The sequence below is a fragment of the Crinia signifera genome, chromosome 4 (assembly GCF_055691185.1).
Source record: "Crinia signifera chromosome 4, ASM5569118v1, whole genome shotgun sequence".
Classification (NCBI taxonomy): domain Eukaryota; kingdom Metazoa; phylum Chordata; class Amphibia; order Anura; family Myobatrachidae; genus Crinia; species Crinia signifera.
The window spans coordinates 250529563-250601651 of NC_139220.1; the positions used below are offsets into that span (position 1 = coordinate 250529563).

At 42.0% G+C, this 72089-nt stretch overlaps 1 protein-coding gene across 1 annotated transcript; it reads right to left on the minus strand.

Moving 5' to 3' along the window:
- Positions 1–6196: 6196 nt before the first annotated feature.
- On the minus strand, positions 6197–49307 carry RGMA (repulsive guidance molecule BMP co-receptor a). Its single transcript, XM_083184239.1, has 4 exons — positions 49135–49307; positions 33400–33518; positions 16722–17236; positions 6197–10868 (listed from the first exon to the last, which is right to left on the minus strand). The coding sequence occupies exons 1-4, from the start codon at positions 49146–49148 to the stop codon at positions 10185–10187; spliced, it is 1332 nt and encodes a 443-aa protein (XP_083040365.1). The 5' UTR covers positions 49149–49307; the 3' UTR covers positions 6197–10184.
- Positions 49308–72089: the final 22782 nt, after the last annotated feature.

Sequence of the window (72089 nt, forward strand, 5' to 3'; positions counted from 1 at the left end):
AAAACGGAGAAACTCCGATCCAGGAGTCCACACCCTACAAACCTCACATCAGGGTAGAGCTACCACCAAGTAAAGCTCCCCACTGCTACAACCATCTGTAGGTGAGAAACTTTATTGCTACTAATCCAACTAAATATTGTTTTCTTTGATGAACTGCCTCACACCTAGTGCATGTTCTGTATGCATGCTAATTGGCATAATAAATATAATTTGCGGGTTGGAGATTTGTGATTTCTAAAACAAAATATATCTGAAATATGCAGAAAAGATTCTGAACAAACTACCACCCATATTTGATTGTCTGCATTATTGGAGAGCTTAATTAACCCTTGGAGACCCACTTGTCTGACATTGAGTCACGTGTTTTTATAATATTTAGGTGCTTTATATATTGTACTGTTTAATTATATGTTTTCTCTTTTTTCATATTCTTATAAAATACAAATATTAATTATACAGAGCGTGTCCAGTGTTATTTTTGGTCAGAAATCGATACTCAGAGTTACATATCATTTAGCAGTGCAACTGTGTTAAAAATCCCCCAATCATTTTAGTAATAGCCAAAAAGCAAATCCTCATACACTGGATTAAAAAAAAAATGCGCCTTTATTATCTGCAGTTAAAAATATGTTACTTAAGATTTTGTATTTTGAACGAAGATGTGGAGCAGGGGGTACAGAAATTTGCTAAGAATTGGGAGAGATTCATTGATAGTTTGGATGCAGATACACAGACATTCATTTACAAACTTTTTTGTATAGACAATTATCAAGAGCCCCCTAGGGAGATTATTTTACTTTTTATTACAATTGCTATAAATATTTATATATAATAATAAGTTCAGACCCTAAAGACCTAAAATCTTTCATATTTTGTCTTGTCATTCCCCTACCCTCATACTCCCTTCCCCCCTTATGTGTTTTTTGTTATTTAGGAATGATACTTAAATATTTTGCCCTAACGAGAAACATTAATTATTATTTATATTATTATTCTGATTGTATCTCGATATAATTTGTAATTTGCTTAAAAAATTTGCTTTAAAGAGGAATTTTTTGTTATCTCAATGTCAACTTTTAATGTACTTCCTAATTTGTATTTTCTATGAAAAACAATAAATATTCCCCCCCCCCCCCCCCAAAAAAAAAAAAATGAATAGTATAAGGGAGGTACAAGTGTAGGCTTCCAGTGCCCTATACCTGCTGTTAAGTTTGGCCAAATTTGATTATAAAAATAGGCTTTGCCACCAAGAGGAGATACAAATTACCTAGGCCCGAATGCTGATGTAGGGGCCCAAGTCTGCCCAACCAACCCCCTTCACCTGTCAGCAGCAGTAGCAGCTTTGTTCTCCTGTAACACATACTGGGGGTGGGAGGGGGCTAGGATTCACACATTTGTGTAAAGAGGTGTGGATATACCTCCCATAATTAGGCCACGCCACTGAACGCCTTTTTTTTCTGCGAAGATTACGGGCAGCTGGCCTATCTAGGCCTATGCTTATGAACTTTTACTGCTGCGTAATCGAGAGTCTGTTGACTTATGCCATTGCGGTATGGTATGGGAATTCAGTGCTCTGATCGTAGATCCCTAGATAGGATAGTTAGGGCTGCTGAAAAAGTCATTGGCCAACCTTTGCCTAGGAGGGGGAAAGCGAAGGCTAAAAAAATAATTTTAGACCCTAGTCATCCCTGCTATTCTCTTTTCTCCCTGTTGCCCTCTGGGAAACGTTACAGGTACTTGAGTTGCCGCACTAGCATGTTGCGAAGCAGTTTTTTCCCATCTGTTATTTTGTGTTTGAATTGTGATATACGAATGTTGAATATGAGTATTTCCTTCTTCTCTTCTTTTCTTCCTTGTGAATTTCACTGTACATTTTTAATGTTGTAGTGACAATAAATTATTATTCTATTCTATTCTAGTACAAGTCCTATTTAAAAGGAATCAAAATTAGAAATTAAGAATTGGTGCTCAGCTGTTCCCAAAGCACATATCAAGAAATACCCCTACTCAGTGAGGTGTGGTGAGGTCATTGGCGAGGGAGGCACTGACTAGTTATCAGTCCCAGACTATACACACACATATATGATTTGGTGGTGGATTTTGACTTTGAAAATGATTTGAATATTGTAATCAGGTTCTGTAGTGTACTGGAGTAGGACAGGTGTGGCTCTGCTTCCTCTGCCTACCCCAACCACACATCACAGATCTCACCAAAGAATCATAGGTGCACTGAGGATCAGCACTGTGTATGACATCTGCACCCACAGGACAGGGCAATCAGCGCCTCTCTAGTGTGGTATCAACATTACCATTGTTGACCTTATTACTGCACCCCTACAGGGCATATTAGTATTGCTGGAGGAACTGGCTATTAGTTAGAACAGTAACTACAGGTATATCCAACTGAGAACATCAGTTTTACATATTGCAGTATTCAGAGCAGAAAGCCTCAGATTTATTGCACTGCAATAGAAATAATGTACATAAGAGTTCTTTGATTTCATAGATAATTTTGCTGCTAACACAACCCTAGCAAGGTTTTTCTACAAATATAACAAAAATGTAAATCATTTTAGACATTCACCAGTTTAAATTTAATGCTAGCCCCCCAGAGTGTGTTGTGATCCGGAGTGAAGATTGTTTTCCTATACACAGCAGGCTTCCTGCTAGTAATCTTAATGAAATATGCAGCAAGCAGCCTCCCAAGAGTCTGAAATGGATCTGACCAATCCATAACACATTCACCTACTGTACATAACAAATTGAAATAAAAGTGTGTTTGACTGGGGTCTGAGTAGTATATTATATTCAGCTCTCATCTCCTGCTGCAGTGTGCGCTACTTTGTAGTGGGTGGGGACAGGTCAAACTTTAACCAATCAGAGTGGTCACAGCAGGATATAAATGCGGTGACCTTATGGGAGAAAGTGACATGCCCACTCCTGTGATTGGTAAAGGGGAGATTTATAAACACTTACAAAACTGTACTAATGAAGAAGTTTTGTTATATCCTATTGCATTTATGTATAAATGCTTGACTAAAGTGGATTGGTTAGAATGGGAAACTTCACTCTACGGACCTTATCCTGGTTGATTCGTACTCGTGCGAACAGTAGTCGCACGCAGAAATGCGAATTTACACCCATAACACATGCGAACAGGAGCATTCGCAATGGTACCTGAAGAGGAGTGGACTCAGTATCCACACACTTGGGTGTTCCTACACAAATTGGTGTCTCCACAAGATCATGCACTGGTTATTCTGGTTCACTCGCAAAGGCAAATTCTCTCAGATGGACAAAACCATGTGCACTGCAGGTGGGGAGGATGTAACATGTGCAAAGAGAGTTAGATTTGGGTGGGGTTTGTACTTTAAACTGATATTTCACGTATGTAGTAAAACGGGCAACGTGATAGTACACAAGTACCTTTTTTTGGGGGAAGGGGTATAGCCACACCTGCCTGAATTTCCCCATGCCCCTAGTCTCTCCAAGGCCTGCAGTTTGTCTTGGTCAGTCCAACCATGGTCATGGAAAAGGGGGGGAACGGCTAAAGATTACCTAAACCTCTGTAGGTGTGATGGAGAGCAGGAGAGATATAACCATGCCCCCTGCAATGCCTCAATCATGCCCCTCTGACCAGGGATGTCAAGAAGGGGTGAGAAGGTACTCATTACCTGAGACCGGCATTGTCTGAGGGTCCTGGAATGCTGGGGAAGAGGAGAAATGTCCCATCGCCACAGCATGAAGTGGTAGCACACAATATTTTTTGGGGTACTATCTGGTGTATTATCACGGCGCCCACTACGGCATTTGCGTAGTGGGCTATTCAGGGTGGTGAATTTGCATCGCATCGTATCGTATACCATTATTGTATGGCATGCGATGCGATTTTCCTATGTAAATGTATTCACTGCTCTCTGTCAGTGAATACATTACAAAAATTGGGTCCGATAAAAAATTGCATCGGATCGCATCGCATGCCATTATTGTATAGCATGTGATGCGATCAGATATCAGTTCCGATTGGATATACAATGTGCTATACAATTAAATTACATATAATGTCATTTATGTAGGCCCCCCCCCCCCTCAGTATCCACATCATCCCGAAGCGTGGCAAGGTAAAATTGTATCTCATCGCATCGCATGCCATTCAATAATGGCATGCAATGCGATGCGATTTCACGTATAGTGTAAAAATAAAGCAGCCAGTATTTACTGGCGCAGAAACAAAAAAACTCACCCAAATCTAACTCTCTCTGCACATGTTACATCATCCCCACCTGCAGTGCACATGATTTTGTCCATCGGAGAGTGAATTTGCCCTTGCAAGTGAACCAGAATAACCCCCATGTGTGTGTGTGCGAACAGCCTTTGTGGGTGATTTCATTCGCAACAATATTCATGCAGTCAACCCATTTGTTAATGACATGATCTGACTCATTTCATTGTGTTTATTGGAACTAATTGACTAATTTTAACATAAAGAGCCATTAAAAAGACTGATGCAAGTGTGGTTTAAGCAAAATGAAACCGATGTGCGTTGCGACTCAGAGTATATAGGTTTAAGATGTTTTGCACAATGTTTGTCAGTCATTATAGTGATTTAGTAGTCATGTTTCCATATGAAAGTGTCCGTATGCATACAGCAAAGCTAATGACATGAAGGCGTTACACATACGCACACATATATATTAGATGTAAAGCATGAAAGGTAAAAATGTTTGAAGTGCAATACTGTGATTTCTGTGGGCCTGCATTGAGTAGATGTGGTTAGTTAATTGTTTAATTATATAAACTGGTATGGTGCATGGGTGAGTATTGTGTGCAGTTGCATGTATTTTAGCTATTGTGCGGATCGGTGTTGCGAATGTTGGTCCGCTAAACTGCAGCCCTGCAAGTCACTTTTTTCTTGCAAATGTTTTTCAACCCGAACACTGCAAGTGTACACGCAAGGTTGCGGAGCCACCACCCAGCACTTGTGGTCAACTCCCCTTGTATACACCCAGGTTTCCACCCATTTTTTGCCCTCTTGTGAAGTCGCGCCAAGAGAAACACCCACATCATGCATTCATTTTTGTAAGCATGTTTCTGTGCACAAGGGTGCGACTATGAAATCTGCGCACTGCGGCAGTTGAGCAATAACCTCCCAAATCATTTCCCAATTAGTGAAGGGGGAGTTACTATCCTGTTAGTTGGTAGGCGAGTATCAGGAGTATCACTGGAGTGGGGGTCCCCTGGTGTAGTAATTCATGGTGTCATCCCCCCTCTATTGGGGTCAGGCACTGGAGGAGATTGCAGAGTACAGCTCTTAAGGTGCGCACACACGTACATATTTTTCTGTCTGATCTATCTGGTGGGAACGAAAACCTGGAAATGTAGGAGAGCAAATGACAATCAAAAAATTGTTCCCAAACGCTTGAAGACAGTGATCAGTCAGACAAATTGTTTAAATCATTCAGATTCAAATTTATCAAAGCATATATTTTTTTCTCTTTTCCTGCATTTTGGTGGAAATTTTTGATGGTCATATGCTCCCATACATTTCCAGGTTTTTGATCCCACCAGATAGACCAGACGGAAAAATCTGTATGTGTGTACGCACCTTCACAGGGCTATCTACCCTTTGCGTTATTAATCGCATGTTAGTACATATGCAAAATGATATATAATGTGAAAATCTAGTTTCATTGTAAAGTGTAAGAATATCATATTTTGTAAATATAAATCTTGTCGTCCCCCCCCCCCCCCCCCCCCACACACACACACACACACAATCCATGGCATTTTGTTGAAGCTTGCAAATAATGCCCCCTGTAGTGCCATATACATAATGCCACCCTTAGTGCCATATACATAATGCACCCATAGCGTCATAAAGGCCCTAGGAGTGCCATTTACTCAGTGCCCCCATAGTGCAATATAGAATGCCCACCCATAGTGCCATATCCATACCGCCCCCCATAATACCATTTATGTAATGCACCTAGTAGTGTCATATATGTACAGTAGTGCCATTTAACCAACTATATGGTTGATGGCCAGCATTAATAAGGTATTTTGCTTCAATGTGACAAATCCAGACAATTTGTAATGAATACTAACTTGATGTTATCTTGTGACAGATCCATAAACAGTGGAAAATTACTATGAAATAGGTAAATTTTGATGTTCAAGAAAGAGAGAACCAGTCAGACAATGTTAAAAACCTTTACTTGCATTTTTTTCAATAAATAATTTACATTATCTACATGAGTCAATGTTTATGAGCATATTTAAGAACACAGAGTTATGGTTTTCCCTTTTGCGGTACTTCTTCATCACTTGGGTCTATCTTGGTATCATTTAACAAGGGAACTCGTTAAAAACACAACCAAAATAAAGTGCTTCACTTTTTTTATATTTCTAAATATTGATTTAAACTTGCACCAATCTTCTCTCCATAAATGACACTGCTAAACAGGCTGCGCTTTAACTTCACTCCATACAGTATGCAATATTTAACAAACTACACACAGACACACATACAGCAACATGCTTGCTGTCGGCTAGAGGATTACAGCTGCACAAACTACTAGCACTTGGCATGAAATGTGACTGCACTTGTGGCAACACCTACTTACATTCACCAATTCAATGAGCAGGATGCATGAAGCCAAATTTTGGTGTCAATTACATGGCAAAGCGTCATGGTAAATGTAGTTTAGGAGCAACTGAATTGTCCTGTGCTCATTCAGGGCCTCATTAAAAAGGTGTCCTAGGCGAATACAAATGTAGCTCCCCTTGTAATGCTGCTAAACACATGTGTATGGGTGCTCAGGGACTCACCAGTCATACAGCCCATATAACGAAGGTTATACAACTGGCATTTATGATCTAATGCTTGTAGTGTGTGTGTTTGCTTTAGGCTGCCCATCTGGTGCTGAAGCAAAATGTACCATATATACTGGAGTATAAGTCTACCTGAATATAAGCCGAGGCACCTAATTTAACAACAAAAAACTGGGAAAACGTATTGACTCAAGTGGGACCCTCACTCGAGTATAAGCCGAGGGAGGCTTTTTTAGCATAAAAAAATGTTCTGAAAAAGTAGGCTTATACTTGAGTATATATGGTACATATAATAATGGTTCCAGCAGTAAGTTACATTTGCACAGCCATCTGGCAGTCACCTTAAGAACTTTGCCCCCCCACAGTAAATGGGGATAGGTGATAGCTAAGCCAACATGCATGGAATAAATTAGGCCTTTATTTTATTCCTCGGCTGTTACCTGCAAGGAGCACCCCTCCCAAGGGGATGCAGTTTAAATCCCGGCGTTCAAAATCCCGACGCCGGAATCCCAACACTTTCTCTCTCCGTGGGTGTCCACGACACCCCTGGAGGGAGAATAAATTAGCGTGCAGAGCGTAGCGAGGCACCGGGCCCGCTGCGTGGCGAGCCCGCAAGGGGGGGGGGCGCGATCCACGTCCCCCCCTTGTCGGGATTTCGGCGTCGGGATTTTGAATGCCGGGATCCCGACCGCCGGCTTTTCATGCCGAATCCCTCCCAAGTCCTGGTGCCCTATCCTGCAGCCTAATCAGCCTATTGGTTAATCGGGCACTGTGCTCATTAATGCTTAAAACACCAGCAAACTATGGGGTAAATAACATTGGAGCCCCTTTACTCTACTAGAGCGCTCTGAACCAATGCCTATTTGCAGTAAGATTTTTTTAATGCAGAGATTGACAGGAAGGGAGCCTTTGGGGGAAGTAACTGGGACAAGCAGGTCATGGCAATTTTCAGGGCGTGTTTCAGCCTTCAGCTGTAATCATGTACATAGAAAAAAATGGTGCCCGGTTCACTACTGCCGTGGCCAGTATGTGGGACCATACACTCACAGGAGAATGCTCCTTGTTACGTATGTATGGATTTGCTGAGGACAGTACGGATGATTTAATGGTTAAGCTGTGTACACACGGAGCAATATGATCGCTGGCGATATATTGCTCAGTTTTCAGTTTTCATCCACGACCAGAGATGGTCGCTGATGAAAATGGCACACTGCAGGAGAAGAGCCAGGGGAAGTCAATGGTCGGAGAAGCTTGCCATTAGGGGACTGAAAACAGGAGCGCGCCCCCGGCGATTTATCGCCTGTGCACACTCCAATCGCTGGCAATATGGTCACTCAGTAACCATATTGCCAGCGATTTTATGCAAGTGTGTACGCACCTTAAGCATTACTCTCTCAAAGCAGGCCCAGTTAGGGCCATTTGCCACCATGCCCTAACTGGGAATATAGAATCTGGAGTTTGTAAGTTCTCCCCGTGCTTGTGCAGGTTTCCCTAACACACTCCAAAAACAATGTTCAGTTAACTGGTTCTCCTCAATAATTTAACCCTAGTGTGTGTAAATGTGTAGGGCACAGTAGATGGGCATCCAATTCTGTTCTGCAATGGCACCAGTGGGCGTCTATTTTGTTATCTGGGAGGCAGCTTTATTTGCTATGATTAGCAAGTCTGTAGCCTTACAAGTTACAGCTACGTAGCCACATGCCTACAAACATGAGTTAGGCCTTCATTGGTATCAGTAGGTTTCTTTAGAATGGAGATCCTCTGGCCCTTTTCCAGGTTCTGTAACCATGCCAGTTAAAAATAAATTTGCATCCATTGAACCTAAAATCAGTTACCCAGGGGTGCTTTAAACTTGTGCAGCACATTAGTGAAAGTTGGGATTAAGCTTCGTAGGGTGAAAAGTAGTTACCACATCTATTTTTTTTTTTATACACTGGAACACATAACATCATCTCTTCCTATGTACAGTGATACATTTTATAAAAAGAACCACAAAAGTTCCATATATTATAGACAACATAAATTACATCCAACACAAATTGCATTTTTTTTGCTTTACATCAGACTCCTATAAGTATATATTTACACTATACACCTCCTCCAGTCATCGGTGTCATACCAGTAAATGGCCTTTACTATGAAGACCAGTCTAAAGACCAGGCTATTCTACACACCAATCTGGAATTTATTACTATAACATAATGAGTTCTAGTATGATGCTTAAATTGTCACTAGACAGAGGCTGCCTTACAGATACAGCATCGTTGTAATATAAGCGCTCTTCATTCCAGGTCTGTTGCTTAGTTCCTGCTATTCCTTATCTAGATACACCTGTAGCCACGGGATAACAGTGTGTATCTTGACCATCAGGTCCATAAAAGTGCTCCCATTAGGGTGATATATATAGTCAAATGCAAGGTTGACCCAGGCCTGCTGTTTAAGGAACACAATTATTTCCCTTTTTGATTTTTTTAGATTGTGTAACATATACACATTTTTGGGTGACTTAACAAAAAAAGAAGTTTTGTTACTCTGAGGCCAGTATTAAACATATCAGGACTCTACAACACCTATAGGGAGAAACGATTATTTTCACTTCTTGCAATGAGAATTGTTTGCTCCATAAATGCATGTGATGTGTACAGTGTATATGGACAGCTAAATGCTACAGTCCACATCAACACAGCATTGAGTTCTCATTGTTGATAAAAGGTATCAGATTGGGAGTGAGCACCACTAAAAATTGTTCATGCAGTTACAACTCGCCATGAAATCACAAAAGCCACATTCACAAGATGATAAAATTTCACAGCTGACATGATACTTGCAGTACCACAGGGGATGCTCTTCTTCTATGTATCGCCAAAGTATCGACTATAGATGAGGTATGGTGCACATAAGCTCTTCCAGCAGACAACACCTGTGTATCATCCACAATTATGTTGCGCAATAGACATGCACAAGTACTGCTAAAAGGTCTCAGTTCAGCTCAGCTTGAGGTCATAACCTGAATGATTATACACATTTCCTTACTCCAATGCAAGAACCTTTAGCTTGATTAAAGATACTATTCTAAAAAAAGATCTAACATTGTATTTACACTTTGGATGGGGCAAATAGGGTATCACTAGAACAAACCCTCAGAAGGGAAGCCAGCGTTGCCCTCTTCCAGGTGTTCGAAAGATATCCAAGTGTACATTTAGAATGCTGTTAAATACACCAAGTACATGTGAATGTGATTATACAGATGTTAGGCTTTGTGCTTTCACAGAAACAAATGGATGTTGGATAACTGAGCCCGAAACTCTGGGATTGCTTACTAATCTCAAACAATTTACACAGTAAACATAACATTACAGCAACACTGACACACACAAGACAATAGCCACAAGGAGCTTGGCCATCTCCTGGCTTAATTGAGGAGCTGCATTTCCAGGCCTCGTGGTCCTTTCATACAGATGAATTTTGTCCTTGTTGGAGTGTAACAACTTCACATCCTCAAAAGCATAATAAGCAGCTAGAGTGAAATTCACATCTCCTGTAGTAAGCAGGTCGAACACACAGGAATGAAAATAAAGGTCCTCAACTGGCAGCTTCTCCTTACATTTGGCTCCTGCCATTTGAGGGGTGAATGATGCACCACTGGAAACAGCCCCATGCCGCCGAAGACCAGTTTCTGGGGTTTGGGAGTGGAAGGTTCGAAAGTCAATTTGCTGATTCTGAGGACAACCCTGGAGGCACAAGTAAAGTCCTTGGTTTTCTTTGTCCTCTACTGCATTCACCACCTCCTCAGGCATCCGCACTGCAAAGGTCAGATAGCGACCCACTTGCCGGACCACTATGGTGGTACCAATGTATTTGGCTTGAATCTCTATGTGTTGTCCAGCCACTTTCTCAATGATTTTCAAGCTGTTGGCACCACTCTTGTCCCCGCCATTCTTTGAACCATCTGTAAAGGCTGCAGGCAGCTCATCCATCTCAGCCTGGTAAACCTTCTGATCAACACACTCCTGGAAGTTCTTGAAGATTATTGTTATCTGGAGAAAGAGTAGAACACAATCAATATGAAGTCATGCATTTTTGCTTTTAGATATGACATAACTCAGAAAGGGGTGTAAATAAAAACCTAGCAGTTCATCTAAACCTAAAAAGGGACAGTAGCTTCTATTCCCTTCTCCGTAACCAAGTGAAGATTAGGCACATACCTTTCATCTAACTAAAAGATATAAATAAACATCTCTTGTGGTGGTTTATTTTAAATATGAACTAGTTCAGTCCAGATAGGTGTCATTTTTTTCCAGAACGAAGGATTAAGAGTGGGTAGAAACAAACGATAAGCTCAATTTGTTGCTTCCGGGCAAATTAAGCATACTAAGTGTGTATGGTTGCTCCCGCGAGTCGCGTACATTATCTTCCGGTGGTGCTGCTAAATGCAGCAAGGCATCCTATATCACACCGTTCATTTCGATTGCTATTTGGTGCAAATACAGAGTACATTGCACACTCTTAGCCTGGGTGATTTTATCAAGTCAGGAACAGGAGGCACCGCTCTGCCATTTCTAAACAGTGGTTATCCAGTTATTACATTTTGTTTTCTTAACAGATATGGCATACGGGTATCTGTAGTTTAGAAGTCATCTAGCGCTGGCTAAAGACAGAACAAAAGAAGAAGAAAAAAAATTGTTCATCTGGTAAATCCAGACATAATCAGAAAGCTAGGGAACTGGATTCATAACCATGAAACATATCTGGTCTCTATGGAGTTAAACTAGCCAGACAAACAGTGAATTCTAAAACGCAACAGAGGAAGGTGATATAAGACTCTCCAGCTGTTGCAGAACTTAAGTTGCCTTAGCCAACTCTCCTACAAAAAAAAAAACTTTTTTCCATATGTGTAGTATAGACTTTTTGTAACTTTTTAAACAATAGAAATGGTTCTTCAATTCATCTCCCGACTCAAACTGCAAGTCATGTTTTGCAGATATCATCCCAGAAGCCCAAAATGATATTTGGGATGGGCTAAAATATTAACACCGTGGCAAAATAATGCAACATTTATGCACCCCGTTAAAGAACAGACCAGGAAAGGACACTGTGCATCTATTGACATCAATTGCAGGAGTGCCGCAAAAATAGCAAACATTAGTTTCCCACATGCCTCTAGGGCGTCGCTCTGCCTTACAGTGCCCTTGCCTACTTTTGAAAAACCATGTCACAAAGATTGTGAAAGACACCAAGAAGCACGGATGTGGACTACTACATCGGAGAGGTGCGTCATAAAACGACTTACATCCAAATGTAGGTGAGAAGTTCGTAAGGTCTACTGTACCTGTTGTAGAAAAGACACGGATATGTGTCAGGGCTTGTTCATGTATTGTGATTTACAAGTGGTTGTATATAAGGGGCCATGGGAAACCTATTTAAAATGCATGTAGCCTCCTGCAGACTGCAGGAGGGTAGGTAACTATGCCTTACAGTAATGCACCTATGCAGAGCTACTAGTTTTTGAAACCTCAAGACAAATGTTTGCTGGTTTACTGAACACCTTTACTTTAATAAAGGTAAAACACAATAACATGGTTTAAAATCATGGCGCCAAGCGTCAAAGCTTCACGCAGGGGGAAGAAAACCCAGTGGCAATAAAAAAAAAATATATATATATATATATGCATCTGCTTGCATTCAATAGGGTGTCATTCAATCAATACGGCTGTTCTTGTTCTCAATTCTCCAGCTGTGCAGGAGAGTTTGAAAGAAAAGTTTGATAAAATCTCCCCCACGGTGCTGTGCAAATGAAAAGGACAAGAGCAAGTCATGGGTTGTAGAGTTTCCCAGAATGGTTTGAAATGCTGAAATGAAAAAGGCTCAGCAAAGCTGGCTAAGCACAGATACATATAGTGTGCTGATTTATTATACTCCGCAGCTTCATACATGCAACCACACGCTTCCACCCATAAGGACAAATATGTACTCTCGGAAAGGTCTAACTAGTTCCACAAGATCCTGAGTAAGTCAGACAAGTTTCTAAGTATCTGCGCCTGAGAGAATTAAAAAAGGAGATTAATAATTAACTTTCTTTTTGTGAACAATTTAATTAGGATTTCTCTTCCGTCATAATAAAAGCATTGTGTTTGGTAGCAATTTGCTCATTACAATTAGAAATCAGCTAATATTCTTTATAGTTCCTTAACACTAATGGCAACATCAGTTCATGATGCTTACCGCTCCTTTGTTTTGAGGTGTTACAGGGGACCCTACTCATATAGGTGCCAAACCTGCGCTAAATGTAGGTTTGCAGTATCTTGCTCATTCTGCACTGCCAATAAAAAAAAAGACAAAAAAAAAAGAAACTTCACTGCACATGAACTTGAGCAGATTGTACAAAGTACAGGCAATGTAGACATTGGGCTCTAATGAAGAATTCTCATGTCCAAAGGCGAACATGTAGATGGAATTGTGGGTAGAGAGCCTTTTTCTCTTTTGCACTGCAAATAATGATTAAGGATATTGAGCCATGGATACGGATAGAGGCGTTCTGGTTGCAGAAACGTGTACAGCTATGCATACAAATTAATGAGAAATTCAGTACAGGCTACAAGGGGACAGGTGAAAAAAGGCCATATGTTTCATCCAAAGCAAGGGACAACATGGATGACAAAATTGGACATTATAGTTGTAGCAAATACATATGTAAAACCTGCCAGAGGTATCTGGTGTTAAAAAAGATCCACTGCCGAATCCAAAGACACAGCATTAGATCACACGAGTGATAGGCTAGCCATAAGGTTATTCAGGATGCACAGATAAACCACGTCATTGGCTTCAGCATGCACAAAAAATAAAGGTCCAGTCTTCTGAATCTTTGCCTACTTCCCCCACCGAAAGCCAGCAGCATAACAATCATGTGAGCAAGATTGCAGGGTCAGATCTGTACATGTGCAGTGTGGCTTCTGTGCATTTCAAAAACATTGGAGATTTGCATAAACATCAGGCTTCCGTAAATCTGAGGGCCAGATGCATCAAGCTTCAAAAAGTGATACAACGGAGTGATAAACAGCCAGCCAATCAGCTCCTAACTGCCATGTCACAGGATGGGTTTGAAAAAAAAAATGACTGGTAGTAGCTGATTGGCTGGTTGTGTATCACTCTCCACTCTATCACTTTTTGAAGCTTGATACATCAGTCCCTGAATATGGATCACATTAAAAACGCCATGTAATACTAGAATTTAATATTGGAGTGCAGATCACATCAAATTGCTCTGGTGCTGATTGCAGTGGTTCCAAAAAATTTTTTATATTTTAAATCACAGAAGTCCTAGACCAAAAGTTTTTATATTTAAATATTAAATTAAGTAATTGTGTTAATATATGTTTATTTTTATGTTAAATTATGTGGTAAGGGACATGATTTGTTCTGTTTGTCCACATAAATTATGATTGCAAGCCACAAACACTGTGTTTGCATATTACTTTGACCATAAAGAATGCGTTGGTCCTGGACTATAAACATGAGGCACCCCAGGGTGCCATGGCAAACAGTTTGGGAACCAATGGATACATGTTATTGGTGGGAATGGGCACTAAAAAACTGTTTTTATACAACTACTACAGAAACTTCTATATTGCAGTTTCCATAAAAGTGAACATCCTATACCAAGAAATCTGTTGGAATGTTTTGTGAGCATTCCACTGGAATGTCAATGGACAGAACAGGACTCATTTTGCTGGATAATATCACACTGGCTAATAGCACATATTCTTAACGCACGTCACATGAAAGAAAAAAAAAAAAATTACATTTTCTTATAGGCCTGCCCACGACTAAATTTATATGTCATTATGAATTAGGGGGTAAAAATAATAATAATAAAGTCTTCATAATTTATTTCTTACAGAAATATGTATAGGAGATTCAATGTGTCTGTATTGAACCCAGAGGTAGATGTGTTAAGCCTTGGAGAGCGATACAGAAAAGAGAGATAAAGGGCCTTATTTTGGTTCATTCTTTCTGACAAAATCCTTCTTAGATGGGCAAAACCATGTGCACTGCAGGTGAGGCAGATGTAACATGTGCAGAGAGAATTAGATTTGGGTGGGGTTTTACTTCAAAGTGAGATCTATATTGCAGTGTAAAAATAAAGCAGTCAGTATTTTCCCTACACAGAAACAAAATTACTCACCCAAATCTAATTCTCTCTGCACATGTTACATCTGCCCCCCCTGCAGTGCACATGGTTTTGTCCATCTAAGAAGGATTTTGTCAGAAAGAATGAACCAAAATAAGGCCCAAAGTCCCTGCCAATCAGCACCTAACTGCCATGTTACAGGTTGTATTTGAAAAAGGACAGTTCGGAGCAGACTGGCTGGTACTTTATCTTCGTCCACTTTTTACCTCTCTCCAGAGCATCTGCCCTAGAGTATGAAGATACTTGAAGGAAAGTTCTAGTACAGTTTATTGGTAAAATACAGGTTTAGCTTTCAGGTGAATGTCTGTCAGAAAACACTAATTGATTCTTCAGCTTGAGGCTGGAAATCAGTGGTCCGAATGTTAAAATGGCAGCTGGAAAATAGCAAAATGTCTAACAAAATGACTGACAGCAGTAACATAATCATACTGTTAACCTGAGGAAATGCTCTCAAGTAATTGTATCCCTTTATTTCCCACCTCACTGCTCTGCCATCCATGTGCCCTTCGTGGTTTTAGAATGTGAAATGTTGGAAGCCCTAGCAATGCATAACTAGGGGGGGGGGAGCTTATCAAATCTTGGATATAAACTGGATAAGTTGCTTGTGCAATTTATTTGGCTTCTGGCATTTTTCTAACACTTTATCTATATATTGTAAGCTTGCGAGCAGGGCCCTCCTACCTCTATATCAGTTTGATACTACCCAATTTGTTTAATCACTGTTTTTATTTGTAAAGCACAATGGAATATGCTGCATTATATAAGAAACTAATAAATAAAATCTCTCCAAAATTTGATAAATCTCCCCATAGGAGTAAAATAAACACATTTTGTCAGCAACCAAAAAAACAGAACTATAAACGCTGTACAGAGAATATTTAAAACCACTTTATCTGTAAGGAACAGGTGGAAAGCACTATGACTGGGATATATCAAACCAAAAATGGAATAAAAACACTGGGTTTTTACAGCATTTTCATATGCATCAAAGCAGGACCACCGCGTTTTTGACACAGAGGTTAACACTAACTTTTTCTGGCGTTACCCTATAGAAGCCTATGGGCTTCTTTTCACATCCCCGCCACCACGCCGCTCCCGGGGCAGCCTCCTACTGTGCTGCCCACACCTACTGACCTCCTCCTTCCTAGTAGCAGTACTTGCCCATCCTGGTGCAGGGAGGAGGAGCTGCCTAGAAGCCGTCTGCAGCAGGATGCACCTGGGTGTAGGAGGTGAGATGGACCCGCAGGCACCCATTCACTAGGCATATTCACAAAGGACAGCTCTCTTCGCAAGAGCTGTCTTTTGCAATACTAATAGCATATGTTCGTACATATGCAATTAGTATCAATGTGATGTGTGGGAGGGATGTACCGTGATTGCTTAGGACATCCCACCTTATGAGAGCAATCTTATTCATCAGATCTAAAAAGATCAAACTATAATATTATCATCATTATCTATTTAGGGGGGTATTTATCAAAGCTTGGAGAAAGATAAAATTGTTAGATAAAGTACCAAACAGCCAGCTTGCAACTGCCATTTTTCAAAGACAGCCTGCAAAATGTAAGGTAGAAGCTGATTAGCTAGTACTTGTTCATCTATATTGCTTTTGCCCAAGAGACAGAACTTTGAGGTAAAGAAATTTCCTGTGTTTCTGGCGTAGCCATTAGATCAAACTTCAAAACAAAAACTTTGGGTTTACCTTGCTTGTAGCAGTTGCAGTGGACCCCAAATGTACCGGAGAGTTGGTGACTTGCACATTCAAGTAATTATTGTCTATGAGAGGCCATGCCCCTTGAATTTTGCAGGTCTGGAAAGTGTCCATAAACGTCCTAAGGTGTGGATCCCCAAATAGACCGCAATGGGTGTAGTTTGGGGTAGCTGTGTTCCGATGGAAATTCTTTTCGTAATGACACATCTCAGGGCTGTCAGACCTTTCCTGGCTGTCCCATGGAGGCGGGGTCCGTACACGAGGCTGGGAGGTGGGCCCATCTTTGGAGCAGTTGTGCTGACTCATAAGGTCATCGATGCCATGGACAGCCGAATGGTAAGCCAAGTCTCCTCGACAAAAGCGGGCAGTGCGGCGTGTGCAATGAGCATAGGTCCGCAGTGCCGTGCAAAACTCCACCGAGTCCTCTAACCCTGTGTGATGATGGGAACTGGATGTGGTCGACCAGAATTCAGAATTACACTTCAAAATTCTACACGATGTGCTGACTGCATGGAGAGAAAAAAGAAAAAGAATCAGCAAGTTGCATATCTACATCACACAACAATGGTAACTAACTATAGAAAAGGCACACTGGGTTGACTCAATAAGCGGTGAGATTCCAAATGGATATGTGGCTGGGATTACAACAACAGGAAGTGTTTGCTTATAAAGGCAAGCAAATTTCCTGCACATAAAACCAGCATCTACTTATGCCGTGTACACACGGTGGCTGAAATCGCTGGAAATATGGTCGCTGGCGACCATATTGCCAGTGATTGGGAGTGAGAGTGATTGGGAGTGTGCCCCGGCGATAAATCGCCGGGTGCGCGCTCCCGTTTTCAGCCCCTTTCCAATCGCTGGTCGCAGGAGCTTGCTCCTGCGACCAGCTAATTACCTCTGCGGCACCGCCAGCAGAGGTTCCTTTTCATCAGCGACCATCTCTGGTCGCTGATGAAAAGGAGACACTGGGCAATATATTGCTAGCAATTTATTGCTGAGCAATATATCTCCCCCCGTGTGTACGGGGCTTTAGAGTGAAAGATTGTAATGGAGCATCGCAGCTAATTGAATCTGGCCATTGTCAACGCGCAATTTCTAAACTTGAACTCCGAAGGATTACGAATTGTCCACCTACACAAAATGGGGGCACCAAACGAATGTTCATGAGAACACAGCCTGCCAGCCCAACAACTCCAAAGATGCATCACTGTATCATTAATTAGCAATTTATATTTGCAACAATACAATCTATAAATCCACTCTTATCACCAACGAAGGTCAGAATGCCTCAGTGATGTTACCGAGGTTATGCGAATGCACATAGTGCAAAATGGCAGAGCTCCCCCTTGCGTGTACGCAATATGCATAGTTTAATACATCCAGTTTAAAAGTTTGCTACATTATTTACAAGCAAAATGCCAAGCGGTATGGTAAAAACTATGACATTTTTATTAGCAATATAATAATATATAATATAGAAGTGTAATAAAATTAAAACTACAGTGACGTGTGGTGGCTGTAATATAGGAAAGAGTTATTAGACTAAAACAAAGTACAAGTGGAGCATGTTAAATGTGCAGCTATCAGCTAGAATCACGTACCAGGCAGTAAAACACAGAACAAGCTGGAAGTGCTTTACTAATCCTGACACCAGCCCCCACACCCACACAGCAACCACAGTTTATTTGATGTTTATAAGATACAGATGTTTATGAGATACATACTTGTGAAAAGGAGGAGGAGGGGTAGGGGGGGGGGAGGGAGATGTGGCTCTCTGAATTACTGTAATATATTACTGATTGCATAGCTAGCCTGGGAGACATTTAAAAGATCACTACAAATTCAAGAAAAACTGTAATGAAACAAAATGATACATATAGTGTTACACAGGAAAGGTTTCATGGAGCACTGTGAATAGATATATTCCCTCACCAATACCCCTTTCACACAGAAAACCAATTACAGGTTAAGCAGTTATACCTGGTAATTTTTCGTTCAACGCGGCTCCTTTTCCTGTGTGAAAGGTTCAACCCGGGTCTGACCTATGAATTTACCATGGTCAATGACCCGGGATTTTCGACACGTGTTGACCCTTTCACACAGAAAAAAAAATACCCGTTTTATTCAGCAAAATTACTGGGTAGGAATTTGACAGATCTGTCCAGTGAACAGTGTTTACGAAACGCGTTAACGTTATTCTATTTCCTGTGGAGTCTCCAGACTAAACCTATTCGGCTTCTACAAGTCACGCCGAATGTGTCTGACAATTATCCATCCAAGGTAGAAAGCAGCACGGACGGTACATTTGCCTGTAGAGTGCGGCTGTGCGGTTCTACCCGGTGTATAGAATTACCGGTTTTCTGTCACAACTTCAAACAGCCGCTGGGTGGCGAAATCTATACAAACAGCGGCTGGGTACCGCCTACATCTAGGTGAGCAATCTAAGAACTGGCACGCTCACTGTGAGTACATGCAAGAGTAAAGCTTACAACCATTTCTTCCCTATTTGGGGAAACACTCTTTGCCAAATCAAAATTTTATGCGTGTTTGCTTACATGCTAAAAGGACTGGCTATCTCTTTCATACCGGCTTATTTAACCCTGCATTGTGCAGACACCATTGCCATAAACTGAACTGCTGCTAATACTAAACAATATATTGCCTTTTCATGACCAATAGAGATCTGGAGACATCCCTTTATTTAAGTGCTGTTTTGTATTAAAATATTTTATATTTGTTTATTGTGTATATGTATTTAGGTGATTAGAATATTAGGTACTTGTTTCCTAGCACGGCGCCCGTCGGGTTGATCGCATGCTTTAAGTTTAAGGTACATAAGGCATGCGATCGACGTGATGGACCCGATTTTCTGTCAATCACCAGTGTATTTGCCAGTAAAAGAGAAAATCGCGCTGATCGGGTCCATCGCAGCCAATGATAATGAGCCGCGATGCGACCGACGCGATTTTCCCATAGAGAATAAGGTTAAATGATTTTTAAAGTTAAAATCGGGTTGATCTCAGCCCATTATAATTACAACCCGATTTTACATAGGGAACAATGGGAAATGGGCCAATATGGCCCATTTCTCATTGTACATGGTTAGAAAGTATGGTTAATGCCCCCCATTGTTAACGCCACCCCACTATTGACGACAACCCGAAGCATGGCGAGCGCAGCGAGCCGTCGGTACGCGTCCTCCGACCTTTTCATACCCCCACTATCCACGTCAGCGTGGAGTTGATTTTATATAGAGGCTGTTGGTTGGCATGCGATGGACGCAATTTTTCCGACCCGATCAATACAATCAAAATCGTGGGCGCCGTGCTAGGAAACAAGTACCGAATATTATAAAACTCACTGTGTCCGGAATCATTCTTAATCATCAGACCTATGTAAGAATTCAGTCTCGGCAGCAGAGAGTATCTGAATTTTTTGTTGTTCTGTGAGTCCAGGTAAACTCACTAGATACCCGCAGCAGTATTAGTGAGTTGTAGTTAGGTGTAGTTTGGTGAGAGTTTGTCACTTTATCCAAATTATAATACCCTCTAAACCAGGCATGTCCAACGTTGGCCCTCCAGATGTTGTGAAACTACACATCCCAGCATGCTTTGCCACAGTTTTACTATTAGAGAATGCTAAAACTATTGCAAAGCATGCTGGGATGTGTAGTTTCACAACATCTGGAGAGCCAACGTTGGACATGCCTGCTCTAAACTAATGCATTAACTGCATGTTCACTGTGCTTTACCTTCTACTGGGGAGTAGGGGTAGTGTGCCACAAAGCAACCAAGGTTTGGGGGGATAGAAAAGTGAATCATAGTGGGCTCTAATTTTTGGAATGCAGAGTACAAATATTGCAGTAACAACTGCTGCGAGACCATTGTTCTATTGACTTGTAAAACTCAGTGGTATATGCTTGTGCTATATAAATAAATCTTAATAATGCAAAAACATCCTATAGCAAACAACTTGAAATCTGGTTCCATTGCCTAATTTGCAGCAGTGTACCCCAAGCGAATTGCTGATTTCTTGCTAATGGTTGAGCTGTAGTCTCTTAAATTATATATCAAGATGAAAAAAAAAAAAAAAAAAAAAAGTGATCAGACTGCAAAGAAAAAAAAAAAAAAGCCAACGTTGCTTAATGTACAGTGTATTAACTTGTGTTAGGGCTGAACTATGAAATACAACCCCGGGGCGATGGAGGACAGCTGTGTTCCCAGGTGAGGCTGTTAGAGTCTCATTTCCTCCCACCTCCCTTCCCAAACATCCACAATATTCAAGAGCACATATTGGCTGCAGGCATCAAAAGCTTACGTCTGAATGCAGTAGTGACATGTGAGTGTCTTGCAGCTTTTGAATGAATTGCAATATCCATGCCAAAAAAACAAAGTTAACAAAAATTTAAATAAATAAGTTACATGATATTCTGTGAGAGAGTTAACTCATTTCTCTGGTGAATGCGACTTGTTGGGGCCCATATCCTACTATGAAATGTTGCTGAACTACAACGCCCACCATGACCTCACAGCCAGCCTCCAGTTACATACAAATCCGACAAACTGCGATACCGGATTATATTTTACTAGTATCTCACAGTACAGGCAATTACAACTTCCTAGCTCAAAATATAGCTAGGAATCAAGACTGAACCCGTTCAGTGCCAACGTTGCTGTGGGAGATTGTCAAAATATCCGCTAAAAATGCCAGCATCGCTCACAGCGACTGTTCATTTTTTGGGGGGTGCAATATTTATCTAGATATCAATTACATTTTCTTGGCTGTATTTGCAAGAACAGTTGCTTTGAGGGTTGCTGGCATTTTTAGCACATATTTTGAGCAACGTTGGCACTCAAAGGGTTAAACCTCCAGCTGGAAAAATAATGTCTGATCTAAAAATCACTGCTTAACCCTTTAATACCCCTTGTAAAATTATTTTAAAAAAAATGTATTGCGTAGACTATATTGCGATGATGGTTGCCACCGAAATCCAAATATCTGTTTAAAATGTTGAAAAAAACAAAAAGGAAAAGATGCTAGAGCAGAGGTTGCCATGTAGATCAGAAAATTCTATCCTTCACTGAGGAACACTAACTAGGACAAACAGACTTTTGCAGGTGTACGCTCAATATTAGAAAAAGCATTTGTCTTCTGTTAAAACCTCAAGAGACCTATCCCAGCAATGTTCAAGACACTTACAAATTTTGTGGAGTTCTCCCAAACTCCCAGGAGAATAATCCGGTTCACTGGATCCCACCCACTTCTCTAATGAAGTTGGCGGCCAGGAGTTTAACAGAAAATTGTGTCCTTATTGTCCCATGAGATTCCAGAGGAGGGAAGTCCCAAAAGTATACAAGTGTGGATTACTACTTATTTGAAGTGCTGCCATGTTAATATTACCCAGAATTCCATTCCCATATGGCCAGGGAAATCTTAACCGATTAGAGAGCGCTTCAATTAAAGGTGCCCACACACTAGAACAATTTTTTGGCCGATTGTCCGATTTTCGATAAATCAGCCGATATATCGTACAATATTTACAGATAATCGGTCGAAAATCGGTCGATATCGGTCCGATGCGCGCTGCCGTGGATCTTTAGCTGAATCTTCTGATCTTACGTGCTGCACAAAAGATCAGAAGATTTAACAAAAGATCCATAGGAACGCACACGGGATCTTAAGAAAAATCTTTGTTAAAGATGTGCGCTTGCCTGAAATCTTTGGTCCAGGGCGGACCAAAGATTTGAAGGCTAATTTATGCGCACATCTTAAGATCGCAAATCTTTCTAGTGTGTGGGCACCTTTACACAAGTTGTCTATGTCTGTGAAGCAGACTGCAGATTGGGTGAAAAAAAAAATGTACTCAGGGAGATCTGGAAAAAAATAAAATAGCAAAAAAGTACACTAGTGTCTTCCAAGATGTATTGACAGTTGAGGCCATAGAACTCCTTATATGTAATATCTAAATCCGTAAATGCACTGGATAATAAAATATTGCAAGATTATCCTCTTCATTCACTAAAGGATTATGTACTCGTACTGTGCGACATAGTTCCTTCTGAGCATAAGTCTTCTACACCTGGCTGTAAAGAGCTCTGGCCTTTATCTGCGTTGAATCAAGAAAATGCACTATATCTTGTTTCTGCATCTCAGACACACACACAAAAAAGGTCAGCTTGGAAATAAACAGTATTCACTAAAATTAGGTCAAGTAATACCTTAGAAAAAAAAAAAGACAAAGGTGTGCTCATAAACCTAGCTGCTAGCCACAATATAGGAGAAGCAAAGGGCAGTATGTGAGACACTCACTCAATGGCACAGTTGTCTGAAACCTGGATAGATCACAAAACCTTTCTGTGTGACTCATGCCTGGCAGGAGACACTGGTATTGTTGGCATCCATACTCTTAGAACTTTATTTACTTGGTTTTGACACAGAAGGGGGAAAAAAAATACAACGACAAAGTGCCAACATATCTTGGCTTTTGGCTGCCACATCTTTCAACAGAGAGACCAATAGATTGAAAAATTAGCTGATTGAAACGAACACTAAAAAGAGACGTATTCAGGTTTCTCCGATTCCCTTCACCCAGTAACAAGGGCAAGAGGGCAGCGACACCTAATGCATCCAGAATTCACATTTCTCGTCAGCTAATTGGCCTCACCGATCAGATGTCGGTTGTGGAACCCTTCTATACACTGTGTTGCGGAAATATCAATATTTAAAGACCATATGTTAGGTAAATACACACATTTGGGAAAAAGAGCTATTTTGACAAAAGTATTGGTTTATATTCTTTCAAGTTATTGATTTTAAAGGGTTCCTATTACATGCATGTAGTCATTTTGTGAGCAGAACAAAAATTCAGCATACAGATTTCCTAGCAACATTGCAGAGGTTTAAGTACTCAGTGCCTCATGCCTCCATAAACGTCACTCGTTTCTAGCGATTTGATAGGATGTTTGCTCATGAAAAGTGGTTCAGGACACAATAGGCTTCCGCCACTCAGCACTTACAGTTGTAGAATCCCGTATCTGCTCAACGGAGACTAGATCGACCACGCTTAATCAAACCCATCTAGGCAGACACCTAAATATAGTCAACTACGTCTAGATCGAAAGTTAGACGCAAGCGTTAGGTCAACGGTAATGTGGTCGACATGACTTTTTCATGTTTTTTTTGGTGCAGGTCGACTTGGTTCACACTTTACTATCCAAGTGGACATAGCGCTATATCATAATAGTGTGCTGAAAGCATGGTTAGCCATACAGTGTCCACGTTGACCCATATCGACATAGCCGGCAAAAGAACGTGAAAAACTCATGTTGACCATGTGAATGTCGATCTATCTGTAGGCGTCTAATTAGACTGTTTCGACTAAGCGTGGTCAACCATAACAGTCAATTTAGATCACATTTATCCACTAAACGGGGCATATCCAATCTGTGGCCCTCCAGCTGTTGTGAAACTACAAGTCCCATCATGCCTCGCCACAGTTTTGCTATTAGGGAATGCTAAAACTATGGCAAGGCATGCTGGGATATGTAGTTTCACAACAGCTGGGGGGCCGCAGATTGTACATGCCTGCGCTAAACCATATCCGTAGAAACCTTATTTTTTTTATTTTCAAACCATTTATATATTTATTGGCTGCAGCGCGGAAGCTCCTGGTTTGATGTTACAGGGGTTGTAATAACCCAAAAGGACCCATTATTTTTATCTGCAGAGTTTGGCAATGAAAGCACAGACCGTGTCAGCATTAAACATAATTAAGAGACTGTGAATCACTGTGGCAACATTTATTATGCTACTGCGCTAGCTTTCAGAACAAAACCGGCTTTTAAAAATGCACATTTCCCAGTTCTGTGCAAGCCATTCCAGCTTAGCTGGGTCATTGAAATATTCTGTGCGCAGAAACAATGTGGGATAGTTTCTCTCAAAGGCAGTTCCCAAATAATAGTTAGTTGATCCACAATCACCATCTTAATTAAAGAAATTTGCATTCAAATATACAAATAATCACTTTTTACACAAGTGTTACTGGGCAACTGGCTGCTGTAAATACCTGCAATGTTTTGTTTTATTTCAACCTATAACCTGAATCATTAAGGGCATAGAAGGTAACTACTTAAAAAGTTCACTTCAATAAGGCATCAATATAAAAAAAAAAAAAACACCTAACAAGTTTGACAAACAAAGAGGTGTGAAAGGTAATAAAAACTAAAAAATAAATAAATAAAAAAAAAGGGGGGGGGGATCCCTGAACCCCTTCCAGTGACCTCTTTTGAACTGCTAATCAAGCAATCTTGCGGAATAATGGTCTGATTATTATGCTCTTGTTTGCATAACAAAGCAGCCTAATAAAAGTATTTGCCTGTACTCAGAGGGGTGTGAAAGATCAGCTGAGAATAGAGACTGTGGAATGTGGCAGCCTCACTAAAGCCTGGGCTGGAGAATAAAGACAATGCAATTTGCCATCAAGAAAAACCCAATAGGCCAATAAATTACCCCATGTGCAAAGAGGATTAGATCAGGTTTCAGTTACACTGAGAAGGGGGTTGGGCGGAGAGAGAAAGACACTGCAGTCTTAAAGATACAGGGTTTCTTTCATTCAATGCCTTCACAACAGGGATCTTTTGAGACATATGGCCCAGCGCTAAACTCATGCACATGGTAAATGAACCACTGAGTTCTAGAATGAAGGATTACTTTGCTGCAGAGTTTTTTTTTCCTTGCAGAACCAAACATCTGGAAGAGGACTTAACTTGAATTATTTGTTACTTGTTTTTTTTTCTTCCCATAATACAAATGCACCACTATGGTAAGTTGCCAAGGATGACGGTATTTTATGCATAAGTAGCAAGCATATTTTATGGTAATACCACGAAGGATGGACAACCTGTTGCTCTCTGGCTACAGAGCATTATATTGTGAATTGTTGTTACAATTTGTATTTTATACTTGTATGATAAGTACAGGTCGGGTCTCCCTTATCCGTGTATTCCGAAAACCGAAATATTCTTTTTTCAGAATATTTCAGGGTTCCCCCACCACTTTTTTTTTTAATACTTACCTCTTACCCTAATGCCCACCGGGATCCTCTTCAGTGGCATCTCCGGTCCAAGGGGTGCATTGCTCGAGTCACCGGCGCGCACTCACGCAATGCACCCCTGGGAATGGAGATGCCACTTAAGAGGATCCTGTAGGCCACCATGGCAGATTTGGGCACCACCAGGAAGTATGGAAAAAATATATATTCCAAAATCCCCCCAAAAATCCCTTATCCAAAATGCTCGTGGATACGCAATCTGTATCGAATAAGGGATACTCAATCTGTATCAGTATGGAGTGCCAGACGGGGTCCCGACAGGCATTTTCTCGACATCGGGATCCTGACTGTCAAAACACCGACAGCCAGGTTCCCGACGGCCACTGGCTATTTTCCCTCGACCCCCATAGAGGGAGAATAGAATAGGTGGCTCGCGTAGCGAGCCACCATGCCCGCAGCGAGCCCGCAATGGGCTTAGTTGCACTTACCATGCTGCTGGGTCCGGCCAGTCGGGATCCCGACGTCGGGCTAATGACTGCCGGGATCCCGATTGTCGGACCCCTGTACCACACCCATCATTAGGTTAGCATTACTGCCTCACAGAACTGAGGTTATAGGTTCGATTCCCATCCTGGCCCTAACTGTATGAAGTTTTAAATTATCCTTGTGTCCTCCCACAATCCAAAAAATACTGATTAGTTAATTGGCTCCCAATTAAAAAATAATAATAATAATTATTATTAAACCTAGTATGTAAGTTTGTTCATGTGTTCAGGGCAGACTAGATGGTCCAAGAGGTTCTTAGCTGCAGTCAAAATGTTTCATTCACCCTGGTTTAAAAAAAAAAAAAAATACACACAATACCTATCTGAATAATGGCATACGGATTCTAAGTAGATCACAAGCTAAATATATTTTATGTCACTGTAGCTGAAAAAATATCTGTCTTGTAAAACACTCGTCTATCTGGGTAACAGGAGACCGAGCTTCTAGCTGGGTAACAGCTCTCTTGTCAGGAATATCACATAACCCTGTATCCTGTCCCAGAATCTCTTGCAAAGGAAAAAGGAAAATCAAAACACCAGCTAAGCATTATTTCTGGCTATTACAAGGGTCATCATCTTGTGGTTTTCACACAAATAGCTCTACAGTAAATAATTGAAGTATTTCAAGCATGGAATACTTGCTCTATCTATACCTTTGTTTTTTTTACGATTTCTGCTAAATCCTATTTCCTTAACATAATTCTGTTCAGTTGTGATCCCAATTGCATTTCAATTCCTAAAAATTATTCACATTCACTTTATAATTGTTATGCAACTTAAGAACATGCAAACGGCTGTAAGCGTACATACGAGCGTTTCACTTGTGTTATTTTGAATGCTACTTGTTCCATTTCCATAAGTCTGATGCATATACTGTGTAATATCTTTAATACATTACTAGAAATGATGCTAGCCTTGGTCTTCTGAACTTTTAAAACTCGCACACAGGTCTGAATTATGATTTGACAAACCTTGCATGACACCCTTATCTACAGATAAGAAAAAAACGTTTCCCAAAGCTGTCATCATATTCTTAACAACAGATAGTTAGACAGAACACTTGGGAACCTATTTATGCGCAGTGTCGGATTCCCAGGAGGAGTCTGTTACAAAGTGAACCTTCTATTGCGCTGGGGAAGTAACTAGCAGGAACAGCGCATAGTGCAATATACACTTAGTACATAGCCTTGTACTGTTGTGTTCCTGTTTTGCTTGTTTACTTTGTTGTTAGGTGCTATGGGACCCTTGTGGCACCATATAAATAAATTATAATTAGAGATGTGCAGGTTCGGATTTATCCGGATCTCAAAACAGGATCTTATTAGCTATCGGCTATCACATGTTTTGGCTCCAAAACATGAGACAGCCAGATAGCCAACAAGATCACGTTTTGAGTTCAGAGTAAATTCTAATCTGCACATCTCTAATATTATTATTAACAATAATGTCATTATGCCCATTCACAGGATTTACCAACATTATAAATACTAGTAATAAGTAGGCACAAGCTCTTGTATAGCCAGCCAATCCCCCACTAGCCACCTGGGACCGCCCTGGGCGGCAGGGTTGCATGCAATACATCACATGTGGTCCTTTCATATGTGGTGGATAGCATGCAACCCCTGTTCCCCGCCGCCAAGCAGGGTACAAGGATGTGCACAGGACCACGTATCAAACCTGAGGGGACATCACACGCACCACAAATTGCAGTAATGCATGGGGACCTTTAGGAAGACCAATGTTTTCTTTAAAGGTACATTTTTTAATTAGCCTTACGTGCCTGATAAGTTTCTCCAATGCTAGTCAATGCTTGCGATCGGTGTCAGTTCCATAGGTGGGACTGAAGCAGAGTCCAAAATTCCGTTTGGGGAGCCACACCAACTGTTACACCCCCCAAAACATCACCATCCAGGACTCAATGGCAGTTGGTATGATGCCTCTATTTGAATTTTGGACTACGCTGAAACCAACACGGCTTGTGATCACAATCAAAGTAGACTATATCATTCGCAAATTGTGAAAGCAACTGCTTTAAAAAGGTGTTGCAAAGTATTGAGGAAAGCTACAAATAGTGCAAATCAGCATCTAAAAAGGATAGAACTACTTACTACTATAGTTTGCAATCGAGGCTGCAAAGAAATAGGGAAGCTATATGAATGCACACATACATGTCAGTCACCTCTGTAGTGGGCCAGCTGCTTAAAATAAATAAAACTAGGCCCAACCTATGAGATACATGTACTATGGTTACAAGCAAATGATCTCTTATTTCATCTGGCTGATATAAAGTTTTATCTTCTGTAGTACAAAATTCTGACTTCCCTAAACGCCAAAGATAACAAGATACTAGAGCTGTTCTACAAAGTAGTGTAGATCTACCTTTTTTGCAGTTTTTCCAACATGTACAGTGCACCTGTAAAGTATTCACGGCGCTTCACGTTTTCCACATTTTGTTCTGTTAGAACCTTTTCCCAAAATGGAATAAATTCATATTTGCCACAAAATTCTACACACAATACCCTATAATGACAACGTGAAAAAAAGGTTTTGGGGAGATTTTTGCAAATTTATTAAAAAATTAAGGTACTTATGTAGTAACTGGGCTGCCGATTTTGAAATCGGGTCCATCGCATCGCATCGCACCCGACCAAATCGCATGCGATGCGATGGACCCGATTTTTCCATAGGATTCAATGTTAAAATGGACTGAGTCCATTTTAACATGGAATTCAATGGGAAAAAGGGGTCCTTTTCATACCCCTACTATCCAAGTGGGCATGGAGTTGGATATAAACCTGTGGCGAGCGTAGCGAGCCACCGAGCCCGAAGCGTGGCGAGCGTAGCGAGCCCCGCGAGGGGACACAGAATACCGTCGCTTCGCTCGCCACGCTTCGGGCTCGGTGGCTCGCTACGCTCGCCACAGGTTTATATCCAACTCCATGCCCACTTGGATAGTAGGGGTATGAAAAGGACCCCTTTTTCCCATTGAATTCCATGTTAAAATGGACTCAGTCCATTTTAACATTGAATCCTATGGAAAAATCGGGTCATCGCATCGCATCGCATCGCATCTGATTGTATGCCTTAACTTAAGGCATACAATCAAAAAATCGGCAGCCCAGATACTACATAAGTACCAAAATTAATGCTGTGTACACACGGGGGAGATATATGGCTGAGCAATATATTGCTCAGTTTTTCCTTTACATCAGCGACCAGAGATGGTCGCTGATGAAAAAGAAACTGCCAGGGGGGAGCCCGGCAGTGGAAATCAGCTGGTCGCAGGAGCATGTTCCTGCGACCAGCGATCACCACAGGGGCAAAAACGGGAGCGCGCACCCGGCGATATATCGCCGGTGCACACTCCCATTGCGGGCAATATGGTTGCTCAGCGACCATATTTCCCGCGATTTTGCACTAAATCGCCCCCGTGTGTACGCACCTTTAGGTTATTAACCTAGAACTAAATAGTGACTTGTGTCACTTGTGGAATGTAAAACTTTAGGGCCTTGAACAACATATTTAATTACAAAGCATATTGAAATAATACTAAACCATGTAGCAGGATGAAAACTTGAGAAAACTTTCCCCCAACACATCTACATAATGGGGCCTACACATGTAGCAATAAAGGCCTATTATCATATATATCACTTAGAAATTAAGCACCCATTGCTGTGTGTTAAGGTGCGTACACACAGATAGATTTGGCAAAAGATCTGGGCGTTCCTAACCGAATGAAACAACCAATCGCTCAAATCGTTCCATGTGTATGCACCTATAGACCCATAGTGATAGCAATGCGTTGCCCAGGGAGAAGTAGATCATGCATGCAGGATAAATCTAGTGAGATCGCTCAGCCAAAGGCTGCACATCACCCGTGTTTTGTGAAACGAGCGATCAGTGATCTATGATTTTCCCTTGCTTAACTGAAATCGCCTATGCTTAATCTCTTAGCACAACCACTGAAACACATCTCTGACACTTTCCTAGAGATCTACATTCCGGGAAGCTTAAGGGAAAATCGCCCATGCTAAATCGCTATATGTGTGTAGGCATCATAAGTCTTTAAACTTACAAAAAGTTTCTATATTGTATACATTAACAGCCAAGCATTGTCCCGGTCTTTAATTATTATGATGTAAGACATGACCTCTCAACTCTATGATGTAACCCCCAGCTAATGCTTTGGTGTAATGAACTACCCTATATGGACAACTTGGGGCAACAGAGCAGTTACAATTCACCGCAATAATTGGTAGTAAATATGACCAGGTGTATACACAACCTTCTGAGTTAACAAAGGAAACAAATATAGTTTGGATTGTGTGCGCAGTGTACACAGGTGGTGGAACTCAGACTAAAAATTTAAAAAAAAACCACAAAAGAATCTCACCACCAATTATCCAGTTTGCAGAAATGGTCTTACACAGCAAAACATAGACCACTAGTTTCATATAGGTTTCTTAACTAAACTATTGGAACTTAATTCAGATCTTGATGGTTAAAATAGGACCGCATTATTTATTTACAATGTTGTTTGAAAGACACATTCTTTCTGCAATCAACAAATCTGCTTTTTATAAGCAGAGTGTGCAAATGGTCTGGCAAAGCTATACGTATTCTGTGTGACCTCTAAAGCAATATCTGCATTAGTAATTCTGACAGATAACAGAGATCTGATTGATCTGACCTTGCAAGGTAAATTTACTTAACACCCTAATCTCCCATTCTGAAACCTAGCCTGGCACTGATTTGTTAACTGATTCTTGGGTATTGGAAGGTCATATTATATACTATATAATTTGCTATTGCAGAAAACTGAGGAAGACTTTCTACAAAGCATCAGGTGTTAATGAAGTTTAATTGCTATGAAGTGTCTTCAAACTTTATTGCAAGGCAAGTTGATACACTGCATCTGTCAGTGTGATATCTCTTTATTCACACATTTGACAGCCCAGATACACAAATTGTGCTCATGACCATCAGCTGTAAAACATCTTCTACGGTACTGTACAATATATATTAAAGCGAAGAGAAAAAAACACCAGTTTAACCCAATTGAATGTGCCAAAATAGGTATGAAAATTGCCAAGAAAACATTTTTATTCATTATAATGTCCTGTAATGTTTAACTTACATGGGAAGTATAATTTTACACAACATTTTTAAATTTGAATTTATATAACAAATGTTAGCAAAGCTGGCATTTTTAGTGGATATTTTGAACAGCTCACAGATTTTGGCACTCAAAGGGTTAAGAATCATTGACCTTGTGCTAAGAATTGCAACTTAATATTTTGTTAAAACAGGTTTGACAATTTATAAAACAATGTATCCAAAATATACGTCAACTAGATCCAAATATCTTGTGGGGTACATGATCTAGAAAGAAAAATATTTCCACATCTGGATATGATACAGTGATTTTAAGCATTTAAGAAGGTGCCATTTACCCGCTGGGCCCCTCCGTTTCTATCTCTGCAGTTTTATTACAAATTATGGAGACATCCCTTCTGTGACCACATGAAAGAGATTTATCAAGCCATCTAAAGACTTCCAATAAACAAGATCTTCATCTAAGGAACAAGTCACACAGGCTAGCACTTAAGTCTAATAAGCACTTAAATCAACTACTATATTATCTTCAACTTCATAGCTATAGGGGTCAAAGACTTTCTGCAAAGCAGTCTTGCACTAAAGAAGCAAAGGTTAATGAGCAGTTTAAAATAAGTGATAATATGCATATACTTCTTTTTACGAACATGATTTTTATCTTAAAACATGAATTATAGATGGACGTTAAATAAATTAGTAGGATTCATTTTTTGTCCAAGACAATGCTAGGATATTAGTAAAATCCATTTTAAGTAGAGTGCACACACGGTAATTAGGAGGGTAATCAGGGTTTTACAGCACCTATTCTTCTCAAAATAGTTGGTCTGTGTGGCAACTAAAAAGGCCAAAATACAAGCCTGGTAATAATGCTTAAATTAGATTTCTTGATAAATTAGGCATTTCACCCATTTTTCGATGCAGATGCTGTTACCAAATCCAGCTTAGTTTGTGAATAGCAATGAATTAAAGTACAGTAATTGAAATCTTTGTTGCTGCAGGGAAAACAAGTGCAGATGATTTGTTTCATTATAAAAGTGGATTTTTATGCATTTTAAAAGTTCAACGAGGAATGATTTTTACAATTTCCCCATGCTAAGTCGATCGCGCAAGAAAAAAAAAAAAAAAGGCAAAACGTGCCTAAATAAAAAGGTCAGGTTTGGGTAAACAGTTCCATATATTAGATTGACAAGGCGATTAGTTTTATAGCTCCTTCTCACAGGTAAAACAAGCATGCGTCAGAAAACTCTGCCAGTTGCACAGCACTTGGGATATATATGTATGTGCAAAGACAATGGCAAAAAAACCTATTATTTGGGGGATTTAACAGTAATACATTTCCAGGTGAATAAAAAACCTTAAGCCTGCAGAAACTCGAGAACTTTGTGAGGAACAAAACCCCCAGTGTGGAGCCTGCCCTCCTCCCCCAACAAAAACAAGGCTGGCAGGAATTTGCAGGCACGGATCAGCCAGCAAAACACTAAGATTTATTGGAAACAGATGCCTATTCCTGGTCTCATTCTATAGGTCCTGCGGCCCTACCTTGAGAAGTAATACACTTCAAATAAATGCCCTTTCCCCCCTTAAGCCTAGCAGCATTGTTACAGGAGTTAGGGCAACTGTAATGGAAATAAGAGCAATAGATTCGTTCCTGCTAGCTATAATAAACATAGATAACATATGTATTTACTAACGTGTTTACATAGGAGTAGGCATATTTTTTTGAACTTTATAAAGGATGAATCACAACATATTGTAATGTGTTATACAGATAAGGACTTTCTATAAACTATACTTGCAGTGACACCAGCAGATGGGGCATGCAAAGAACTTTCATTCATTTTAAGGAATGATTCATTACTGATACAAGGAGCATGCACTCTAGATTAGTTATACTCAGTCTATAGGGAGCCTCTACAGGAGAGGGGAGACAAGAAGGAAGAATCTGGCATTGTCTTACCTGTTGTGTGGAGTGTGCATAAGATGACGGTGAGAGTATAGAAGAGTCCCAGGGCTTTGGGTCCTGCCCCTCTCCCCATGCCCATCCATCCAGCTCGGGCTTTAACCACAACCCTCGCCCTGGACCAACAATGAGAAGAGATAAGAGAGAAGAGATGACACAGTCCGGCAGTCACCAGCGTGTGCGCAGCGCTGCAGCAGTCCGGGGCAGCCGGGCAATGAGCAGGGATAGCAGCAGCGCCCCCAGTCCATCCACACTACAGCAGCAGTAGCGCCCCCAAGTCCATGCACACTGCAGCAGCTATCAGTCACTGACTAGTACTAGTTGTAATACTGAGCTCAGGCCGCTGCTGCCGCCGCTCCCTCCCTTCCCTGCCCCCATGGCTGCTGCTGATCTCACAGTGTCCCACCCACAGCTGCCCGCCTGCCCGGCCTCCTCCTGTTGCACACAGGCTGAGAGAGCAGGAGAAGGAGGAGATACTCGTCCTGCTGCTTTCACACAACACACACAGCCTGAGTGAGAACATGCGAAGCCCTGCAGGGAAAATACATAGTGTACCTACCCACGGGTGTTTCTGTCACCATAAGTCACACGTGGGAGGAGCAAACACATAAAAAACCCTGATAGATTACCTGGGTTAATCCACATTTTAATTGTAGTTCATAATTTCGGACAGATAGTCACCATAAAGGCAAAACAGATACTGTATGTGTAACTATGTATGTGTATAGTATAGAGTAGCAGGTGAGGAAAGCCTTCCAACTTGTGCTATATGCTTATAATACTTTTTAATGTATTTTTGTAAACCACATGTTAAACTGGATTACAAATGAGTATTATGCTTTGTTACTTCAGTACCTACAGTTTAAATGGAAAAAAAAAAACAACAGGCAAAAAAGCTGCAAGTTTCATTCATTGAACAGAAAAGACAGAAGAAAAGAACAACACAATAGTCAATGGGCATTGTTATTCCTTCCCCCCATCTAAAACAAAAAGGTTAGATTTAAGTTAACGAAGGTCATACCGCCAAATTCTACATACAAAAGGGCAAACACAGCAGGCAGGCCTCATATAAATTGGGGGAAGGCCCCATACTACCAGCCCTGTCCCTTTTGCTTTACTTAGAACATACTTGCCTACCTGACCCTCTCCTTCAGGGAGAAAATATATTCTGTTCCTGGACTTCCCTGGTAATGTATGATTGCCGTCACCTGTGGTGAAACACCTTTCTTATCAATTACCTAGCTCACCACGGGTAATGGTAAACATACATTACCAGGGAAGCCCAGGAACAGAGCATTTTCTCCCTGAAGTAGAGGGTCAGGTATGCAAGTATGTAATCATGTTCCAACCAGGGCCAGATTAAGGTCTGTGGTATGCAGTCAATGAATAGGCAATGTCTAGGTCACTAGGATTTAAAAAAAAAAAAAGTGTTTTTCAACTTTACTAGTGGGCATAGAGTAGTTATACAATAGTGTGCAGAACGCCGTGCCCAAAGCATTGCAGCGAAGTGGTACATATAACATATCTAAGGTAAAAAATCATGAAAAACTAATGCCGACCTTTTGACTTTCATCCATAAGCTTGTGTCGACCTTTTGGAAGTGTAGACCTAGTCATGGTCGACCATTAGTGGTCGATAAAACAGGTACTCTTGTAGCAATCCTTGGGTCTGATTCATTTGATTGCAAAAGCAAAATCATTCTCAAATTTGCAAAACTATGCTGCAGTGGAGGTGGGGCAGATGTAACATGTGCAGATAGATTTAGATTTGGGTGGTGTGTGTTGAAACTGAAATCTAAATTTCAGTGTAAAAATAAAACAGCCATCATTCACCCTGCACAGAAAAAAAATAACTCACCCAAATCTAACTCTCGCTGCACATGTTACATCCGCCCCCCCCCCCCCTGCAGTGCAACATGGTTTTGTTCAACATGGCTGTGTGCTGAGCAATCTGAGTGATCTAGCATCGCTCAGAACGCTCAGCAAATCTCAACGTATGTAGGCTCTTCAATCTTTGAATGGCTGAATCTGTTGTGCAATCCACAACTATGCTTAGCTATATCAGACATATGGATGTGGTATGGGGTTCCGACAGTCAGGATACCGATAGTCATTAGCTCGATGTCGGGATCCCGACTTGCCGGACTCAGACAGCATGGCGAGCTCAACAAAGTTCCTTGTGGGCTCGCTGCCCTCACCACGCTGCAGGCACAGTGGCTCGCTACGCTTGTCACCTATTCTATTCTCCCTCTATGGGGGAACCCGTCTGTTGGTGTTTTAACAGTCGGGATCCCGACGTTGGGTAAATGACTGTCGGGACCCTGTCTGGCACCAGACACCAGACATATATTCAGTTATATCTCAATTCTAAAGTAATGAAAGAAGTTCTGGTACTCGCCACGCTTCAGGCACGGTGGCTCGCTGCGCTCACCACACTATATAAAATCAACTCCATGCGTAGTTGGATAGTAGGGGTATGAAAAAATGGGGTGCATTTAACATGGGAGCCCAGATAATACATAAGTACCGAAGTTCTTATCTATTTCAACTGCTAAATCTGCTTGAATAAATTGTCCACACCAGCTAGAACATCCCAGAGATGCTTTGTTTAAAGGTTATTGCTTTGAAATGCCATGCAAGCATTCAGAATGTCTGTACAATAATTTTGCCCTAGTGTGCCGTTATTCTGTTGGAAGTGTATGTACTGCTAACACATCATTATTCATTGGCAAGTCATTATTACCAAACTCCAATGGGAAACAGTGATATAAGGTTCTCTGTGGTGATAATAAAATGTTTAAACCTGAATATTTAAAATAATACATAAATAAAGTAAATAAAATCAATGGTCATTGGCCCTCATTCTAGTTTGATCGCTCCTCTGCACGATTACACAGGGGGGGGCGATATTTAACGACTGCGCATAAGCATTTATTGTGCGAGCAGGTGCGGCGTATTGCTTACTCACTGGCCCATTCGCACCTAGCAGTGCAGGCGTGGGGCAGTGGCGAGTGGTAGCGCACATGGGAACACCCAGCGTTTCGTGAAAACAGCTCAGGCGAGTAAACTGTGCTGCGCTCAGCTCAAAGTCGCCCAATGGGTATGGGCCTTTAGTATGACTGATATCTATAGCTATTTTACATTAGGTACAGTGTATCTTAGGTTTAATGGTCCTTTGACTTTAGATATAGTAGACAATCACAAGAATAATCTAATACTATGTACTCTGTACTATGAGGACAAACTAAATAAGCATGTGTAAAAGTGAGTCATACAGAGCTGCGGACATGTTGGGTTATTCCTTATCCTTTCAGTTATCCATTATCAATTAAGTTATCTGTTAAACTCTAGCAAATCAGCTGTTCAGCTATTATACAGCATACTCTGGGGCAGATGTACTGAGCCTTGGGGAGGGAAAAGTGGAGATAAATTACCAACCAATCAGCTTCTAACTGACATTTTCAAACAAAGCCTGTAACATGGCAGTTATGAGTTGATTGGCTGGTGCTTTATCTTGGTCCAATTTATGTCTCTCCAAGCCTAAGTACATAGACCCCTGTAACATAAACATTCAGGAAAATGTCTATGCCCTGCATTACCTTGTCAGCAGTGCATTCATCTGATTTGGCCTCTTAACAAAGAGGCATAAAATACATGTATTTCATCAAATCAAGTAAATGGGTGTGGGACTGTGATCCACTGGTTCTAATGACCCCATACTCATTAGCATTTGCATTTAGAACATTTGCACTGTGCTGTTAGTTTTTCAAAACTGCCTGCTACATTTACTTGCGTTCACCGCAAGTGAAAGTATTGGGTTCAAAGGAATGTCCTACACTAAGCAATCATATTTGATATGTAGGTACAGTAGGGTTGATATAATATACCTTTTAATCAGGGCCAAAACTAAGGTTTTTGTCACCCTCCCCCACCTAAAATAACCAGATTATCAAATATATAGAAAAAAGGGCACTGTTGGATGATATTGCCACCAGTATGCTCCAAAGACCTAAATGTCTATAACCTGGTGCCCAAGCAGTGTTTTCCACTACATGCCACCATGTGTCTCTAAATTCGCTACACTACATCACTACACTACATGCCCCTATATGCTGTACTACACCCCCTATACACTACAAATCATCACTACATGTCCCTATACACTGCACTACATCCCTATACTACATGCCTCTATATGCTGCACTACATCACTACACTATATGCCCCTAGACGCTGCACTACATCACTACACAACATGCCCCCTATACATTGCACTGCATCACTACACTACATGCCCCTATACACTGCACTACATCACTACACTACATGCCGCTATAAGCTGCACTTCGTTACTACACTACATCCTCATACATGTTGCACTACTTCACTAGCCTACATGCCCATATAGACTGCACTACATCACTATACTACATGCCGCTATATGCTCCACTACTTCACTACACTACATTCTTACACATGCTGCTCTACTTCACTACCCTACATGCCCCTATAGACTGCAATATATCACTATACTACTTGACTACATCACTACAATACATCATCCGGATTCAGTATTGAATCCCGGCGGTCGGGATCCCGGCGTTCAGAATCCCGACGCCGGAATCCCGACAGCCGAAATGCCGACAAGGGGGGGACGTGGATCGCCCCCCCTTGCGGGCTCGCTGCGCTCGCCACGCAGCGGGCCCGGTGCCTCGCTACGCTCGGCACACTAATTTATTCTCCCTCCAGGGGTGTCGTGGACACCCCAGGAGGGAGAAAGTGTCGGCATTTCGGCGGTCGGGATTCCGGCGTCGGGATTCTGAACGCCGGGATCCCGACCGCCGGGATCTTAACTGCATCCCCATCATCCTACATGCCGCACTACACTGCACGCTACACTTTAATCCCCTACACTACATGCTAATCTACATCCCCTATACTACATTATACACTTCACATGCTCAGCTGTTGATGCTGACAACCAAAACAATTAAAAACATGTTGACCTTTTGCTTGAGTGGACCTCTTGTCAATGTTGATCTTGTACATTTCGATCTTTTGCTGTCGACATAGACATTGTTTGTGAACTATACCACACCCAAATGCATGTTTTCCTGATTAGTGTGATATTATAGTAACCCTGTTTAGGGATAAGACAATGGTAAATCGTCCTTTCCATGCAGGTTGCATACATCTCACACATGAGAACATGGTTCGTATGGAGATAAGCTGGTCTGTACACCAACAGTCAGTGCATATGGATAAATCAGTACAGGACATTTGTCCATGCTGTCTATTGCTTTGTTGACATTAGCCCTGAAAGCTGCTGTGTACAGACCAACCTACCTTCACACAGAAGAATGTTTCTATTTTGAGACGTGTTCTGGCTGCGCTTTGATGCAGCTGAATGCATTTCAGATCCACCAAACATGGAAGCAGAGAATACGCCCGTGTGTACGAGCCCTCACTTTATCTTCATGCAACTTCCTTTTTAATAGTCGTTATAAGCAGGTAGATCCTATTCCCCACTACCTTTTACAGGACCTCTTGTAGCTCTGAGGGTTAATAAGCACAAATGTCAAATCAAGGTAAGATGAATATTTTTTACCAGGCTTTAAGCATAAACATTTAGAAATGCAGAGATCTGATAAAAACAGCGCAAGGTGAGGAATGATAAGCAACATGTCATCCTATTCCATTAACAAGTAGTTGGATGATTAATCAGGGAGAGGAAATTGCATTCTGTTACTAGCTGCGTGGATTCTATCAAATGCATCTGTCATATGAGGACAAACCTAAATGATAAGACATGGAATCGAAAGGGAACTAAAACATGACAGATTTGAAAAACAAAATTAGAAAAATGTATATTGCTAAATAAAATAAAGGCCCATATGCACTAGGCTACACTCCACATCATTAACGGCGTGGGCTCCAGCGCGTTGTTAACAAACCCCTCTCTCGCCTGAACATGTTCAGACGAGGGAGTCCTCCTTAACAATGGTCATGCTGCATGCTGTCTCTCCCTTTTCCCCTCGGCATTGGCAAGTGTGTATACATTTGCCGATGTTGGCACCCCGCCGCCACCAATATCGGCATCGGCGGGAACTTGTGTAGTGTGTATGGGGCTTAAGGGTGATGCAGTACTTGAGAGATGTATAGATTTTGAAAGTATATTTCTATTTGAGTAAATTGGCCACTGGGGGCGCTGTCTTTGCAGATGCTTCCTCATACATCTATGATCCTCAATACACCATGCAGCATGAGTTGCCTGGTGTGAGTTGGTCATCAGATACCATGCCGCTCTGCTGTAGCTGGTTGTCATTTTTTTATGGATATGTGCAGGTCCGGATTTACTCGGATATACCCGGAACTCAAAACGGGATCTTATTGGCTATATGCTGTCACATGTTTTGGAGCAAAAACATGTGACAGCATATAGCCAATAAGATATGCAGAAAGTGCTTTCTAATACGGCCTACACACATGCCGATATTAAGGCATTTTCTAAGCGATTTTGCTTAGTTTGGCAAAGTCGCTTAGCAAATGCCTTCACATCGGTGTATGTGTGGGGGCTATATCGGCAGCAGTGTGCGTCCCCACTCGTCTTTATCGCTGGCCGAGATTGATGGACAGTGTCCATCAATATCGGCATCGGCAGGGTTCTCCCACCGGAGAACACTGGCGCTGTCTGCTCGCTTAGCACACAGAGCTGACAGCTCGCTCTGTGTGTGGGCTGTCAGCTCTGTGTGCTATGCGATTACGGCGCAGCACAGCCCGACCTAGCATAGCTAGGTAGCCCTGCACACATCGGCATGTGTGTAGGGCCCATAAGCTCCATCCACTCAAGACAATTTTTGAAAAGGTATCGCTTATTTTGGCCTTTCTGAGCGACATAATTTTAAAATGAAGTTAGTGTGTATGCGCAATATAGTATAAGGTATGCTCTCCAGCACATCGTTATCTACCACCGCAATGTTTCCTGCTCTTGCTTGAATAATAACATTTACAACAATATAACGTCCCATGCTATGCAAGACTGGATTAGGGGACAGAGAAGACAAATCATCTGTGTTAAAAGTAACAAATAACCAGCCAGAAAAATGCATTTTTGTGCACACATCCCTGTACTGTCTATTGTCAATCTCTTGTAAAAACATACGGCTGCAAGTAAGTGAGATGAGCCACCTGGAAGTTTGACATGATCTGTCTTCTCATAAAAAGAAGGTGAGGTTTACGAGGCTTGTAAAAATACATTGCATTCTAGGTGTATTAGCACGGGGAAAAAAATTATCTTGATTTCTAAAAGAAACAAAAAAAACGAAGAAAGGCCACGAATTGCAGGGAGAGACGGCAAATGAGTTTTGATTGCTCAGTTTTACAAGCCTCCATTTAGCTGCCCGATTTACAAATTACAAATTGTAAGATTTAAACGCTCTAGATTAGAGCTCCCACACACTAATAAATATCATTTCTGAGGTTTATGTTACTGGTTTCCCTTATGCAATGCAATATTATATGCAAGCTTCTCTTTGAGGACATTCCAAGAGACTGTTATAATAGGGATGTAGGAAAACCTGTAAAATGTCTGTTAAATAGAGGTGGAAAAAAAGTATATCTGATTCAAATGATGGATTTGGCTGCTTTATACCTGGTTTTGTCTGCGAGCCACCAAAAGAATCTGCAGATATCATGTTTCCTTCGTACTGACGAGTTAACCAATTGGCATCTAATTAACAAAACAATTGTTACTTTTTTTGAGACTACCGACTACAAAAATAAAGAATAATAAGAAAATGTGTGAACACAAATATGTATTGATGACTTGGGTTTTTTTTTCCCAAGCCATGTATTACATAATTTACTCAAAAGCGCATGAAGAAGAAAGAATTTATTTTGAATAACGCATCAAAGTTCTGATTTCTTTAACGCATTGAAGTTCTGATTTTTCCATAGAAAAAGCACTGCGTATGGGCACTTTTTCCCTTTAAGATATTAATTGAAGCATAGCTATTGTCAATTTTTGTAAGCCCGTTCTAAGCAAATGCTTCGAAAGCTAGTTTCACTTGCTGCAAACAGATGGCAGTAGTTTGGAGTCATACGGACACTAGACATATATAGATTACTGTAACACTTTCATTATAAGAAAAGTATTGGGATACAGTAACATTTCGGGATACAGTAAAAAATGAATGCAATGTAGAACACAAAATACATTTTAAGCAACGTGGCGGACTACTTCTGCTATAGAAGGACCATTAAGCCTAAAGCACAGTGTGTGTGAATTTGTACTGAACATGCCAGGATTACCGGCTCATACATGTTTTGCATGTATCGGCGACTCTATAACCAGGGGAGGAGGACGAGAATAGAAATGGGAGTTCTCACATAGGCTAAGCTCAGTAACAATGTATCCACTGAAACAAGGCTCATGCAGAGCAGCAATTATGTGCATATATAGGCATAGTAATTATGATGACATAAGTAAACCTTAGTGTCAACCTAATGTCAATGTGACACCTAAACATCATGTCGCTCATTCAGGGTCTTTAATGCCCTCCCTTACGCAACCCCACTGAGATTCGTCCATGTTGAGTCGCCATCCGGGTCCTCCATGTGGACCTGCCATTTGTTTTTCCTCGCTAGTGCTATGCTGGGAGTGTGAGGTTTGGTAATGAGGCCAGAGATAAGCACCACACCCCATGCATGATAAGTAGTAGTTGTAACGTCTGAGGGTGGTGAACCACCTCCGATGCGGTAAGGGAGACGCAGTCTAGCCACCCTTGAGACGTGCGCTGGCCCTGTAGACAGAGGTATGAATGTAACCATGGTAGTGCATTACAAGAAGGACAGTTATTTCATGTTTATTATTCAGCTAAAGCACACACAGCCTTTAACATACTGTATATTAGTGTGTATTTACCAATTATAAATATGTTACTGCAAAATCACTTGTCCTAACAGTACAGCAACAATAATCTACAGATTTTCCTTTGCCTTCACAGCTCACTGTTTAAAACTGCATAGGCTATGCAGATCCGGGCAATTTAATATGCAATGGAATTGCAGTTTACAGAGGATTCCAATGCTTTATACAAGCAGAACAGGTAAAGTGTGTCTCATTTTGTATGACACTTCGCACTTTAACTTCCCATGTGAATATTTATTTTTCACCAAGCATTCCAGAAACAGACTCATATAACTTTATGGACCTAAAGCTGTTTGAAGTGGTTACAAGTTCATGATACAGCAGATAAGATGGACTTTCAACCACACAGAACATTGTGCCTTATTCAGCTTCAATCGTTGGTTGACGAAAATAGGTTGATTTTTGGCAATCTGCAAATGCGTGCACGCGGTAGCATTGCGACCACAATCTAAAGGACGATGGGGGTGGCGGAGATGGAGCCCTGCGGGTGGGGGGGGGGGCGCTATCCACAAAATGCAGACATGTATGGATCTGACATGACATCCCACGAAGCCGCAGCAAACTAGAGATGGTGGATACAAAGCCTGGGGGTTACCATTAATTTGCTTGCGCTTCGCAATGCAGCAAAGCAGTCCCTCATCAGCAATGCATTGACAACATTTTGGAAGTGCATCGTATGGAGGGACCCAACATGCGGCCCCATAGATTGGGCATTTGCTGAATAGCAGGATTTACAGAAAGCAACGCTCTGCGAAATTCATGGTTTGCTGTCATCTTTTTCTGATCCAAAACTAAAATTTTGCAATTGAATATAGAGACACTTGTTTGTCTGCCAGCTTTACAAATGAAACTGCAGGTGTAGCATCAACCTGCCAACATCATCATACTTAGGAGTATTCTTACCACTAAAGTGCTTTTGATTAGGCTCCACAGACCACTTTATACTTACAATAGATTGCACATGTAGTAAATAAGAGCAACAGTTCCTAGTAGGAATAAGGCATGATACAATCCTGCCATGTCCCAAACCAATTAGCCGCTTCCATATACTAATGAAGTTCAGGTTATTGTAAATGTCTTATGCCACCTTTAATAAAAGGTGGATGCAATTTTCTTTTGTGCCATTCTGTCATGAGTAGGTAGCCCAGTCCAGGAATTAGGATTGTGGGATCCTGGGATTCTGGCTCAAAAATGTTGGGATTTGAATCCTGGGATTAGTGCTTCCAATTCCGGGATCCACAGGATTACAGTGCGCTTGTGCAGTTTGCCACTTCACTCCCACGGCAGTCTCTCTGTAAACATGTAGCCAAAAAATGTTCTTTCTATGCAGGGCCGCCCCTTTAGAGGGGTACTGTTGGGACTCCTGATTGGCTGCCTGTCCGCAATCTCGGATTGAGTCACATCCAGGTGATATATTTGAAATGCTACTTTTTATGCCTGTACATGGCCTCACACCAATTGTGCCATTCCTACTCTGTAGCTCCACCCACAGTATCCACAGGTCCATCCATCTCTGTGTCCCACGTTTCCCCATGGGAAGCCTGATGGTTTATCACTCTACTCTACTGCAGGCATGTCCAAGCTGCAGGCCCTCCAGCTGGTGTGAAACTACACATCCCATCATGCCTTGCCACAGATTTGCTATTAGGGCATGCTAAAACTATGGCAAAGCATGCTGGGAGGTGTAGGTTCACAGCTGGAGGGCCACGGCTTGGACATGCCTGCTCTACTGTATCACTTTGTAAAGCTTGATACATCTGGCCCATAGTCTCATACCATATGCTTCAACAGATCATTTTAGTTACAATAAGGAAGGAGAATAAAAACTAGTATATTTCAGGGAGATGAAAAAATCTTTGCAAGATAGCATGGAGGGAACAGTTGTATGTGTTTATATCATAGATGTATTTAGGTTGTCAAACATTTTGCATCTACTAAAAACGCACACTGTGATTTTTCCATGATTACAGAATATTGTATAAATATGTTGTACCTTGATTCACACTCCAGTGTTTGGCAGGACAATGATCAGGCTTGCCAGAACTGCGGTGATCACACCCTTATATGTGCATAAAGCAGATTTCAAACATTATCAAAAAGCACAGGATAGATCTATGGGCAAAACGACTGTTTTGGCTAACTGGCTAACACTGAGTATGTATATTTTGCGCGAGATGGAACTGTTGTTATGCACAATATATTAAAACTGGATACAGATAGCAAAGAACATTTGGGCTGATAACAGTACATTGAACCCTTCAAAGAGACATATTTTTGCTTGGTAGACTACAACCCCCATTGCTCTTATGCAGGCCATATCTCTAAGTGGCGATTCCCCAGTCCACCATTGCCGATCTGAATCCTACATGTTAAAACTCCTAGACTCTCCGATTCTGATCATTGATAGGATGGCATCGTCGAATCAGATATTTTCAACATGTTGGGTTTGTTCGACAACCCGACCCAGTCATCGGAAAAACGGAATTGTCATGATACTAGCCTATGTATGGGCCCCTTAAGTTTGAATAACCAGTTTCCTTATATATGTTATATTAATGTCTCTTCTTTTTGTATATGTTTGAAATAATATATCACTTTCCTTTATGCTGGTAAATTTTAGGAGTATGTATACTAAATATCAGTTTTGCTCCGATTTTACAGCTGTATTAAAGTTGGATTTAAAAGGCCAATAGTAGTACTTCAGGCTTGTTTCCCTTACTAAATCTAAATCTAACTCTCTCTGCACAAGTTACATCTGCCTGCAGTGCACATGGTTTTGTCCATTTGAGAAGCAATTTGCCTTTGCGAGTGAACCAGAATAAGGGCCTATGACCCTTTTAAATCTAGTCCTGAAAACTGAGAATTGGCATCTTTGAATAAACGATTTTAACAGAAACAAACGACAGAGCATTTTTATGCATAGTTGACATTTGCTGATGAAAGACCCTTACTATGAATGTCAAGGGAAAGTGTTATTATCCCAGTGCTAATATATTATGTCTATATAGAGCGGCTGAGTTATTGTTTCACAACTCCTTAATAAACAAGTGATTTACTTTTTACATTTTTTTATTTCTCCCAAAACAATGCTTTCTATTCAGCCTCGCAGGGCTTGCAAAAATGTATTGGCATATTTAAATGGCAGTCATTTCAATAACTCTGATACCAAGGGCTGGCTCCGAGGACTGACCCTATTACACGCTAGTGATGCATTTTTGTAAAATGTGTTTTTTCCCCCAAACAAGTATAAAATACAGCACCAGCATAAATTTCTAAGAAAATGCACAAAGAAGCAATTCCTGCCCGCTGTAATGTGATTACTGTTTATTGAATTGCAATCTAGGCCTGTTATTGTAATTGTGAAAAACTGCAAATCGCACAATACAGCAGCAGCAGCCAGCCAGCAGCCAGCCAGCAGCCAGCCAGCTGCGTCACAAGTCATCTTTCAGAATTAGCCGCACTAAAGAAGCTTGCAAATAGATTCCATGGTACTCTAGTGTGCAAGGCATGCTGGGTACATGTGGTACCATAATCACTGCAGAACCACAGGTTGCCTATCTGGTCTACACAGTTGGCAAGAGTTCTGGAACAGTATTGCCTCCTCCATAGGCAAACACAAGTGAGGCTCTCTCTTCAGAAATCACCTGAAATGTGCAGGGTAACCCTTATATTATAATGCAGGTAAGACAGTTAAAACAGATATCAGGAAGTAGATAACCTGGAGAGAAATAACAATGAGAGATATAAAGCACTAACCAATCAGCTTCTAACGCTCATTTTACAGGCTGTGTTTGAAAAATGACAGGAGCTGATTGGTTAGTGCTTTATTTCTCTCTACTTTGTCTTTCTTCATACTTTGATAAATATCCCCCTTAAAGATTCTGGATAGTCATACAACCTGTAGTGTTTGTAATCGATACATTTGTTCCCACTAGAATGTTAATCTTGACAAAACACCTGTCATTTACACAGTGGAGACAGCTGAACCAAAATTAATGAGAATACAGCTTTGAAAGCTAGTTAGTCAATAAGATGCATTCTAATGAATAGTATATCTATGTAGAAAATTAAGTGTTGTGTGATTGGTTGGTGTTCTTAGTGAGTGGACAGTCTGCATTCTCATGACACTTCCTGGCTACACACTATTTTGGTGTAGGGTGCAATTGAAAGTCATCAATGCTGCATTTCCATGCACTCTGCCTCTGAAAACATAAATGGCAGGTTATTTTTTTTTTTTTATGATTTAATTATTTCTGATAAATGAAACTTGCTTTTTACAAATGTTAGAGCACTTTGCTAAGACAACACATGCAGTATGCATGTGTGGTATCATGTATCTTGATATTGTCCAGTAGGTGGCACTGTTAGTCCTAAACCTATTTTAAACAAATTCATATAGCTAACTAGAATTTTATAAGGACACACAGTGTGCATAATTTTTATGAAATGTTGGTGTTGGGAAGCTAATACATTTTCAGGCAGTGTAATTAATTAAACATGCAGACTCTAATTAATCAAATTATGCACCTGCTACTGCCTATTTCCTGGGGAAAAAAATAAGATTTAAAAAAAAAAAATCTTTATAATATTATACAACTTATATTTTTAACAGTTAACAGTAACCATGAGAAAACGACCAAACAGGTGTTTTCACCTTTTAAAAAATATATTTCAATAGAATATTTTTTGGGTCATCTTGGTACCCTAACATTTTGGGGATTTACATACAAAATTGAAATAATGCAACTGAAATAAAAATTAATTTTTCTCATGGTAGAAATAATTAAGGTGATAATAAATTAGAAGTGTTGCGACCCAGTATCATAAAGTGAACTGAATTTTGCAAATTTTAGGGAAAAATAAGGTAAAAGTCACTGGCTAATATTCTTCTTTATGTGGTATAGTCTCAGTGATGATTCACATATACACCCTTCACCTCTAGTTTGACAGAATTCAAGATAAAACAGTTTAATATTGATGACCAATTGTTATTTTATTCTGCTGTGTGAGGGTCTCACCCAAAGTAATTTTGTATAATTTATATGAAATCGGATCTCTCCCAGCATGCACTGGGACCAATTTGTCATTAAATAGACCCCTGCTTGCTCTTATGTCCTAATTGGCCACCACCTACATAGGTATGGGACAAAGAGACATGCATTAGGCAGAATGTGAGGTATGAAATGTTGAGTATAAATTAAAATGTGCTTGTTATATGAAATATTGAGAGTGAAAGGGAATACGGTGAGAAAGTGAAAGAAAGAATGAGTGATGGAGAGAGTGAAAGGATATAAGACACCTAGGGATGCAGAGGGAAGGGAAGAAAAGAGATGGATTCAAATTAAAATACAGATGTGATGTATTAGGTTATCACACATTTTATTTTGGTCCAAGCAGGAACGGTATATTATGTCTACTAGTCTGAAAATGAAGGTATAAGATCATCTAAGGCACATTTCTATTTTCAATGTACTATACACTTAATGTGAATTATGATGTGTTTCTGGCACTTACAGAAGGGCACATAAACTATATTGGCATACAAACAGGTCAGTCACTAGTTTCTAAAACAATAAAATGCAATTGCAATAAGATACTGAGTCAAATGAACTGAGTCGTATAAAATAAATAAATAAAAAGATAACAAAGCAACAGACAAAGCACAAGATATATTAGTTGGACAAAGCCACCTGTTTATTGGCACTTCTGTGACTATATGCTATATGTTATACATGAAAGCAAAAATGTAGTCATCATCATTGTCTAAGACATGGTGCATTATATTCCACATGTCTGCACAGCAAGAGGTGCCTGTAGTCACATCCTGCAGTGGGGAGATTGGGAAAGCCACACTCAATACACGGTTTAACATACTGACCACCAAACTACCCTATTAAACTGCCAAGCAACTGCAACACCATGCACAGCAACTGCTGCCTGACCCTATGGCTCACCATAAATGGGGGATAACACTGCGCAGAACATTTCTTAAATTCGGATGAATAAATGTCTTTATGAAATGTAATCTTAGACGCAAATAAATAATATTATTACTAATTTGCAAAGTATATTACGCATCATAACACTGTGTAATGTAATATGTTGCCATTCAAGTAGGGTTTAAAAAAACTAATGACAGATTTAACCAACAATCTGTCATACAGTATATCAATCTACCTATGTATGTGTATGTATATATATATATATATATATATATAAATCAGTGAGTGTGCGTAGATATGTATAGTATCTATCTATCTATCTATCTATCTATATAGATATAGAATGTCTGTAAAATGTATGTATGTATATATATATATATTATATATATATAATGCATATTAAAACACACACGTATATATATATATATATATATATATATATATATATATATATATATAGGAGAAGACTAGAAGACTAAATAATGTGTATTAATATCAGTGATGGATTTATTGGGGTGCAGTATACAGCATGGGTGTATGTTCTAGGAACACATAGTGATAACATTGTACTAGCAGACAACATTGTGCACAAGTAAAGAAGAGCATACAATTAGTATCTATCTATCTATCTATCTATCTATCTATCTATCTATCTATCTATCTATCTATCTATCTATCTATCTATCTATCTATCTATCTATCTATCTAATAGTCCCAGCCCAGTGAGAGATACAGCAGGCAGGTTATATTGCAGCTTTAGCCTGTGCTTATGGAAGGGAAGCAGAAGTTGCGGGGAAGTTGCGTGTCTTTGTCAGGGTAAGGTGTACACTGCCATGAATGGAAATCGCAAAGTCCCACTCACCTTGTCGGCTTCATCAGCCTGCCCGAACCGTGGGGTCACCCTTCCATAGGACAGTCACATACGGGGGGTTATCTTCCTCTCCCCCGCATGCTGCAGCTACGCACAGCCCGGACACAGGCACTGTCTGACCGGCACACACAGCGCAGCTCCTGGCTCTCCCCCAGCTCCTCCTCCTCCTCCTCCTGACAGAGGCTCCTACAGATGCACTGACACATTGCCTGGACGTGCTGCACACTGCTGCAGATGCACAGAGGAGCAGCACCAGGCTGCCCCAGATCTACTCACATCGCATACGTGCTCCATATTTACAGAAACAATTTAATGAAGTTGTACCCCAAAGTTAATACTAATTAGCCCTAGGGCGTCCCATATGGAAAATGCAATTGTATGTAAACTACCCTAGCATGGGCATGAGCGTGGAATCAGGTGGCAAAGCTGGCAGAGAAACAACATTTTGTTGAAGTGCCTTGCTATGGCCGTGTGACCACCCTCTGTTGATTCCCACTGTAATGCCCAGTACACACGGTTTGATTTGGAATTAAAATCGAATGGACATCAAATGGATTTCAGATGCATTTGATGTCGATTCGATTACGATGCACGGCCGTGCACCATCGAAATTGAATAGAAAAATAGGCCATGCAGGCAAGACTATATAGTACAGATCTGTATAGTCCTAATCGAATGCGTTTTGCTTGTCGTTCGATTCTAGCAAATCGCAAGCAAAATCTCACCATGTGAACACCTCTTAACGTGTACTGTATGTCCCAGCATGATGTAACCTTACAAAAATATAGCGTCCGGTGTAAAATGATCAAAATGACATTTACCCACCTCTGAACAAAATCTTGTTGGGTCAAAATACAAGTGTGTTGTATGTAAATGACCAACAGTCAAAGGAATAGCACTGTCCTCTGATTAAACTCTTGAAATACTACAGCATGCTATTCTTGAAAATTGACTAGCTTTAAGTTTTTTGTAATGATTTTTGTCTGTGCCCCATGTGCCACCGATGTCAATGTCATGCCCTAACCTATGTGCAGTCAGGTCAAATAGAATTGCACTTTATGTATTGGACAGCGTTTACTGGTAATACAATGTTAAATCAGATATTTAACTTGATTTAATTATTTTTAAATACCTTGAGAAAAATTAGTCTTTCAGTGGATCTGTCTTTAAAATTTCGGTACTTGTTTCCTACAACGGCAACACCGATGTTGATCGGGTCGGTCACATCGCGTCGATCGCATCGCGTCGATCGCATCGCATGTGACCAAATCGCATGCGATGTGACCGACGCGATGGCCCCGATTTTTACATTGATTGAAATGTGAATAGGGTCCCTGGGATTGGATTCAATGTAAAATTCTCCCCAGACCCCAATTTTAACCCCCTCAACGGCACCCCACGATTGACGCCAACCCGAAGCGTATAACTTCACAGGTATACGCGTCCCCTCGCCACGCTGCGCTCGCCACACTTTATATTCTCAACTCCACGACGACGTGGATAGTAGGGGTATGAAAAGGTCGGAGGACGCGTACCGCCACCCCTCGTAGGCTCGCTATGCTCGCCACGCTTCGGGTTGGCGTCAATCGTGGGGTGACGTTCACAATGGGGGGGGGGGGGGGTGGCATATACAATGAGAAATGGCCCATATTGGCCCATTTCCCATTTTTTCCTGCATTACAATGTTAAAAATATTTTAACATTGAACCCTATGGCAAAATCGGGTCCATCGCGTCGGTCGCGTCGCGTGCCATGTTAATGCACCCGACCGACGCGATGGACCCGATTTTGCCTTTGCCGGCAAAATGGACCTGATTTCAAAGGAAATCGGGTCCATCGGGGGTAATCGTGTACCTTAACTTAAGTTAAGGTACACGATTACCCTACCTCTCTTCACTGGTCTCTATCCACACTCCCTCCCGTCCTCTTCGCTCCATCGCTGACCGCCGACTGACCTCTCACCTAATCACCTCCTCCCACTCCCGTGTCCAAGACTTCTCTCGCGCTGCCCCCCTGCACTGGAACAACCTCCCGCCACCCATCAGGCTATCTGATTCCCTTACCTCCTTCAAGCGCTCCCTCAAAACCCACTTTTTTCGACTAGCCTATCCCTCCTCCTAACCTCTTTTGATCCTCCTATCCTGCCTCCTTTCCCCTCCGTTCCTACTTATCCTATTGTATTTCGTTCGTCCCCCCACCTATTTTTAGTATGTTAACTCTTATGAGTAGGGTCCTCCTTCCTCACGTACTCACCCTACCTCATTTCCTCACCTGTGCTCCTGTCCTGTTCTTCCCTTCCTCTACTTCATCTTCAGTCTCCTCGACAATTTTGACACCTACTTCTGAACTGATGCTGATTTTAGTTCTACCAGCTATACCCCTATTTATACTGTATTTTTCAACACACCCTATACGTTACCTTGTCATTTGTTTTTTTTGTTTGCTATGTACGGCGCTGCGGACACTTTGCGGCGCCTTATAAATAAAGGTACTACTACTACTACTACCCTCGATTGTGGCCGTTCTAGGAAACAAGTACCAAAATTTCTAATTTAAATTAATACTATAAGCATACCTCTTACCTGTCCCTCTCTCCAAGTCCCATATTGTGAGTTTTGTCCTAATCTGGGTGTTTCGGCAGATAGATCCCACTTGGTAACCGATTTTGATCCTCTCCTTCAGCCATTTGCTGGTGACAATTTCTAACAATTTATCCTTCTCAGAGCAAAAATACATTAATGGGTCTTACCAAACCCAACCCGGTGTTAGTAGGGCCCTGACTGGGGGTATTATTAATCACCTACCACCATGAACATTACCCCTCTCACCCCACCAAATGCAAAGCACAGAGGAGCAGGTGTCTGTGGCATTCACAGACCACTACATCACGGCCTGAGTGACTGTGGAGCCAGAGAATTCCTGTCAGAACTGGATGATTGTCTGAACTCAGGGTTGGACCCAAGGGCGGTGTGGAACTGAGGGCCACGTGAAGAAAGCTGGGAGGATTTATTAGGTTTCTCCTCATAGGATGTATGAAATTGAATAGGACGCTGTAGGCTCACTGGAATCAAAACCGGACTGGTAACCAGAGAGTAGGTGCCTGGACTGGGTAACGACAAATAGAGGAAGACAGCACAGGATGATAGAACGCCATGCACTATAGTACCTGAGCTGGGACCTACTGGTTCTGGAAATTAGAATGACAGGAAATGACTGGGTTCAGAGTACAGAGAGACAGGTGAACAACAAACAAGCTGAAGTTGTAGTGACCACTGGAATAAAGCTGGGTACACATATATACAATTGTCGGGCCGTTCTTCCGTTCTGGGTCGGACAGCCGTTCAATTGTATATGTGTGTACACTGTCCCGTACGAGCGATAAACGGCAAAAAACTGTCTTGTCCGTCCAAACTCGGTCGGTCGAAGGTTCTTTGCAGTTTAATTTTCATCCGACAGGACGGCCTCATATCGGAACAAAAGTGCAGTGTGTACGCACGTTCGATCGATATGCTGCCGTCCTTGCGACTATACTGCCAAAGCTGGAACGCCCATGTGGGCGTTCCATAGCTGCATGATCTCTCCTACAGCACATATAGACTGGTTATGCGTCTAAACTTTAAGAAGCCGCTTAGAGATATAGAGAGCAGCGGTTAAATGATCATTAGCCGCAGACACAAATAGAATCAATTGTGGACTCATAATAAAGATAAATATACAAAAATCTGGATATCAGTCTACATAAAAAATTCTAATAAAATCAGCCAAAAATCTGCCAATTCCCTAACAGCCTGAGACGGAGGAAGCGGCAGGGGAAGCTGTAGATTTACAGCATCAGGAAAGGCATTCAGGATCGTCCTGCCCGCTGCACTAACATCCTAAATTATCCCTCAGCATACAGCAGGTCGCCCCGTGCCCCCTCTATATAGCTAAAAATGGCCCTGGGTGGAAATATTACTGTTTTACAAGCACAATTACAATTACCGCTAAACCCATCCACGGCTGATACATAATGCGCCCAGCGCACTACAGTCTTCTCCAGCGGCGCGGAGGGGGGGTTCATCTTGTTTGCAGCCCAGCTTTCAGAGAGATTCATTTCAATGGACCTCAAACAGCAGCAACTTCAATTTCCAAAGGGAACGACACATGCAGCGTTTGGGAACCCCAGTAAAATCCCGACTCCCAAAAGCCCAACCTGCACCAGCCCTGGAACTCTGACTCCTCACACAGTAGCTCTGCAGCTGCACCACGCACCCACCAGCAACACTGTACCCATAGGCATGGAGGGACAGGACAGCCCGGGTCGCGCGACTTCGCCCGCAGCTACAGTATGAATCCCTGGCACATACATGACTAGGGGACACTACCATGCCTCACACAGGGGACCTGCTGCTCCTTGACTCGGTCAGTAAGATCCACTAGATCCAGAGGGGGTTGCAGCACTGGTACCAGTCAGACACATCCAGATCCAGGCACAGAGAGAGCGACTGCAGCAGCGCTGCCGGCTGACTAAAGTTTACACGCATAACCCGTCTACATAGAACTTTAGTCACCCTGCCGGCTGACTTATATATATATGACTATCGGCAGGGTGACTAAAGTTCTATGTAGACGGGTTATGCTCCAAAAACTGTGGAAGCCCGTACAGAGCTAGACACAGATATTAATAGCTGGAAACAACTGTTGTGTAACAAATAATCACTCATATCACACCAGTGAAGGGAATTAATAATTGAATGACACACAAGGATTTGCATATGACTGAGTATGGATGCCAAATTATTCCAGACAAAGGATTAATTACTAAAGAAGGAATTAATGCATTCACATGTACACCTTAAATCAAACTGCCTATATGCAAATAAGAAATAATATATGAAACAAAATAACTTCACACATGGTCTTTTTAAGAGAGAAGCTACCAGAATACAGCCCCAAATTACCTGTTTAAATAAGAAAATATTGCTCTCCGATAAAACTCTGCAAACTCCCGTAAGAAGCTTAACCAATGAAGAACTAACCATAAAACAGTTACATTGTATAACTGGCAAGCAGCCCAGAAAACAGATCAAAGATTCATGATATAAGCAGAACTGAAAAAGATACAAAGTACAAAAATATATTGAAAAAGATACTGTACATAATTTCTTACCAGCGCTGTTGCTAGACTTGATCTAGAGACCAGACTGACAGGCTCATAGTCCCTCTATGCGGATGCCCTGCGCACCATCTACCGTCTCCCCACTCAGTGCAGGCACAGGAGGAAGAGCCCCAGGTCAAGGAAGGAGAGGCGCAGTGTAAGGGGGTCACAGGAGCAGAAGTGGTGCAGTGTATGGGGAGCAGCAGCACCGTGTATATGGAGGAGTGGCGCCATGCACATAATGAGCACCAAACTGCTATAAAGCCGGGTATGCGACTACAGGGTGACTACCGCAAACTGACTATACTCGCATACCCGGCTTTATAGAAATAATGAACTACAATAGTTACAGTTGCGGTAGTCACCCTGTAGTCGCATACCCGGCTTTATAGCAGTTTGGCAGGGTGACTACTGTATCTCTTGCGGCGGATGGCGGTGTCGGCGGTCAGTGTCGGCGGTCCCTCTGGCGCAGGGGAAAAGACCCTATTTTGAGTGGAGATGGGGTACCTGTCAGCGGCCAGCCTGACACGGCGCTGCCACTGCTGTATCTCCCCCGCTGCTGTATCTCTTGCGGCGGATGGCGGTGTCGGCGGTCAGTGTCGGCGGTCCCTCTGGCGCAGGGGAAAAGACCCTATGATTGCCGGCGCTGCTGTATCTCCCCCCGGCGGCCGGTCCTTGCGGCGGATGGACAGTCAGTGTCGGCGGTCCCTCTGGCGCAGGGGAAAGAAATAGTACTATTTTCCCTGCGCCAGAGGGACCGCCGACACTGACTGTCCATCCGCCGCAAGGACCGGCCGCCGGGGGGGAGATACAGCAGCGCCGGCAATCATAGGGTCTTTTCCCCTGCGCCAGAGGAACCGCCGACACTGACCGCCGAGGGACCGCCGACACCGCCATCCTCCGCAAGAGATACAGCAGCGGGGGAGATACAGCAGTGGCAGCGCCGTGTCAGGCTGGCCGCTGACAGGTACCCCATCTCCACTCAGTAGCCGCAGGGACCCCCCTCCTCCCGCAGCACCCGGGGACAGCTTCCCCCCTCTACCCCCACAACACCCGGGGACAGCTTCCCCCCTCTACCCCCTCCAAGCTATATAGATAGATCTATATAGATCTATATATATATATAGATCTATATATATATAGATATATATATATCTATATATATATATATATATCTATATATATATAGATATCTATATATATCTATAGATATCTATATATATATCTATATATATATATATATATATATAGATAGATATATATATATATATAGATATATATATATATCAACAAGGAAAGGCAGGGCTGACCCAGGTCTGCGACTAGTCAGTTTGCGGTAGTCACCCTGCCAAACTGCTATAAAGCCGGGTATGCGACTACAGGGTGACTACCACAAACTGACTATACTCCCATACCCGGCTTTATAGAAGTTTGGCAGGGTGACTACCGCAAACTGACTAGTCGCATACCCGGCTTTATAGAAGTTTGGAGCTCCGTGTGTGTCACATTATGTAATGCATATTGAAATATTAGCAACTGTGCCTTGTATTATCCTTGGCCATTTTAAGGGCTATTGTCTGTCTGCTTGTGCCTCTCAAATTTAACTGCGGGACCAGTCCGGCATTTCTATACTGAAGTTTAGTAGACGCGTACCCCGTCACTTTTGTTTAGGTTCTGTACTCACGCCTCTTTGTTTTGGTATGCCCTTAACCCAGCCCATTATGATAATTTTGTTCATATATATCGTGTCAAAAGCCCAAATCGAGAGAGTGTGTACGGTGGTACAATCTTTTTCTTGCGACTGTTTGGACGGGAGTACATCGGACGTCGCAAGTAAAATTGTACAGGTGTGTACGCGCGTGATCGGCTGTTGTTTGTGGACGGTCCGACGGGAGTACAGTCGGACAAACGGTTGGATTGTATATATGTGTACCCAGCTTAAGTCTAGAGGAGGATTAAATAAGGCATCCCATCTCCTGATTGGTTGCTCAGGTCAGTTGGATATAGAAAGCACACCATTGGATGACTTACAGTTAGATGTCATCCACAATGCTAGCACCCGTATAATGACAGCAGCCAGAAAACATGAGCAGTGCTTCAGTGAGAAACAAGGTCTGGCACTCCAGAATATGGGGGAGATTCTCTAAAAATCTCCGCCCCCTTTCGCCGCCCGTCGCAATTATAATTATCGCATATGTTCTAACATATGCGATAATTATAGCAAAGGACAGCTCTTGCGTTAAGAGCTGTCCTTTGCGGTGAGAGTCGCCGGGTCCCAGCAGGTCCCGGTGGCTCCCCCCTCCCTCCCCCACCCGGCGCTGCTGCTGCTGCGCCGGGCTCTCCTCCTCCCTGCATCCGGAAGAGGATCCGTGCAGGAAGGAGGTCACAGGTCCGGATACAGGTGAGGAGGGAGGGGGCGATGCGGGGCAAAGGTCCGTGCGGGGCGGCGGTGTGTTCGCGTTAGAAGCCCATTGGCTTCTATGGGACATCGCCAGATTTTTCTGGCGATGCCTGTCGCCGCGGTAACCCGGCGGGGGATGCTTAGAGCATCCCGAAATGCGGTAAAACCCCAGATAACGGGGTTTTTACCACATTTTCACCTTAGAGAATCTCCCCCTTTGACAATTCTCTGTTCAAAAGTCAGGGAACAGAGGAGAATGGCACAGTTGCATGGAATGTGACGGTGTCAGCTGAAGCCCAGCAGGCTTTGGTCACATCCCATGTAACCACACCAGTTAAGGCTGCGTGAACACATTGCCTTTTAGCCTGATGCAGTTGAACAGGATCCTGTTTAGCAGGATACAGCTTCTTGTTTCTACACACATCCTGTTTATCAGGATGCAGCAGACTTGTGAATATGCTAGTAAGCCCACTCCAAGCAAAAGCTTCGAAAGCTAGTCTGCTACCTTCTGTGTTTGTGCATGTGTGATAAAGAGATGTAGTTTCACTCTCTGCCAGAAGATAGCAGTGTTTCGGAGACTCACAGACACTATATATATAGATGATCCTCTTGAGTAAGTATCCTGCTAAACAGCTCCTGTGGGCACGGGGCCCACCTGGGCACGGGGCGACAGGAGCCCTAGACCGGCAGCAGTGCCGGTGTGGGGATCCCTTATGTGTGGGTGCCATGGGGCGACCGCCCCTGTCGCACCGTGCTTAATCCGCCACTGAGTTTAGACCATGGAAATCAGGATCTTAGCACTGGCTCACATAACCTTGGTGTATGAGACCTGGAGCACAGGCATGGAATGGGCCAATAAGAGCCTAAGGCCGTGGTTATCAAACTTTTTTAAATCACTGCACCATAGAGTATTGGCACCTATTAGCCAAACATTTCTTAATAACAGATTCAGAAAAAAATATAATATTAATTAAGTTGTGTTTATATGTCATTCTTAGGCTAAGCTATGTGGTGAGAGACAGGATTCACTTCTGCTTGTCCACATATTATTCTACTGACAGCCACTAGCACTGGTTCTGCCTATTACATTGTCTATGAATTATTTTAATTAATCCTGGACCACCAAACTAGGGCACCCCTGCAAGTCCCCTGAGGCACCCCAGGGTGCCATGATGCACAGTTTGGCAACCACTTTATGGAATAAATTTACTAAAGATTGTAAAAGTTAAAAGTGGTAATGTTGCCCATATCACACAATCAGATTCTGTGTATCATTTTCTAGGATGAAATGATAGCTATAATCTGATTAACTTCAAGGGTGGAAGGTTGCCATCGTATATAGGTACAACACTGATTTTCCGGGACCTGTTGGCGTGGAACCCCTTTTAATACGGACATATCGGGTGGCGGGGAAAGTTAAGCCATGTGAGGGTTTACAGTCTATGGGAGGGGTTAGAAGAGCAGTTTGAGGGGGAGGGAGCCGCGCTGCAGGGGGACAGGAACGCAATAGGACTGACTTTGCGTGCGGGGTGGCGCTGTATCCAGGAGATGGACTGCAGTAGGTGGGGTGGATGCGGAGGGAGGGTCACACTGTGGGGGTGGATGGAACTAGGTGCGGCTATACCATGAGTCTGGGGTTACCACTGATAATCTGGCAAAATGGGTAATCTGGCACAGTGCCAAACCCAGGGTGCCGGATTATTGGTGTTGTAACTGTTTAATTCTCTGTATCAAAGTTACCATAAACACATAATTCTTATTAGTATTTATTGAGCGGATAGAAGTAAGACACTGATGACCGGGGTTTAAGAGTGAATTATACCTTCTAAGAGATACTGTATATACTACTCTGTTGTAGCAATGTACCTTATTTATTGGTATAAATACTGTACATGTACAAACTCACCAGCTTGTAAACGCACATATGTACCAATGCTTCCAGGAGTGAAATTAGGAGTCATTTCTCTGATACATCATTCATATGACTGGTGTTTTTGGTGATCAAGAATATCTGGTACTTGTGTACTTTCACGGCGCTCGCCTACGCTACGGGCTCGGTGGCTCGCTACGTTCGCCACGCTATCTAATTTCAACTCCATGCCAACGTGGATAGTGGGGGTACGAACTATCCACATTGGCATGGAGTTTACAGCCCCGTGAAACTACACAAGTACCGAATATCTAATTCATAAGATATTTTCACCATTCATTGTTTTAAATTGCTACTGGTTTAAGATTTGAAGACTGAATACATCTCCATTTAGACTTCATATTCAGCATATCACAAGCTTTATGCTGCAGGTAAATTAAAGAAAAAAATAATGAGTTTTTTGCAACAAGCTGAATAGAACACAAGAGATAATGTGCACTCACAGGGCTGATTGATGTTCCACAGGCTTGTAGTTACATTGAGGTAATTAACAGGAGGCTCTATGGTGATCTTGGGAAGAGAGGACACCTGTTGGTGGGTATGTGAGGACAGATGGTGTTCTCAGTTGGTAAACCTTTTTTAGTCTCACAGGGATGAGATTTCAAAATAGACTTCTCACATACAAATAATATTCTAGCATTGGTGTCAGCCTTGAAGAACAAATAAAGCCTGTGTTTGACATTAAAATGCACTGCATGGACAACAGTGTGCGGACACCCATTTTAATTAGTGTGTTTGACCATTTTAGACTCACTCATTGCTAGCGGGTGCATAACAGCTATTCTACACCCATGTGATCTCCATAGGCAGACACTAGCCGTAGAATGGGTCGTCGGTGACTTTTAGTGTGTAATAGGATACGTCATCCATCTAGTCAGTTCTCCAACTTACTGGCCATCTACAGCTGCCTTGGTCAGTTGGTGCAGTTATTGGGAATGGGAAATGTGTAGAAGGTAAAACAGCTGAGTCTTGAAGTAATAGACCACACAAGTTCTCAGAAGGAGACCACTGAGTGATGTATAGCTCGGTACACACTGAGGCTCACTCAGTTGCGGTTGTTCTTGCTTCTGCCTTTGGTATCTTTTGCTGAATGCAATTGTGACTATGGACCAAATTTAGTACAGATCACTAAATAGATCATTCACAATCTGTTTGATTATCAAACGACTGCATATGCATAGCGCATGCACAGCAGCAATTTTCAAATAAATAACCACAGTCATAGTTTGATTGACAGGAAAGTAGTGTTTAGGGAAGGAAATATGGCTTTTCTGGGTGTGTTTATGAAACCGCAGACGAGCACAGGTGTTTTTTTGGTGGGTCTCTGACATCAGCGATGAACACTTTCCTCCTGGTTCTTTAGTAGATTATTGGAAGCCCTAGACTGGCACAGATAGAAAAAAAACGTTCGGTGGTTAGGTTTATGTGAATGGATTTTGCAATTCTTTCTGTCTGGGCGGCGACTTTCTGATTGCAGGTATCTGCTTTCTCTCTAACTAGTGATCCATGCTGAATTAGGACCTATTTACTAATATCGGCAGAACCTAACCTGAGCATAAAGTTGCCCGCTCTGGTCTCAATGTTTTTGTGTAATGGCATAGAATTGCAGCCACATCGGTAACATTGCCACAAATCGGGTCGTGCCGCTAAGTCTGTTGTAGACATGCAGGCTAAGCTGCTCTCATGCGAGAGCTTTCCGGTAACAAGTAAGATTTCAATTGTGAATTTATACACACCCACAAAACGGGATCTGAACGGCCATGCATTCATCCAACCCCTCCCCTTTTTCAGTAAGAAAACATTGACCGATGTGCGTACAATAGCTGCTTTACTATTGCACCTGAATGAGAAAAATATGCAGACTGGATGGGTTAGAAGACTCTGTCCAGACTACAAATCCTGGCGCTAAGTATTATATTCAAATATAGCTTAAGTTGAAAATATGTTGGGATTTACACCTGCTGCTACATGCGTCTTGTGGGTACGCCTATACTCACATAAACAGACTAAAAACAAGAAGAGAGAAAATTATTTCCCCCTTCTTGCACTAGAATGAGCCTCACTATGCATTGTATTGGAAGATGTTGGGATCTGTGGCATTGTGTATACCCTAAAATCCTCTTAAATCATTGCTTGTTCTGCACATCAGATGCTGCGGACATGTAACATCATACCTCCCAAAATGACCCTCTCCAGGAGGGACACATTGCTCTGCTCCTGGACTTCCCTCTTAATGTATGATTACTCTCATCTGTGTTGAACAGGTTAATTGATAAGGAAAGGTGTTTCACCACAGGTGATGGCCATCATACATTGGGGCAGATGTATTAAGCCTTAACAAGAGATAAATGCGTTGGTGATAAAGAGATATAAACGTCCAGCCAATCACCTCCTAACTGCCATGTTACAGGCTGTGTTTGAAAAAAGTCAGTAGGGAGCTGATTGGCTGGACGTTTATCTCTCTTTATCACCCTTGCATTTATCTCTTGTTAAGACTTAATACAACTGCCCCATTAAGAGGAAAGTCCAGGGGCAGAAAAATGTGTCCCTCCTGTAGAGGGACATGTTGGGAGGTATGTTACATGCATGTACAGCGGATCATGTAGTGTGTATGGCAATGCAATATATCACAACATTTCATTACAATACATCGCCGTATCACTGGGTCGCATCATTACTCAGGTGTGTACCCCTCTGTCCTGGGTTGTAACTTTGAGACTTCCATACTGTACTTCAATAGCTCAAGAACTGTTCATCTGGATTTTCATGGACTTGCTTTCTGTGGCCAAGAAGCCACACGCAAGTCTAAGGTCACATGTGCAATGACAAACAATGGCTGAAGGGGTGTAAAGCACACCACCATTGCATGTTGGAGCACGTCCTCTGGAGTGACGAATCACACTTCATTGTACGGAAGTGTGGCAAACAAATAAGGGCTTACTGGATATCAGGAAAACGCTTCCTGCCCGAATGCTTATGGGGAACTGTAACGTTTAGAGGAGGAAGAATATCGTCTGGGGCAGTCTTTCTTGGTTTATTCTGGGTCCATTAGTTCCAGTGAACAGGTTTCTCTCTACTCTTTATTGGTTTTCTCTAAGAGACGTCAAAAATTATATTTTTTCAAACATGATGCTAGAAAAGTTGCCTTATATTTGTAACTATAATCTAACTGAAGATTGCACAAAAACATCTACGTATCATTCCACAGCTCAGTGGGTGCACATTATTGTTTTCTCCTATGCTGTCCGCCTTATATATATCATGCAGTGTCTTCAGGTTATGAAATGCAGCTAAGAAAAATTACATACTGTCAAGGACAAGGTCAGTGTGTCTATAACAAGGTCAGTGTCCTATACCATAAGGAGAATATCATTTATCACAGAGATGCTGCAATCACACCCATGGTGCTGCCCGTGGAAAGATGGATGGATGGATAGATAGATAGATAGATAGATAGATAGATAGATAGATAGATGATCATTAATGCATAATATAGAATCATCTTTTTAATAAAATAATTTTACGTACTGGGTCAACTTTTTTTTATTTTGTATTGTAATTTATTGTAAATGAATTACATTATATTATATTATATTATATTATATATTACTCATAAAATAGAAACAAGTCCAATAATTGACCAAATCATATAACATCTTTCAGTGCTTGTATTAATAACTAGGACATGTCTTCAGGTTTTCACAATGATGCATCCAATTAAGAACAGTTTTCAGCTCATTCAAATTCAAAATGTTGGGTATATGGACAAAATGATGTAACTTAAAATGATGTTACAAAGTATTTTGTATGCTGAGCTACTGGGATAAATTGTGTAAATGTCTTTTATTTCTCTTATATTAAGTATATTTTTGGTAAGTGTTTACACTGTCCCGGCAAATGTTTTTGTCGGAAAATAGATATTTTTACTTGAACAAATTTATAGCGTAACACCACCACTTGATAGAAAAATTGGCTACAGTATATATCTTTTTCTATTATTTGAATAAAGTCATATAATGTATTTATAAAATTAGATGTTATTTAATCAACGTTGCCACTTAGAAAATTAAACACAACTAACCGTATCAAATGGGAGATAAAATGTACAACAAAGGACTGCACATCAGGGGTTATTCACACCCTGTTGCAGCCCTGCGATTTCAAAAGGCGGGCGATTATTGTAAAACTATTGATAACTGTGTCAGCATATGACCATGACCATGCAAGACGCCAGGGACAAACGTCAGTGAAAAGTTTGATTGACAGAAAGACGCCATTTGTGGGTGGTAATCGTCCGTTTTCTTGGAGTGTCTGGAAAAACGCAGGTGCGCCCAGGCGTTTTGAGAGACGGTGTGTGATGTCAGCTCCGGCCTCGATCACCCTGCTTCTATCGCACTGGCAGAGTATATCCTGGGTTACTTACAGACTGCACACAGTGGAAACATCATTCGATGGTGAGTGAGTCGATGGATTTGCAGCTGTGCGACAAGCTGCAATATTTTTGCAAGCCATTCACAGCCTTGCACAGGGCACATTTTTACTCTGGCGGACCTCTGCTACCTGATCACAGGATGCTGCAATTTTGCACAGTTGGGATCAGGTCTAAATAACCCCCATCAACCCAACTCTTGCCAACTAGTGATAGAAATTGATGGATTAATATGATTGCGTTTCTTAAGCATAAAATATACATGATCCAGTAAGTTAAACAGTATTTTATAATATTTAATTGGTTTCAACATTTGTAGCAGATTTGTTTGAGTGACTTAGTGTCTGTAGCCTCCCAGCTAAATCAGTGATTTCTGCTAATCATAGCTGGACAGGCAATCCAAGGGTGAGGTGATTTCTTCCCCTAAGACTGCCAGCCCAGACTGCTATAGCTGACAGCTGTTCCAATGGGAAGCCACTCCTCTGCAATCAAGTCAGCCCTGCTCATCTCCCAGGTGCTGCAGCCAATGCAGTCCTTAGAAGTGGGATGGCTTGCTAATTTGTACCCATGCACACATTTACAGACAGCCCTGGGCACACAAGATAGGTGCCCCCACTACTTCTTGCCAGGGATGCCCCTTTTGAGGATCTAAAGATATCAAAAAGTGGGTGGGAGGCAGTGGCGTCCCTACATTTGGTGACACCCAGTGCAGCTGGATATTTTTTTCGTGCATCTTCTGTTGCTACAGGGTCCTGAAGATGTGGGTTACCCTCAGGGACCAGTCTGGGTGCAGTGCTAACTCCTACACTGTGACAGGAGTCAGGTGCTGCACATAATGATACAGTGCATTATGTGCAGCACTCGACTCCTGTCACTGAGCAAGAGTTGCCACTTGATGTCACCACTCGGCATGGGGGACAAGGGTGTGGCCCGATCCCCCCTTGTGATGTCACTGGTGGGAGGTGTGCATTTCTCCCATGGGATGGACAGATGGAACAGTAAATCTTAAGGGGTCTATGTATTAACCCTTGGAGAGAGATAAGGTGGACAGAGATAAAGTACCAACCAGCTCCTGTCATTAAAAAAAAAAAAACACGGCCTGTAACATTGGGTAGGAGCTGATTGGCTGGTACTTTACCTTCATCATCCACTTTATTTCTCTCAAAGGAATTATACATAATTCTGAATCCATTGTTTTGGGTTACTTGAATCCATTTGTAGTTTCAGAGAGATTTTAAGATGGACCATCATGTAACTGATCAGATACAGGAAAAACACAATTCTGATGATAACATCAATATATTCTAAATTTCTCTCTGATTGAGAGATTTATGTAAATCTGACATTCATACAAATCTCCAATGTATAATGATATGTGCATGTGCACGGATATCCAAGACTCTGTGCTGCTGCAAATGACAGTTGAGTGACAGTCTGTACCCACTTGGGTGTGAAGAAGCGGACCTTTTTGCAGACATTGGGTGCATGGCAAAGACTGTGACTCCATACTCGGATGCAGTTTCACTGGCCCGGACTGCATGGAAGACATTCGGAGATAGCAACGGGTCGATGCGGGGGGTGGGATGAAGCGTTTTGTGGGAGCAGTCCAGACAACACAGGCATGTCCAGACCACTCAAGGGAAGGGCTGCGTGACATCACACGCAGCTGCAACGATCTGGAATATGGGCAGGCTGCACAGGCTGGGGGCAGCCTGTGATGTGCTCACACTTTGCTGTGTATCGAAGCGCTCTTATATTAGCGGAACCCGGGTGGAGGGAGGCCTTACCCAGTGCTGGGCGGCCCCCCGCAGCCTAGTGCCAGATGTTGGAGTTTAGTGAATCCTCGCTAAGCTACAACTAGGTGTGATATGGAAGAAGTATTTGTGAAAACCTCCAACTTGTCTGCGCAAATGTGTATGCAGCCACAGATAGGATCAGCTCATAGGTGTCCCCACACCTCACAATAATTCTAAAACAGGTTTAGTGTATAAATACACAAATTGAGGAGATCCCTTCACCGGCGCACACCAAAAGGAGAAAAAGGAATGTTACGTCCCTAGAGAATGGACTACGTTCCTCTTCTCCGCCTCTGAATCGGGGATAGGGTCACTGATCCCGAATTTTCCCCTTTTAGCTTATTTTCGGGCACTTTCTTGTCTTTTCCCTGTATCAGAAAGATCTGCTCCCTCGGTGTTACCCGTGGGTTAAGCAGGCCAGGAGACAATGCACAGATAGAAAATCCAATAGTGAAGTATGTTCTTTTTTATTTCAATAATCCAACAAATAAAACATGTGTACACAAAACGATATAACACACCAATAAAATGGGCCAAAAAAGAGCTGGTACGGATACAAGTGGATAATTACCCTTTGGGTCGAGAACTGAGGTTAGGCAGCTCTCTTAGATCGCATAAATGTCCAAGGAAACACTCCAGGTGGGTACCGGTAACCCTTCTCGAGCTCCAGGGATCCAGGTAAAGATGACCACGTTGTATACCCCACAAGCAGCTTTCAAGGTCCCTCCGACGCGTTTCCACCTCTTACTGAGGTCTTTTTCAAGGAGTGAAAAAGACCTCAGTAAGAGGTGGAAACGCGTCGGAGGGACCTTGAAAGCTGCTTGTGGGGTATACAACGTGGTCATCTTTACCTGGATCCCTGGAGCTCGAGAAGGGTTACCGGTACCCACCTGGAGTGTTTCCTTGGACATTTATGCGATCTAAGAGAGCTGCCTAACCTCAGTTCTCGACCCAAAGGGTAATTATCCACTTGTATCCGTACCAGCTCTTTTTTGGCCCATTTTATTGGTGTGTTATATCGTTTTGTGTACACATGTTTTATTTGTTGGATTATTGAAATAAAAAAGAACATACTTCACTATTGGATTTTCTATCTGTGCATTGTCTCCTGGCCTGCTTAACCCACGGGTAACACCGAGGGAGCAGATCTTTCTGATACAGGGAAAAGACAAGAAAGTGCCCGAAAATAAGCTAAAAGGGGAAAATTCGGGATCAGTGACCCTATCCCCGATTCAGAGGCGGAGAAGAGGAACGTAGTCCATTCTCTAGGGACGTAACATTCCTTTTTCTCCTTTTGGTGTGCGCCGGTGAAGGGATCTCCTCAATTTGTGTATTTATACACTAAACCTGTTTTACAACTAGGTGTGAACCAGGCACTTTTTTTGCACCCAGTATTATGTATACAAAGATAGTCAATGGAAGCCAACTATTGTATCTCAGTGTTATTATCAACATACATCTTCGGGTGATTCTGTGTTGTCATACATGCATATTTTTGTCTTATTGCCATATTTGAAAAGTAAGTATATTACACCAAATAAACTATTGATCATCTGAGACATGTCTACCCCATGCATTACAGCAGAAATATCTTACCAATGTACTCTTAACCCATTATTGTTTAGTCAGCCTTTCCAGTAGAATACAAAGGTAATTGGCATCATGGGTGCGTTTTCATCTTCTGAACAAGCTGTTCAGCTTCCCCCTATTGTGCGATACAGCTTTAACCCGGAATGGCCCAAAAATCGGGTCCCCCTCCCGGACTCCCGGAAAGGTGGGCAACTCTCCCGGATACCGGCGCCCCCCCTCGCATCTCCCCCCCCTCGCTTAGCGAGCAGGTAAACGCAGCCCCGCCACCGACCGCACGCCCACCCTGCCACCTGAATCCCTGCGCTACATTGCGAGCCAATGTGTTACTCACTTAAGTATTGTTTATGAAAAGCTTTTCTGTACTTCATTGTTTCTGTACTGTATTACATTAATTCTATCTGTTAAGCGCCTTGAGTCCTATTGGAGAAAGAGCGCTATATAAATAAAATTATTATTATTATTATTATTATCAAGCAGGCAGGGCCACGCCTGTGTTTGCAGGTGTTTACCCAGTGTTTTGTTTGCATGCCAATGAAACGCTGGCCGGAACCCAGCAACCACCCCCTGCCTGTCACTGAATTTACGAACACCCCGGTGAGTGAAAAAGTCACCAAAGTTGTTCGCTCTGGGGGTTTGCATATGCAGATGAGCAACTATGCGCATGTAAACATCCCCGCCATCGAGATGCGGCAACATTTCAATGTGTACAAACAGGTTTGAATCGGCCCAAATATTCTGTAGACTTTCTGCAGTTCCCTGTATTCTGCCCCTGTCCCTGCTGATACCAGGTTGAGTTGAAATGCTGCGAAATTCCTTATTACCTAGCTTCTTGTCTAGGAATGACCTATATAATTGTACATAAGCTATATAAATAAAGCTTTTACTTCAACTTCTCCAACAACTACTCTGATCTAACCACACTGACTAACCCTAACCACTGATTATACAGTATGAGCATGTCACCAGCAGTTATACTGAATGTTACACCAAATAATGTTGACGGGAGCAAAGTCTGGCCACTTCCCAAGCTAACAAATCTGATGCATTGTCGAAATTAGGAATATAAGAAGTGTCATTTGCACATTTTTTTTTTTATTGTGTAGCCATCACATATAGGGCTTACCTGTGAAATATCTCCTGCTTTAGGCAAAATAACACAAAAACAAAACCAAACAACTAATAAACAAATAAAGAAAACATCCAAACAGTATCTAACGGCCCAATGTGATCATAAACTGCAATGTGGTCAGCGCCTGGTCAAACAGGCTAGATAGGCTGCGGCCTAGGGCTCCGGCACATGGGGGATGCCACACAGTTTACAGCTAGGGAATACAATGAAGACGTGGAGTAATGTGCAGACGTTTTATGCAGGTTTGAGAAAATGCTGCAAAGTAAGAATGATTTAAAAATAGAAGTGTTTAGATTATTTGAATCAATTAACAAAATACAAAGTGAATGAACAGAATTATAAACAAATTAATATTTGGTGTGACCATTATTTGCCTTCAAAACAAAATCACTTCTTCTAGTTACACCTGTACATAGTTTTTGAAGGAACTCTGCAGTGAGGTTGTTCCAAACAATTTGGAGAACTAAGCCCAGGTCTTCTGTGGATGTCTCCTTATGTAATCCCAGGCGATGACATGTTGTTCAGGGCTCTGCGGGGGTCGTATCACCCTTTTCAGGACCTCTTGTTCTTCTTTGCACTAAAGATTGGCTGATTGTTTGGGGTCGTTGTCTTGCTGCCGAATAAATTTGCAGCCAATCAGGTGCTTGTACTGCATGATGGATAAGTACCTGCCTGTATTTTTCAGCATTGAAGACACTATTAATCCGGTTCTTCTGCAGGAAATAGGCTCTTCTGCAGGAAATGTAGAGGGTGCGGAGTGCAAGTTAATGGGAAGCTTTGAGCATGATCTCCTTTGGATTTCTCTGCCTGTCTCTCTCAGTACCGGAGATTGATCTTGTTACTTAGCGAGATGAGCTCCTCCAGACTTTCAGGGAGAGCTCGGGTCGCCAGGTCATCTTAGAAACTGCCATAGAATGCTGTTAGTAGTGCCTCATTCCATTTCACCTCTGAAGCCAGGGTCTGGAATTGGACAACATACTGAGCGAAACAGAACGATTTCCCTGTTGAATGCAAAGAATCTCCATGGCCGAAGAAGACGATCGACCGGGATCATCGAGATCCTTCTGAACTGGGCGATGAAGGTTTAAATAATCTGACAAGTGGATCATCTCTCTCCCACAATGGTGATACCCAGTCTAATGCTAAACCCTTGAGCAGGGAGATGATATAAGCCACCCAAGTCTTATCCGTGGGGAAATTTCCTGGTTGGAGCGTGAAATGAACATTGCACTGATTAAGAAAACCCCAACATAATTTCGGGGTTCCATCAAATTTGCTTGGCGTTGGTAGATGTAACTGCTCAGAAAGAACATCTGAACTTGGTTGAGCCTTGACCGCTTCTGGAGGGAATGGACTATTGGTTAAAGATGCCTGGAGAAAATCTTGCCGGTGAGAGATATCTAAATGAGAAGCAATCCTCTGAAGTCACTTCGCTCCAAAGTCTGAACCTGAGGTGGAATCCATGTGGCTGGTGCAAACTGTCACACTGGGTTGTGGTTGAGGATCCATCTCAGGCTGTAGTTCAAGGATGGGCTGCACTTGAGGTGCTGGGAGCTTGGCGGGTAAAATGTAGGACCTACGCATAAACTCTGTTGCCGTGATTATTGACTGAACTCCTTGGCGAGGATGGGGAGTCTAACTGCCCAGCGGTATTTGCCAGGGGCCCCTGCAAGGCAGTTTCGACTTTGCTGCATCTGGACAGCAGGTCACAGCCCCTAACTAGAAGAACTCACTAATGACAAGAGGATGGCGTTAATGAACTGCTGGAGGGAGGTCGGAACTCAGGAACCATAGCATTAACCGAAGATAACAAAGAACTTTGTGGCCAACTTGGTGTGGAAACTCTGGCTGTCGAAGACTCGTAACTCAAAAATCCTACTTGGCTGCAGTAATACGGGAACTCTGGTAACGAAGGATAACGTAAATGGCAGACTTGGCAAAACTAGGAACACAGGAACGAAAACTGAAGAAAGACGTCTGGCAGTGAACGGGATCGGAAGTCTTTGGAACATAGATGACCGGAGCTAGATACCTAGATTGACAAGAGGTGGTGCTGTGACTGGTTTTGGACTAGATCAGGTTGGATACTATTAACAGTTACCAGTACTGGCGGAGAATCATTGGTACTGGACACAACTAGAACTGTTATAAGGAATGGACCAGGATAGAAGATGCTGAGCTGATTCTGGGAGGATGCAAGGCATGACAGAACAGACTGCTAACTTGTTGCAGCATGAACCTGCAACTTAGAAGTTGCACCAGCCCAGAGGAAGTCTGGCTGCTGGGTTTTCTTCTGTGGCAACAGGCAGAGGGGATAAGACAACCCTGCCCACCGGTCACGGGACGTGACCAAGATGGCGGCGCCCAGTCCAAAGAGCCGACGCTGGAGCCACTACCGGACCCACCGGAGACCGGGGTTCCACCCGAGATGCCTGCCCGCCGGACCCCATGGGCCGAACACCCAGGAGGCGCAAGGACCGATGTGTTCAGCAAGGTGAGTAGCTGCGTCCGCCACCAGCTCGCCTTCGGCCTGTGACATTCTGTACTCAAAAACATTACAGTTTTTCTAATTTCCCTTAACTTATTCCCAAGGAATCTGTGATCAGAATCTAGAAGAAAAAATGTCCGGATAGGTATTACATTTGAATGTAACAATACCTGGCTAGTCCAAACAGCCACATGTGCTGCACTGCAACAGCTGATGTAGATTCCTGACTCGCAGTTCTTGCACAGACATCTCCCTACAGATTGTAAAGCAATGGGATGTAGTTTGGATGTGAGCATGTGTTTCAGACTGTGTATTTTGTTGAAGAATAAAAATAATATATGTTTAAGCCAAACGACATTGCTTATTTTATACAGATACAATTTGTAGAGCTAATTGGGCTTTATTAGGCTTACTTTTAATTATCTGTCTTTAAGCCACAACCGTTTTAATGTCTGTTCTTATGTATTATTAGAAATGCTCGCTGTCCGTCATCTGCAGCACTCCTCTCAGCATGTCTCATTATTTTACCACGATCCATAATAAGGTGTTACTAATTACGATGGTATAATGATTACTTCAAAGAGTTTAAAAGATGATGTAACAAGAAACAATGGTGGCCTTTATTATTTATTAGGATTCATTAAAATCTACAGTCTTTTAATAGACCTTGGCATGACTTAACACATTTCCTTATGAGAACAGATGCCTTTATAGCCTTTGGGTTTTCAATTAATATAATTACAAGTAAAAAAAAAAAAAAATCCCAATGTATCTTCCACAGTTAGCATATGGACAGTGTAATTCAATAAATACACAATGTTTGGTTTGTCACAAATAAACCATGCATGAAATACGTTATGTTCAGAGAATGCCTATTTGTTCTCCAATAGGAGTACAAAACTTTCAGGGGTCTATTGATGACACTTTTTGAGGTAAATGTAATAGGGTGAGAGAAGCCAGAGATGTGGGTTTACCAGTGAGAATGCCCGTATTTTTAACCCGGCGTCAGTCAGATTGTCATTATGACCCGGGCAGTTTTCACTTGTCTGTATATTTTTGGAATGTAATGCAGCGTTGACAAACTTCTCAGTAGCTGGAGTTAAGACCCCTCACTTCTTGTTTTTCACCACAGCTTAGCGACTGCGCAGGGAGATAGATACGTTTATTTGCCCCAAACATATTGTTCCATACTGCAGCAAGTGTGAGGATATGCTTCAAGAAAGTGATTAGTATTATGGTGCCCGTACAGATATGCGATTGCGATGTCTCATCGCATCTTGTGGTGCCCAGTGTGGTTTGTTCCAGCACCTGATGTTGCATGGCATCTGTGATGCCACATTGTGTGCTGGAAGAGGGCTGGCGGTGGGTGGTGGTGGAGTGCAGTGCTGTGAAGGAGTGCTGGTGGCCCTGGGGCTCAGTGGAGGCAGCAGAATTAAAAAAAAAACTATTTAAAACACTATGCTATGCATTAAGGCGGCAGTTGATTGGCTGAGAGAACACTCTGCTCTGCGCTCCACTGCTGCCCACCCCGCTCCCCGAACCTGCCACCAGCGCTCTGTCACCTGTTCCCCAAACCCACTACCAGCGCTCCAGCCCCCGCTCCCCTAACCCGTCGCCAACGCTACTTAGTTTGTATGGTAGTGCTTGTAAGCATGCTTGCAGAGCTGGCCAGTTCAGTGCTATTATTTGCCTTTTCTTCCCCATGTTCCATCCCATGCCACATCAGCTCTGGGGGTGTTGTCTGATGGCAAAAGACATATGTGACATCATTGGGGGTGTGGGATGATGTTATTATGGGAGTTGTTAGGACCAGAACGGTCCAAAATATGACAGAGTTTGCACAAAGGTATAACATAATATGTGCAGCAAGTATGTGCTAGGCATTAAATAGATTGACTTGAGGTTGTGCAGGTGTAACTGGGTGGTTTGAATTATATTGTAATGATAACTGCTGATTAGTTATTGATCATATAAATTAGCTCCTGCAATACAGAGAAACTGCCAATCTATGTAACATTAAACCTGGTGCAACATTTTCACAGTGTA

What these genes read in the sequence shown, in the direction of transcription:
- RGMA (XM_083184239.1), bottom strand. An exon ending in ATGCACACTCCACACAACAG is followed by an intron (nt 17,237 to 33,399) that starts GTAAGACAATGC and finishes CTCTCCATGCAG; the next exon opens with TCAGCACATCGTGTAGAATT. An exon ending in CTGCAACTGCTACAAGCAAG is followed by an intron (nt 10,869 to 16,721) that starts GTAAACCCAAAG and finishes CTCTTTCTCCAG; the next exon opens with ATAACAATAATCTTCAAGAA.